This window comes from Cryptomeria japonica, chromosome 11 (assembly GCF_030272615.1).
Source record: "Cryptomeria japonica chromosome 11, Sugi_1.0, whole genome shotgun sequence".
NCBI classification, from domain to species: domain Eukaryota; kingdom Viridiplantae; phylum Streptophyta; class Pinopsida; order Cupressales; family Cupressaceae; genus Cryptomeria; species Cryptomeria japonica.
This window is the reverse complement of record NC_081415.1, coordinates 477,383,476-477,455,564: the sequence shown is the minus strand read 5'-3', so window position 1 is coordinate 477,455,564 and position 72,089 is coordinate 477,383,476. Positions and strand designations below refer to the sequence as shown.

The 72,089-nt window shown below is 35.5% G+C and overlaps 1 protein-coding gene and 1 pseudogene across 1 annotated transcript; one reads left to right on the top strand and one right to left on the bottom strand.

Annotated features, from left to right (window-relative positions):
- Nucleotides 1–2,915: 2,915 nt before the first annotated feature.
- LOC131860252 (protein PLANT CADMIUM RESISTANCE 2-like) lies at nucleotides 2,916–3,627 on the top strand. The gene is made up of 4 exons (XM_059214637.1): nucleotides 2,916–2,973; nucleotides 3,079–3,150; nucleotides 3,231–3,446; nucleotides 3,545–3,627. The coding sequence occupies exons 1-4, from the start codon at nucleotides 2,916–2,918 to the stop codon at nucleotides 3,625–3,627; spliced, it is 429 nt and encodes a 142-aa protein (XP_059070620.1).
- A 41,554-nt stretch (nucleotides 3,628–45,181) lies between these two features.
- On the bottom strand, nucleotides 45,182–53,288 carry LOC131860251 (cytochrome P450 734A1-like; annotated as a pseudogene).
- Nucleotides 53,289–72,089: the final 18,801 nt, after the last annotated feature.

Here is a 72,089-nt window from a genome sequence, read left to right as displayed (position 1 = left end):
AGTCTATTTCATGGATTTTTATAAAAAATCTACGAGCTCTGCTCTGTATTTGTCTAATCTGGTAAAGTTGAGTTAATTAGGGCAGAGCGGTTTAAAAATCTGACTTTAGCAAATAATTGTAGATTGATAACATAATGCAACCAATTTCTTATGTCTTTGACGATTTTTTCATAGAATTGAAAAATCTACCGAGTATTGCTGGCCTTATTCATACTGCTTCATATATTATTCCGATTGTGAATTAATTTTCGTTGGCTTTGAAGTAAAGAGGTTTGAGAGTCTACCTGGTCTGCTGGAGGTTTATGCATTCTACATTAATAGAGCATGAGCTATGCATTCCTGTCATTTCATGTAATTTGCTTACTGGGTATATGTGATGACTATTTTTCTTTTGGTTTTAGAGTGATCAATACTCACTATGGCATGCATGATGCCTTTTCCTATCGTCAAGTACAACAAGAAAAGTTTAAACACCTTTTATTGAAATGCTGTAGTGTATTAGTGTATGATGATGCCGTCTTGAAAGTTTTTTTTTGAAGCCTGCCTTGGGAAAAACTATATTACTTCTTCAATCTGTATTATGGCAGCTATGCATTTGCAAGCTAGTTGATCCTTTTAGCTATTGTCTTACCATGTGTATCCTTTTCAATACGAGTAGAAAATCTAAGGAGTTTTATGGAGTGAAGGATGATCCTGTGCAGCCGATTTCTTCTCAGGACTAACATTTCTCACTTTCCATAACATTTGCAAAAATGCGAAACAAAATGGTAGTGAAAAATGCCAAAAAAAAAGAAGGTACATTCATTGAGTTGTCAGTTAGGAAGGGTAGGATTTGCTTCATTAATTTTACCTAGGCCGATTTGCTTTCATAAGGTAGAGCAACTCGCAAAATATGATAATTGATAAGGGTGTTAGGCTTGCTTCGACTGTCTCCAAACAAAAGCTTCTTTCGAGAAAGCCTTGACTTTAAGTTTGTATCAGTACTTCAACACAATATTTATCAATTAACATCAATCTGAATAGCAGAGCCACAGCTACCTCATGATAAGATACAGTAGATAGATACTACAGAGAACTTCAAATCTCATATATAAGCTATACAGAAAATTAGTCAGAATTTGAAATCATTCAAGAGAATTTGTGCATAGAGTCTTCTTTATTGAATTTTGTTTATAAGTTTTTGTGAGGCTGTGGTGATTGGGAGTGGCACTTATTATTACAACATCTGAAAAAAAATCCATTTTCAATGGGTGTCCATACCCTGTTCCGAAGCTCCAAATTGAGAACAGGTATGTGGGATGCTGGTTTGCGTTCTAAAAGCCTGGTCTATATTCATATTTAGATTTACAAATAGACCTGTTTTCAGATTTTCTATTTATTATTAAATTATATTAAAAAAAATGTCTCCAAACACCCGTCTCTTATCATGAAAAATAGCTGTACCAGTGTCCCGAATCTCCAAATACCCCTGTCTCGACGCAACCTTGCATGTCTCTCAAACAGCTATTCTTTCAGTTTAAATGCCTTGTCTATGCTTCCATTTTTGATACATTTCTACAATATATGTGGATACAGAGAAAGAGGGAGAGTGGGGGAACGGGGGATCATGAGATAACATTTGGTCGAGGCATTTATTCAAACATTTCACATGCCTTGTCTCTGCCTCCACATTTTGCATACATGTCTACCATATAGCAGATAGAGAGGGGGAGAGAGGGATGCATGAGATCACATTTATGTGAGGCATTTTGTCAAACAGTTCATGTACATCGTCTATGCTTCCATATTTTACACACGTCTACCCTATATGTGTGAAACCCTCTGTCTTTATACACGTGTATATTTATATGCGTGTATGCATGTATGAATGCATATTCACACACCTGTATTGTATATATGTATGCATATATGTGTACATATCTACCATATAGGTGTGACTGTACAGATAGAGCAAGAGGAGTGGTGGTGTATGGAAATGGATGTAAGAAACCTACATAAAGCTGGAAAAAATGGCAAATAGTTATCTGTATCGCATTCAAAATTGAAACAAAATAAAAATTATTGAGATAAAAATAAATCTCTATTCAGTTAACAAAATGAATGCCTTATGAAAAACAAGACCAGAATTGAAACAAGAATTATACATTCATTCAATTAAAGCTCTTGGGAAAAAAATTCCCAAAATTGAAATAAAACAAATATTAATGAGAAAAAAACAAATAAAAATGTCTCGGACACAAGTATTATACTTAAAATCATATAGAGCGGCCTTATTCGAAAATACTCTGGAAAGCAACATCAACATGAGATGAATAAAAATTTCAACATTGCTGGTAAAAGCAATTGATTGTTAACAAGCATTGCCATCCTGAAACAACACATAACAAATAAAAATAAAAATGAGTAATAGAAAAGGGTGTTATCTAAACTATGCCTCACAATGAAGATTTAGTATCTGCTATGGGCCATTAGAGGGCGATGTGTTGGTGGTTACAGATGCCAACGATCCAAGTGCAAAGTCCAAGCTCCAAACCAACTAATTACATAGGCTATGAGAGTCCCTGTACAATCTAAATTTAAAACTGAACGTTACGTTGCTTTCTTTGCGTCAAACGTCTCACAAGTTAAAAAAACAAAAAAATAGGGCCAAAAGTCTCACCAGTGAAAAAACAAAACCAGCTTTTATTTTGTTTTATAGCGTGTCATTTGGCTTTTTTTCTGGGTATATATTCATGTCCTCTGTTTTACATTATCATTATTTATTTTCACATCTGGGAAGAATTGTTTGGACAATCAGCAGCGGCAGGAATTTAACATATTAACAGAGGTGTTTGGAATCAACATTATATGTTAAATTGGTTCTCTGGAGGGCTAAAATCAATATTTGTAAATTGAATTTGAAGCGTCCACAGTAGATGGCAACAGGAAAGTGGTCTTCTGGCTTGTGCGCCTGCTACAAAAACCCTTCCAACTGTATACCCATCTCTTTATTATTCTCCTTCATCTTCCCATCTCTCTTACATGATGATCATATTGGATTATAATAATAATGGAAATGTTGTGTGACTGCACTTACAGGTTGCCTCACATGCTGCTGCCCCTGCGTCACTTTTGGGCAAATAGCAGAGATAGTGGATGAGGGTTCTGAAGGTAAGATTCGCATAAATAAATTCTAAGCAAGCAATTCATATTTATTGGATCGAAAGGCTGAATGGTTGAACTTGCCGCAGAATGCATATTGAGCGGAGGGATTTATGGTGCTCTGTGCTTTTATACGGGGTGTTGTGCGTGGTGCTATTCATGGTTGTACCGAAACAAGATGCGGGAAATGTATAACTTGTCGGAGAGCCCCTGTAACGATTGTCTGGTTCATTGTTGTTGCGAATCATGCGCGCTGTGCCAGGAATACAGAGAACTTAAACACAGAGGATATGATCCTGCTCTCGGTAATATGCATTTCTCTTGCTGCCTCTTTACTTTTAGAATCCTTCAATTGGTTTTGGCAGTTGATTTGGGTTTTTTTTTGGTTTTGGCCTTGTTGCAGGATGGACAGGTAATCTGGATAAGCAACTGGACGAGATGAGTACCTCCACGACAGCTCCTGGGCATCCAAACATGGCAAAATAATTCCCAGCTCATGACATTTCTGTTTCATCAGGGATTTGGGAATTCCAATGGCTGTTCTGAATATTTATCTCAGGATTGGCTACTCTAGTGGTTGTTAATACTATTGATGAGTTCTGAAATTTTAGGAAGGTCATTTGGTTTTTAACTTTATTTAATTCAAAATGAATAACAATATCTGGATAATGATGTTTCTTCATTTTTTTTTTAATAGATTATTATTGAGATATATATTTTGATTTATAATAATTTATTGGGTTATTCTTTCACCTGTCTTTTAACAAAACTTAAATTGAATTTTTCCTACCCACTTTCAATCAATTTTTTTTAATGAATTTGCAATGATACATGTTTGTTTTGGTATTAAAGGTATTCTACTAATTGTAACATGTCTTTTTAATAAAATATTAATAACTTTTGAATTTTTTTTATAATTATGTATCACATTTGTTAAATAGAACAATAATTTAAAAAGGGTCAATAAAATCTAGTATAATATCAATGGTTTCTTTATGTTTATTTTATTTTCTGATAAATCATTAATAATACATTTATTATAGATTTATGTATATAAGATGAGGTAAATGCATATGATATTAAATGAATAAATTATAAAAAATAAATTGGTTTATTTTCAATGTGAGAATCTTTAATTTTAGTTATTATGTATCACATTATTACAGATAATTGTAATTTGAAAAGTATGAACACAAATCTAATAAAGTATAATTAGTTTCTTTATGTTCATTTTTAATGTTAGGTATATAATAAACAATAAAGTTTACATTAGCTTTATACATGTAAGAGTAGGTAAAGGTATTTGAAAGGAGGAAGAATGAATAATTGGAGAGTTTATATCTCATATCACCCATTGATGAGGATTGAGCACTATTGAAAGTTGTGTGAGTTAGACATATCATTAATTTTACAACATTAACTTCTATGAATCACAAATGCTTATTGTCCTTGTAGGGCATTAGGATTCAAATAATAACACATTTCATCTTCCTACTAGTAAGATTAGCATCTCACTTGAAGACATGACATATTACGGGGCTCCTTATAAGAAATATATAAATAGAAACACATCATACCACATTATAACAAGACCATTATTTATATTGGTGTATTAATGTAGGTAATGGGAGAGGTGGTGTTCTATATGCATGCATTACCCTTATAGAGGCAATATTATGGATGTAAGTGGTTTCTTATCATTATTGATATGTTGGTCTTTCTAGATGACAAGTGATCTAACAATTTTTATGGATTTTCTTAGCTTTTTGTGACAGGTTCAAGCAACAATGATTATTTGGTTTCAATTGGTGTATGTTGGCCCATCTTTAAGATGATTTACGAATTAATGTAGTTTAGGTAAGGGGTCCAATGAAAAACTACAAATAGGGGTCGTCTAAATGGTCAAGTCATTCGTTGGTCCTATTAATAGAAATGATTGTGAGGATGTCTATGGTGACCACTATAGTAACTTGGGAAGTCAAGTTCAAGTGGTAGGGTTTCCTAGGTAAAAGGGGTGACCCAAAGCCATACCCAAGTAGACCAAAATAAGCTCAATAAAAAAAAATTAATGGTAAAAAAAAGTAAGAAAATAAAAAAACCTAAAATATGGCTATTTCAAGAAAAATTAACTTTAGCTATTGTTTTCAAACAAATAATCTAAAGTTAAAACTAGGCTTGGATGGGTATTTTCTTGTTTTCATACCTAGAGATTCACAAAAGGCTAAGAAGAACCAATAGTCTCAATTTCCTTATCATAATTTCATCTTATTTTTTGCAATGATTCATTCACATAATTTCATCATTGTTTTCTTGATTTCTCTCATTTCTTCTATTTTCTCTCCTCCTTTCTCTTCCATTATAAGTAGAAATGACCTTCGAGTAATTGCACCAAGATGGTGTGCAAAAAAGTGGACACACCCAAAAAAAACTTCAAAACACTAATAACGCGCATGGGCTATTTTAAATTTTAAATAGTGCATACGTGTTTAGTCTCGTTTTACCGAGCCTAAACGAAGAAAAATCATGTACGAGGTTTTTGTAATATTTAAACGTGTATGTGGTTTATTTTTTAAAACCCCGTATGTGTTTTGTTGTGAATATTTTTTTTTTATTGTGGTTGACTGGGTCATTTTTACTTGCGGCCGCACAATATACTGTTTGAGAGGGTTTTGGAGCATAAGTTACGCGAACGGGGTTTTGAAGACCAAAGCCATCAACCATGCCAAGGCAACCAAGACGTTGGAAACTCTGTTTTTTTCATCCTTTTTGTCTTTTTGATAAATTCTATCTCGAATTTGAATGTGAATTCATTGTTTTTGATTAGTGTTTTATTTTTTGTTATAAATGCAAGTCAAATTCTGAAATTACTGCCCCCCAGTAAGGCATGTACCTCCTGTTACTTAGGACAAAACCCACAGGAGAACCCACAACTAGACCCTCAAGATACAAACCCTCCATCTCCTCTAATAGACCATTCACAAGCTACACATGAAGGATTTGATAAATCAATTAACACAAAACACTGCCAAAATAACTAGATTGGTGAATAGATTGAAGGCATCCAAGCATGAGCATCATGCATCCCTTGCCACAACCCTATAATTATTGGCTAGTAGTGCCAATGAAGTTTCCAAACAAGTTACAAAATGCGGAAGCTATAGGGATCGATGTCATGCTTTTTATGCTAGTGGGTTGTCCAATAATGAAGTGAAAATAAAATAAAAATTAAAGCACAAATATGTGCTCTTTTTATTGACTCCAAAACCACTGAGACCTTACCTCTTAATTCAAAGAGGTCTCCTATACATTGGTGTGACCATTTGCCGATGAAAAATGCTTTTTGGAATAGGTGGTGGATGGTCTTTGACCAACCACCTTGTAATAATTTTGAGGCTCCATTATATTTTTCGAGGAAACTATATTGCGAGTTTATCCTCAATGAGAAGCCAAACTATTTTGATATGAGAGAGTTCCAGGGCAAAGGTGGAGGCTCTACCCAAGATAGACCTGGAGCACGTAGGGTACTAAACCCCCAAAGTCGCATCCCCCTAGCAGCAAAACCTATGATCCATGTCACAGTCCCAGTAGCCCTGAAAGAGTTGATGGAGGTACAGACTCTTCAGGAGCCCACTGCATTGGCTGATGTCATCATTCAACGTGTCACACATTTATCACACCCTCTTGGCCTAGACGACGATGCAGTAGTTGATCCATCTGGCCATGGTCAATCCATTCAACATGTGTGTCCCAGTTATTCGGGTATATGCTCTGGGGTGGATATTGAGGCTAGTGCGGATGGTTCTATGTCCCATTTGTGTACATGTTGTGGGGGTAGATGTCAGACTCGCACTGCAAAGGATGTGGCGCTGACTGATGGTTTTGTGGATATGGTGTTTGGTGGTCAGACACAGATACATGTGTGTTGATTTGAATTGATAACATTTTATTTATCAATCACTAAAACTTGTAAATCTAAATAAATTTTCATTTATAGATCGATTTAAATTGATACAAACAATATGCATTTTAGTATGCAGTAGCTGGTGTTAATACACTGTCTCGTATTCCTCCCACTATTGTTGCAGCTGTAGCTTCGACGCCTAAGGTATAAATTTTGTAACATGTTAAAATAGAATAGTACCTTGAATTCAAATAATTTTTTTATAAGATATACTAACTCTCTTTAATGTATATTTATTTTGTGTTTTGTAGGTGTTGTTAGGGGATCAAATGTCCCAGATTGATAATGTCACGCTCTTGGCCATTGATTTTGGCCTAGAAAGCTATGTCGTATCATATTTTGCACACCTCTTATTTATGTATTCTTTTGAATATGCAAGTCACTTAAATTTAGATTTGTTAAATTATATTTAGTATTATCTACTGATATCCCGTGTTAATTTTGTTTCTTTTAGGGTTCCCCACGTGTTTCTAGGACACATCAGGTAGGCGAAAGAAATCCTCGAGGAGTGAGGATATCATTAACAATATGGCTACTCAACTAGACACACTTTCAGCTAAGAAGAAGCATGAGGAAGCTGATGCAGTTCTTGCAGAATTCTGCCCCCTTTAGATAAAGGAAAAGAGACTGCAGATGTAAAATGGTTGCAAATCTTGAAGCTCTTGATTTCAAGACAATACAAGGTGATGATGAACAAGTTTTCTATGTTGCTCAGAGAAGGCCAAATTTTCCAAGACAAGGTATGCCTCTCGATCCACTTTCTTTTTCTGGTTATAGTGGAAATCCCTATGCATCAAATAATCAATGGAAATCTCCATATACTCAAAATTTTGGTAGTTATCCAAATTGGTATGGTCCTTAAGGCCAAGGACAACATTTTGCCAATCAAACTCCACAGTGGTAGCAACCACAAGGAAATTGGTCTCCACCTTAGGGACCATGGCAGCAATTTCAAGGAAATTGGCAATCTGCTCCTCAATGGAGGGGGGGTCAGCCATGGACAAATCAGTCATCTGGATGTCAACAACCTATGCAACAACCACAACCACCTACAATAATGCCTCATCATGCAGGCACTACTGTCCCACATAAACCCATAGAGTTGCCCACTCAACCAATGCCGAATCCTATTAGAAAATCTCAACAACAACAAGTTTATTCAGATGATCCTAATTAATACCCAGCCTATTCTTTATCTATAAGTGATATTCACCTCAGATTTGGATACCTTTGCCTAACCCGTCCCCACCAGTTATAACTAAGATGCCAAAAGAACAAGAAATCTCTAGTCCAACAATTCCAATTCCTCAAAATCAACAAATACCTCCATTTCCTTAGAGGTTGCATGCAAAAGAGATTCTTCCAGAACAGGAACAAAGTTTTGATATTATAGATTACCTGAAGCATGTATGTGTTAAAACTCCATTGTTACAAGCTATTAAGGATGTCCCTGTGTACAGTAAGGCACTTAGGGAAGCATGTTTAAAGAAGTCTAGTAGAAAGAAAAAAGATCCGCAAACAGTGCATGTAATGGGTCAATTGGCTGATATCATGTTAGGAAAAGTTTCAATTCCTAAGTATGCTGATATTGGTAGCCCTGTTGTGAATATAGTCATCAATGACACTTAGATAAAGAATGTTTTGATAGGTTTGGGAGCAACGATTAATGTCATGACAAGGGATATTATGCAGCGGCTTGAAATAACTAGTCTCAGATCTACACCTACAGTCGTACAGCTTGCTAACAGTTCCACAATTTGACCTGATGGTATGATTGAAGATATAGGTGTTGCTTTAGATTCTTGGGAATACCCTGTAGACTTTATGATCCTATCTCCTAAAACTACATTGGGAGGATATCCAGTGATTTTGAGAAGACCTTGGCTTGCTACAGCTGATGCATATATTGGATGCCAGTAAGGGAACATGACTATCTCAGATGGAAATACTACCAAAACTCTAGCTCTGTATTCTCCTGCTCAGCCCCAATTTGATCAACAACAAGCCGTTTGGCCTAACTTGGGAGAAGAATATGAAGGAGTTGACTCTGTCAATCACCTTATGATGATTAGTAGATGATCATCCATCCAACTTCATGGTGATGACTCAATTCTCTATACAATTATGACAAATGAGTTAAGACAAGAGCAGCTGTCGTAGGAGTTAGTATCAAATATTTCAGAATCAGACTTTCCTGCAACCACTGACATACTGCATACTCTATTGCCGCACGAAGTCTGCACTTGTCATTTTTCTGAAGTATCTCAAATTGATCTTACTATCAAAGTGGAAGTTGATTTAAACAAATATTTGAATATCAACTGTAAACTCACAGAAACCCAAAGTGTAGCACTTGTGGACTTGCTCAAATGTCATCAACATGCTTTTGCATGGGATTACAAGGACATGCATGGAATTGATCATATAATTTGTACCCATCGTATCTACATCAAAGAAGACTTTCGACCACTTAGACAACCACATAGAAGAATCAATCTTGCATTAAGAGAAATAGTTAAAGAAGAATTGCAAAAATTATTAAATAATGGATTTATCTATCCTATTTTAGATAGTCAATGGCTGTCACCTTTAGTGATAGTTCCCAAGAAAGGAGGAAAATGGCGGGTATGTGTGGATTACAGAGCTTTGAACTTGTCAACTAGAAAAGATCATTTTCCATTACCATTTGTGGATCAGGTATTAGATTCCTTAGTAGGGAAGCGATAGTTCTCATTTCTTGATGGATTCAGTGGCTACAACCATATTCAAATTGCCCCAGAGGATCAAGAAAAGATTACATTTACTTGTCCTTGGGGAACATATGCATATTCTGTTCTTCCTTTTGGATTATGTAATGCTCTAGCTATATTTCAAAGAGCAGTGATAAGTATATTTTTAGATATTTCCCAGGACAACATGGAAATCTATATGGATGATTTAACAACCTATGGTTCAGAATTTTAAGAGGCATTGAAGAACCCGAAGAAAGTTTTGTAGCGGTGTGAAGACTACAATTTATCATTGAATAGTGAAAAGTGCTTCATGATGATGCAGGAAGGTATAGTTATCGGTCATCATATCTCTATTAATGGAATACAAGTTGACTCAACAAAAATAGAAGTCATTCAAAATATCCCTGCATCGGTAAAGCAAAAAGATGTCAGGAGTTTTCTTGGTCATGCTAGATATTATTGGAGGTTTATCAAAGATTTTAGCAAAATTGTAGGTCCTTTATATTCTCTTTTGACCAAGGATATGGAATTTAATTGGACTTCCTCATGCAATGAAGCTTTCTTGAAGCTCAAACAAGCATTGACCAAAGCACCAATTTTTAAGGGTCCAAATTGGTCCTTACCATTTCATATTCATACAGATGCATCTATTTATGCCATAGGAGCAGTTTTGGGACATAAGATTGACAATTTGGAGAGTGCAATTTATTATATAAGCAAGAACATGTAGGGGCATGAGCTTAATTACACTATCATTGAAAAATAAATGTTAGAAGTTATATATGCACTCAACAAATTGAGGCATTATATAACAGGATATCCGATATTTGTGCATATTGATCATATCGTAATCAGATATCTCATAAATAAACCTTCAATTACAGGAAGATTGGCTCGCTGGGTACTGTTGATGCAGGAATTTGATATTACAGTTGTTGATAAACTAGGAAAGTCCAATGTGGGTGCAAATTATCTTTCTAGGCTTCAATTGCAGGATGATCCTGTAGCCATAGATGATGCTTTTCCAGATGAATATTTGTTCCTTATAAAAGCACACACTCCCTGGTATGTTGATATTGCCAATTATTTAGCTGCTAATAAAATGTCAATTGATTTCTCTCCTAAAGAAAGAAGATTGTTAGTTGAGAAAAGCTTTAACTTCTCATGGATTGCTGATTGTTTATTTTATACTGGACCTGACCAAGTCATGAGAAGATGTGTTAGAGACGATGAAACATATGATATCCTTCATGCATGCCATGATGAGCCATGTGGAGGACATTTTGCTGCTAAAAGAATAACACTTAAAATATTGGGCATATGATATTATTGGCCAACATTATATAAGGATGCAACACAATACATCAGGAAATGTGACAGATGTCAGCGCATGGGTAGGCCTATTAGATCTGATGAAATGCCATTATATCCACAGATATTAGTTGCACCATTTGATAAATGGGATCAGATTTTGTTGGACCAGTTGATCCTCCTTCCAATGGAAAATCTATATTCTGGTATGTACTGATTATGTCACCAAATGGGCGGAAGCACGAGCTACAACACATGCAAGAGATAATAAAAAGGCTGAATTTCTCTATGAAGAAATATTTACTAGGTATGGAGTTCCAAGAGAGATTGTTTCAGATCAAGGACCACAATTTACTTCCACATTGATTGCAACATTGGTTAATGAATACAATATTAGGCACAAAAGGTCTACCCCATATCATCCACAAGAAAATGGTCAAGTAGAAGTCACAAATAGGGATCTAGAAGCCATTCTTACTAAAATAGTAGCTGTTCATAAAAAAGATTGGTCTCAAAGACTTCCTGAAGCCATTTGGGCATACAGAACAACATGGAAAACACCAATTGGTTTTACACCTTTTGAAATGGTATATGAAAAAACAACAATGATTCCTATTGAGTTTGAACACAAAACTCTGAGAACAACTCTACAATTGAATATGACACTTTCTGAAGCACAAAGAGACTGCATTCATCAATTAAATTCTTTGGATGAACTGAGAAAGATGGTTGTCCAACAAACAAAACTTATTCAAAATCAGAGATCTAAGTGGCATGATAAGTACATAAAGGAGAAGAAATTTCAAGCAGGTGACTGGGTGCTGCTATATGATTCTAGATATAAGGATACTATGGGAAAGCTGCAGTCAAGATGGTTAGGCCCATATGAGATAGATGAAGTTTTAAAAAATGGAACAGTTTGCTTGACAACTATTGATTCAATCCGATTCAAGCTTTTAGTAAATGATCATCGACTACACTTGTATCATAAGCCTACAACCAAAGAACAGTTCCTGCAACATTCACCAATCAAGATCAAATATCAGTTCCTGCAGCAAATGGAGAGGTTCCTTCAGCAACTGAAGAAGTTCCTACAACAACTGAAGGAAACATTAAGGGCGCAGTTCCTGCAGCTTCTGCAGGGAACGTTTCTAACACTCAATAAATTCTTCAAGCATCATTTCATAAAGATATTTCCATGTCTTATGGAAATATTATTCTCCATTAATAATTTTCCATCCACGTCATCCCACTTCATTTCTTTGTCTATCATTTCATTTTCGTCACACCATTTCATTTCACCCTTCTTTTTAGCTAACCGTTTCATGCAACATTTATTGGCACGACTGTAGGTATGTACATAGCTTATTTTTTATTAATCATGCATTTTTTATTTTACTATGATTATTGCTTATTTCAAATCCACGTACACTTCCCTCTGTCCTTTCCGCATGTGTGGACACGTGTCATAATAAGTTGCGGGGGGGGGGGGGGGTGTTTTATGGTCAGGTTTTCAAGTTAAGTAATGATCCGTCCTTGTCAGTAACTTGATTTGATTTACCTACCATCATTCTTTTTAATGAGACATTCTTTGGTACAAGTGAGCAATGCATTCTGCCGTCGAAATTGGAAGTAAGGAATTTTCAAGCAAATATTTTTCAGTTCTGTAGATTACTTCAGGCCCTCATTCTCTGCTGCAGAAATTATTTTGTGAGCTGAAATAGTCATGGGTGGAGATCCTATCCACCATGAACCTCTAATATGACACGTTTCTGCAGGATGCCCCGTGTGAACATTATTTCCGTATGCATGGGTGGATTGATTATTTTATGAAAATAACGGATTTCAATGAGGAAATTGCTTCTGAGTTCATGCATACATTTAATGAAGGAGAAACCTCTGTTAAAGGATTGAGAGTTATTGCTATAGAACATCGAATAGATGAAGTTACTGGGTTGCTACAGGAAGGATAGTTGTTTCCTGAATCTAAGGATGCAAGAAGCGCTAGGTAGAATTTACACACCCCAAAGATGGACCTTTGATGGTGGACAAACAGGGAACCAGACGGGTATCTCTTCTAGCAGAATGGCCCCAGGTGGCATTATATGTAATGAAATACATTACCTGTGATGGAAGGTATTCAAATTTACATTTGGTCCATTTCAAATTGCTTAGTCATTTACGAAATGGCCGAAGGGTAAATGTTCCAAATTTTCTATACCACCTTATTTCCATAAGTGCCAAAGAAACACGAAGGGGTGGAAATCGTTTTGTCAATCATCGTGGTTTGATAAAATTGTTAGTAGAACATTCTCTTATGGATGTTTCTCAAATGACATGGGGGTATTTGAAGATATACTGCAATTTAGGATTGAAGATGCTCCTATTGCAGAGGAATTAGTAGTGCAAGAGGAAGACATAGGAGAGCCCTTGTCTCCTAGAATTTCTGCAGGAAACGAACCTCCTGTTGCCAAAGAAGCTTTGACTATTGCAGAAGATGTGGTGGTTGAAACAAACATTGAGCAACCCTCCACTCATTTCCAAAAAGGAGCGACGTCTTTTAAAAGGAAAGGGAAAGAAGTAGAGACAATTGATGCAGAAGGAGAAACTATGGTGTAGCCTCAAGCAACACAGGTTTCTCCTACAACCAAAAGGCAGTAGTCGAAGGGAAATTCTCCTGCAGCAAAGCTTCGAGTAGAAACCGTTCCTGTAGCTTCTCCAAAAGTGTATGCAAGAAGGACTCGATGGAGTACACAGAAAGTTTGACCAATAGGGGATGCAATGGAGGTCATTTTGGTACAAACATCAGAAGAAGAACATGGGAGTCCAATAGAGGTTAAATTCCAAGAAGAACATGGCACCGACAAACTTTCAAGTCTGACATATGTGGCAGAACAATTTGAAGAACCTGTTGAAGAAATTCCATGCCATAAGGTAACAACTAATAGACCTCCATCATCTCTCACTAGTTTGTCTATTGCATTAACATTTTATAGGCAGTGGGAGATAGAGAGGGCTAGGTTACATGGAATTATTGATAAGCAACAGAGGGGAATTAAAAAGGGATAATCAGATTGCAGAACTGGAAGCTAAAGTTGACACAATTACTAGTATGGTCCTTGAATTAATACAATATAGGACTCCTCTAAGGGTTTATGCTTTGATTCTAAAAGAGCAGTATTTAAGTTTTAAGCTAAATCACATTATTAGAGACCTTAGTCCTTCTTTAGACACCTTGAAAGAATTTTATGATGCTTATCAGACCTCTCCAACAACTGTTAAAAATTTATTATGTGAATTCTGATAACGAGTGGAATCCCTTGTTATACATTGGTGACATCCACTTAAAACCATTAATGTCGTGGGTGCAAAATGAAATTAGCATGGGGACTTAGGCCAAAGCATATATAAATCTGAAATTTGATCATCAATTGCCACTCAAGGTTGAAGCCAAGGACCCACAACTTCTTTATTATGATTGGCATAAATTATTAGCAAGGCCTGATGTAAGGATCCAAGTGTTACCAATGAGGGAGGAAATATTCCAAGGATATGAACACTTGATTGAAAATGAAAGTGCAACTGTAGTTGACTGTCTGATCCAATGTTGGAATAATCTGCTAGAGGACTTAAAATAGGGTGAACCTCATTCACTGCCGAATTTTCATGCAGCTATACAGAGAGCCCCTAAATACATCCATTTGGGTAGGATGAAAAGCAATAACTGGCTACCCTTGATCTTCCAGCCCCCTATCCTTATGTGGCCATTGATGGGATGTATGGTTACAAACAAACCCTATGAGGCAGCCATAGAAGAAGCCACATGGGTCAGGCTAGAAAAGATGAAGGGATTTTATTGGAACTTGGCTATAGGAGGGACAGGACAAGGAACTATTGGTGACTTGCGAATTAGTGCTTGAATCAGAAACTTTCCTCTTGCTGGAGGATCAACAAGACACTAAGCTGGGGGGCATGATGAGCTGAGATATTATCTCCTTTTATTCCTAGATCTCATAATTTTTTGTCATGTTTTAATTTGTATAATGGGATGGTAATGATGTATTAAAGTTTGACTATATGCATTTTAGATGTTAACTGAACCAATTAAATCATGTTTTGTCTTTGCCAGTTATTCCTATTGCCATGCTAGTTATTCATGTAGCCATGTGATTTGTTCCTGTTGCCATACAAATTGTCATAGGCGATATCATATGTGAAATGAATAACTGTTATGATTAATTAAAATAGATATGTATATGCTTGTATGTTCTCTCTTTTCAATTGCAGGAATAAATGAGATGCTGTAGAGAGGGTTGTCCTGTCACGTTGAGAAGGCAGTTTGAGATATTCAAGGGGCGACTAAAAGTTCAAATCAGCGAAGTGGATAATGGGCGTGAGGAAGGACAAAGAAGTAGCAAGGCGCACAAGACTCATTTATGTTTGACTTTAGTGAGCATCAATCTTGTAATACCGCCACACTATATTCTTGGTTGTGGTTTGATGTAGATCCACATTTTTAGTGGCTTAACTCCGATTGTTCTCCTTCATGAATGTTATCCGCCTCTTCTCATCGACATGATTTTAATTGTAGGAAGTTGTTGTAATTTTCTTTTAAATAAGTGTCTTTTCCTCTTCTTTGAGGTTAGAAGGAAAGAGAGGGACAAAGAGTAGAAGATTTAGAAATATAAGTTGCAGAGTGTTTTAGTATTCTTTCATTTTGATTGATGTATCAACTTTTGAAAAGAAATGAATAAAGTTATGTTATTCTGAGCACTTAGAGTTATTTTGGAAGCCTGGATACACTCATCCAAGGGGGCCCACTTGGAGAGTGTTCCTATGCCTTTGTTAAATTTAGCTTTCCTTTTCTGGCGTAGTAGACATCCAGGCATTGACTATTCCTGCAGCCACTGGAAACAGATCTACTGACTGTTCCTACAGCCAAAGAAAATAGAGTAATTCTTGTTTGACAACTCTGGGCTTAGTTAGCATTTCTTTAAGTGAGTTTTATGTTAATGAAGAGTTTTCCTATAGCTATTCGGTTGTTTTAATTCTTGCTTGCTTACCCCAACTAGATTTTAGTTGCTGCAGTAATGCAGGATAGCTATCGTAGGAACTTAGTGCATATATAATGCAAACCCATTTCAAGTAATACGTCATTGGGTTGACAATCAAATGAAATTCAGTTAGAAAGATAGTAACTTCACAGAGTGAATGTCCAAACTTCGGGTCGAGACTTTAACTATAGTTATTATTCCTATTGGTGGAGCAAACAGGGAGGAGTAACAAGGAGTGTGTGAGAAAGATTTAGAGAGATAGATAGATAGAGAATAGAAAAATAAAGAGATATAGAAGCAGGGAGTAACACAAAGAGGAGAGAGAGGGAGAGGTATAGATATGGAGAGATAAGAATAGAAAGGGAGTCATAGAGATTGGAATAGTGGGAAAGATTGTACTTTGCCTGCCCCAAGGACTAAAAGTTCTCCCAGAGAGCTCCTTCGCACTCCTCTGAGGCTACTAAGAATGTAGATGGATGGAATACAATGACTTGGAAAGGAAATGAGCTGTCAAGTATAGCCCATCCATATTTTACAAGATGATTACAATTGTTCAATTTTAGATATTGCAAAGTACTACACTAGGTCAACATCTCATCTTATAAGCGTGTGAAGGTTATTATTTGTAGATGACATGAATTGATACAAAAAGTCTTTGTAAATTGAGTTGCAGGAAGAGTGACACGATTTTCAAAGAAAGATAGGTAACCATTTATTGCCATTGTGCTTTATTGAACAACATATAAAAGTTTATATGTAAAATTGCTTAAACTTGTAATATAATAGATAAAATATTATGTATTATACACAAAATCTTTGACAAGTGACCAATTAGTGTTGTTTGTTATACATAATAATTCTATTGATCTATTGAGTCGTGTATCATAGTCTCATAGTTGATCTATTATCTTGTGTAAAGTCACAATCCTCTAATTTTAGATGATCCACTAGGTTGTGTTCAACCATTTATCTTCTAATTTTAGTTGAACTACTATATAAATCACTAAACTCATATTATCTTTAATCAAGATGATAAAATGGATGCAAGAAAACTAATGTAGCATTGTAAAATGTTGTTGCTCGTGCAATTTGATGCTTGGTTTAACACCCATTTTGGCATATACAATTAATCATAAGAGAATGTATCTGTCGAGCAAATTTTGATTAGTAAACTTGGTCATATATTGTAGTGCCTAACCCTTTAAACAATTAAATTTAGGGTAAAACACTAGTGCCCAACACTAGTGTCCTGCCAGTTTGGCTTTAAATTTGAAAGTTTGAATTTTGACTTTGAGCTCTTGACGATCACGACCTTGTTGTCAGCCTAAACTCAATAGGTTATTTGGAAAGGTGTTAGCTGCATATGAATGTGACTCCCTTCTCTATTACAAAGCCCAACTAGATAGAAGAACATTATCATGATCATTAATCCTATCAAGCTATTAAGAGAGCCATTGTCAAGCATGCTATGATGTGAAATCTAGTTTCAGTTAAGCTATTATTTTTTATCTATTATTGTTATCATGTTATGTACTGAGACTTGTAGGAATTCATCTTCATATTGTTTGGATCCAAGCAAGAGCTTCACATCTAAGGTATCATTTTCATTTCATCATTTGTGTTATTTGTTTTGCCTCTGCTCCCCTAAGATAACACAATTATTAGCTTCATCATTATTATTATTGTGGAGATGGGAACATCGAGACATGGTTTGACTAAGGCACACCCCTATAGAACACAACCTTTTCCCCTCTTTCACGTGTGTAGGTACATATTTGAACAATTTAGACTATGACAATGACAAATACAAATAGAAAAAACTTTAATGATCATTTCTAGACTTTAAACAAGACAAAACCTTATGACACGAGCAACTGACATCTTTGTCCTCCTACTTTTTCTCTAGTTTTTGAGGATAACTACCTAGGTCCCCACTCATACTCTTCTTGACCTTGGCTCTCGTCTACACAACTTCAGGACACTAGCACCCAACATTGGAGTCCTACTTAGTCAACCTTTGTTTTTAGCATCAACTTCCTCTTTGCATCTCATTTCTATATTTGCCTTCTATATACACATAAAAATGGCTATGAGCGATTAAATAAATATTTTATATTTATTAATGTTTATTCTTCTATTAAATAGTAAATTTGAAAGATTAATTTATTTAATTCATTTTTCATGTCTTTCTATTAATTAATTTAATTGAAATATTTTATTAATTAAATCATCTATTCTATTCCTTTAATTAATTAAATATCTAATATTTAATTATTCTTCTAATTAAGTTAATTAAATAACTAATATTTAATTATCTCCTTCAATTAATTAAATATCCAATATTTAATTATCTCCTTCAATTAATTAAATATCTAATATTTAATTATCTCCTTCAATCATTTAAATATCTAATATTTAATGGTTATTCTCCTATCCTATAGTCTCAAAATATTAAATGATTTCTTAAATTATTTAATCTATTATCCAACACACTTTCCATCTCCACTTCATCTTCCCTTTGCCAACTCATCAAACATGTGGCTAAGGAAATTAATATTTCTTAATATTAATTCATCATTTATCTCCAACCTCCAAATTTAATGAAATATTGTGTACGTACACATATTTCATATCCTTCTTCTATATTCTCTCCAACATCCCTACATCTTAGGAAGGACTCAAGTCCACTTGTCCTCTCATACCTAAATCTTCTCCAACCATCCCTAGATTCGCTCAGTCTGCAACCCATTCAAGGTGAGATGAGTGACACTTGTCTTCTCCTTTCCCCTTTCTCTCAACCTTCACCTTTGCTCACAACCATCCAAATCTACAGATCTGATCATGACCGTTGATCTGAGCCACATCATCTTATCCTCTCAAAGTCTATAAAATCAAGAGTTTTATTTGAGAGAGTTAGACTTCAAGTGAAAAAGCAAGCCAATCATTTGTAAAACTTATGCATCCATGAGTTTTAATCTTGAAGAAAATAGCATAATCATTTTAGGAGTGCATATCATAGTATCAGTTAACTACTAGTTATCAATCCATTCTTCATATGCCATCTTGGAAGCCATCAGTGCTTGTTTGAGAGCACACCATCTGCAACCAGGAATAATGGAGTTAGGACACAATGAGACTTAAATCATGAAGGTAATAATAGTGTTTTTATTTTAATATGTATTTCATGTAGTTTCATTGGTTGAATTTGGATTTCCTGTAGCATTTCCTTTGTATTTTGTGAAATTAATATGTTGCAGGTAGCATTTTGAGGATGAAATTCAATTTGACACATTTTGGCGCCCACCATGGGGCTCAGGCCTCGAACTCATCTTTCTAATATCCTGTCTTATTCTCGCAAAATCAAATTTAACGCATTTGCAATGCAGATTCATGCATGTGTGAATTCTGACATCGCTTTTGTTTGATAGGTTAGCACATTTTTCCTTCAAGTTAGCGCATCTGTCATGTAGGTTAACACTTTTGTCCGACAATACACACATTTAATCTTCAAGTTAGCGCTTTTGTCCTTTAGGTTAGCATTTTTGTCTTATAGGTAAGCACATTTGTCAGTTTGGTTAATGCTTATGTTAGAGAATTCTCGTTTCTTAGTCCACAAAGCAATGCTTTCATAGTGTAGGTTAGTGCTTTTGCCCTGTAGATTAGTGCTTTTGAGGTGAAAAATAATGCATTTGTTAGAACAACGCTTTTATTTACAACTTACAAAATTTCCTTGCAGGTCCGAATGTCCAAGAGCTTAAATTTTTCAAACTACTGACATGCATGTGCAGGATTGTGTTTAAAGAAAATTTTATGCATTTCCTCACTTAGTTAATTAAGAGCTCTATTTTGGAAAGTAACACATCATGTCTTGCTCATTTAGTTTAACTAAGGGGATAAATTAACAACATGCAACTTGCATTTTGAGACTTCTTTAAAATAGTTGCACATAGACTTTAAAAGGTTAAAATAAACTTGTGTTTTCCATGCTTGATGAATTAGTAGGTAAGTATGCTCTCACCATCATACGGTGATAAGAAAACTAGACCTACTTTCTTTTATGTATAACCTTTAGAGGGCCTGCCAGCTACCTTGAGGGGGCCAATGAGAGGGGAACGACCCAAAGTGGAAATGGGCTAATATCGAGTCCTTCCAATCCACTCTAAATAAATCTTGTTTGTGACAAAAGTCCCAAACAACATGTGCTGATAAGTTCATACTGACACTATGTTTCCCCATAAAACCTATGGAGAGTAACCTCTATAGGATAGGAGCCTTCTGTATTTACAGACTTGAAAGTGCTGCATGTATGGAAACATGACCAGAATCCCTTACTAAAAACCACTTGTACTAGTTGCCAAAATCCTTCTAGTTGTTGGCGCAGGAGGTCGGACCTTTGAAGTGGCTCACACACATATGGTTCTTAGTAGAGATATAAAGTTTTCCATGGGGAGTTTTCATGGAAACTGGTGCTTGGTTGCCTTAGAGAGGTGAGTGCTGAGGGTGGAGCTAGTGGGGTCAAGCATCTAAATATCCGCTTTGAATAGCGTAGCCTCAGGAGAAACCCCATGTGAGATTCAACAATTATTTCCTCAGCCTACCTTAAGATTTGTACTTGCTTGTGCATTTTATTTCTTAAACATTGTGTCTTCTATGTCTGTAACATGTTCCAAATGGTCAAAAATTGAAGAAAATCATTATCTAAGAGTGAGAAAAAATCCAACCAATTATCGGAAAAATTGATCAAAAGGGTAGTACAGAGGCTTCCCAACATTTAAACACCAAATCAAATTAAAGTGTCAAAACATCAATATCAAAACACTTCTTGAGTAGATCTGTCTCTAAACTATCACACATTTTCAAACTAGTTCAACAACTGGGTCACTAATCCAACAGGCTATTTCCGAAAGGTTTCTATAAGCATAAACATTCAACAAGCTATTGATTCAAACATCTTAAGTACAAAAGATCAACATCATTTTCAAGTCTCTCATCAGGATATATCAAATCCTCTATCACAAAGCCTGATCAATTCATCTTATGTTCATTATCTTGGATATATCTTTCCTATTTTGAACCTAGGTCTTATCAAAATCAGAATTGCACCAACATTGGAATCAAACAAACTTGTAAACTATTAGATGCTTATATGACTTTTAAATATCACCTTAAGAAAAGAAAACCCAGTTATTAAGCTACTCAGAAAAGAATAAGATTCTTGGATATCAATTGCAAGATCTTATTAAAACATAGGACATTCCTACACCGCTTTCGTCATTACTTACGTGGCTGCGGTATAGAGTTTGACGGAGAAATTTTGCAAAGACGCGCTTTTCAACAAAGAGACGCTTTATCATAGTGAACAAACAATAGTGGTAAAATCAACAAAGCATATCTTCCTAAACCAATAATCACCTATTGACTTTGTCCTTTGGAAATTTCAAAAAATTTGAAATATTCACATGCCAGTTTGGACTAGAGCTCAATACGAACAACTTATAAAACAACAAAAACAAATGGAGGAAGAAGATAATCCCGTATTCCAAACTTTTGGGTATACTGCTGTTGATGAAGAAGCAGTCAATAATACCATTAGAGACCTTGAGAAATATTTCAAATTTGATAGGCTAATTGAAAAATTGTTGGCAAAACAAAAAGAGAAATATCTCTTGATGTTGGCAAAATCTGGAGCTAAATTGCCACAAGATTTTAACATAGAAAGCTTAAAACAAGATGTGGAGGTAAGTAACACCCAAAACATAGATGATCCAAATAACAAAGATGTAAATAAAGAAAGTCATGAAGAGATGAGAAAAGAACTTGATGATACAAGAAAAGAGCATAGTGATAAAAGAACTTATGAAGAAATAAAGAGAGATTATATGGATAATCCGTTGTTAAACCTTACTCAACAAATGAAAACTCTACAACAATAGATGCAAGATATGCAAAATGGAACAAGCTCCAAGAAGTATTCATTGGAACATATTTGCCCATATCCTTTCGATAAAAAATTGAATATGGTACCATTTCCACAACATTGCGAGATCCCTAAATATGACAAATACGATGGAAAACTTGATCCTCAGGATCATATTAGGGAGTTTTGTACTATGAGTATGGATTTTGCCCATGATGAAACTTACCTGATGCGTCTTTTTCCTAGGAGTTTAAATGGAGAATCAATGGGGTGGTTTTCAAGATTACCATCCATAATCAAGTCTTTTGAAGTCATGAATAGATTTATTTCACAATACTCCTACAATATAAGGAATGAGATAACAATGCTGGATTTATGCAATGTTAAACAAAAGAATGGTGAATCTTTTATGATCTTCTTACAACTATGGAAACACATATTTAATAGGTATCCAAGAGATGTGCCTGATCAAGAAAAAAGGGACATATTCATTGATAATGTTATCAGTGAAATGAGTTATCGACTAAGAATGCAATGTCCTCCCTCCTTTGCCAAGATGATTGAGAATGGTCTGAAAATAGAGAACGTGATGGTAAAGAAAGGAGAGCTAAAACTTTACAATAATTCTTACAACAACAACAACAACAACAACAACAACAACAACAACAACAACAACAACAACGATGACAAACCCAAGTTCTAGTCAAAGAATAGGAATGCCAGCAATGGAGGAAATGATGATAATAGTGCTACAAAACAACAACAATCAATTTTTAATCTATCAAGTTAAATCCCAAGCAATAACAATCAAGAAAACAATAAGACCAAGTCCTTCTTCTCCAATCCTCGGAGGAAATTCACAAACATTGGAGAACCATTAGAATCATCTTTAAAGACTCTTCTTGCCAACAAACTGATTGTGTTACTAGAAGCAAGAAGCTATGAATCACAAGTCAAGCCAAATTGGTGGAATGACAATCATTTTTGTAATTACCATTGGAATAAAGGACACCAAACAAATGATTGTCAAAGATTGAAACACCTTATCCAAGATCTAATCGATAATGGAACTATCACAGTGGATAGCCACAAGACAAATGAATCACACCTAGCTTTCAAAACTCCACTTTTGAATTATGACAAAGGTGAACCATCCCAATTAAAAGATGACAAAGGAAAATCCAAAGTGAACTACACTTATACATATGATGATATGGTAAATGTTATCATTGTTAAAGATAATACACCTTCAGAGCCAATCAATGTTATTACGAGAAGCAAAGCAAAGGTTAGTTTTCTAGGTATAACAAAAGACCCAACATCCACTTCACAACAATACAATTTAGTAGAGAAATTAAAAAGAATACCCGCTCAAATATCAATTTTGGAACTTCTCAAAGTTTCACCTATGCATAAGAAAATTTTGGAAAAAGCTTTAGTGGAAACAACAGTTTCAAAAGACTTGGATGTAGATCAATTCCAAAACATGGTGGGACACCTTATAGCCCCTTATTGCTTATCATTTTCTAAAAATGATGACGCATCTTTACAACACCCTCACAATGCTCCCTTACATGTTGAAGTCACCATTAATAAAACACGTGTCAAACACGTACTCATAGATGGTGGAGCTGGCTTAAACATTTGTGCATTGAGTTTGATAAAAGCTTTGGGATATTCAGAAAATGAAGTGGATCCAAAGAAGAAAATAACCATTAAGGCTTATGATGAAGCAAAATGTTCTTTTAAAGGAACTGTGGTGTTACCAATCAAAATAGGACTTGTGGAAAGGAATACATTGTGTTAGGTTTTAGATTTGAACCTCTCTTACAACTTTCTTCTGGGAAGACCATGGATTCACAATATGCAAGCAGTTCCTTATAAGTATCATCAATGTGTAAATTTCCTCATGAAGGACAAGAGAGCACTATAATTGCAGACTCTAGTCAATATTGCAATAACTTGAAGCCAACACAAGATACAAGAGTTCTACATAATAGAGAATCAGTATATCCTACCAAAGAAATTCAAGAAAAGTTATGGGAAACCTTTAAGAAAAAACTCAAATTAAATGATGAAGGAATGGGAAAATATTATTTGCATAATTTTCCACTTTCTCCTAAGTCATATGGAAAGCCTACAGATATTCGATCAAAGACCTCAGAGAAATCAAAAGATATGTTTAATGGAGCATTTGTTAGAGCTGGAACCTTTGAAGAAGAAACCGAAGACAAGGACATTCTTGGTTGGTTGTACAAAGATGAAAATGAAACTATAGAAACAACTGCAGAAGTCAATATTCCCATAAAACAATATGGAAAAGGTTATGAAATCATGCAAAAAATGGGATATGAAGGAAAATGACCAATTGGTAAATGACATCAAGGTATTTTAGAACCAATTTATCCCCACTCATAATCTAAAGAAGATAAGTCAGGACTTGGATATCTAAAGTCAAATCAAATGTACCATAAATATCAACAATCAAAGTGGAGAAAGAAATCAGTCTCTAAAGAAGCAAATTGGCAAGAAAAGTTACATCAAGCAGCAGAAATAGTAACCAATAAACAAAAGAAACAAGAAGAACATGAAAAGCAAGAAGAAGAGATTACCATCAAAGGAAAAGAAGAATCTTGTCAACAAGTTCAAGAAATACGAGCAAATGCAGAATCTGAGCAAGATATTCTAGAAGCAGTGAAAATAGAGATGACAGAAATCAGGGAACTTTTTGCACCATGCAACATTCCTATATGGTATAGTGGGGTAGTCCTAGACCATGGTTTAGAGACAAATTCAAATGAGTATGAATGGGGTCTAGATGTCTTATCTAATACATCAAGTAAAGAAAACAATGAAGAACACACAACTATTACAGAGGAAGACTTGTTTATTACAAAACAAAAGATGGAGTTAGAAAGAAGACAAGAAGAACTCAAAATCCAGAGAAAAGAGGCATATGCAAAACAACAAAGGAAGGGAATGACAAAGACAAAGAAGTAATGCCACAAGAAGTACAAACAAAGATAGATCAAGCATATGGAAATATTAGATTTTTATCAAATAAGGAACAAGATATATCAAGATGTGGCAAAACTATAGAAGAATTAAGAAATAGTCAAGTAGGATTGTCTATTAGTCCAGAAGAAGTTGAGTTTGAAAGAAGACAAAATCTAGCAAAAGAATCCTCTTTATCATGTACACAAGTATGTCAACTTCAAAATGCAAATGAAGTCATTGAAAATAATCAAGAAGGAATTTGCAGTATTAAAGACATGTGTGTTGATATAATACATTCATTTAAGGGACAAACGTCACTGAAGAACCATTTGAGTGCGAACTACAAAATAATAATACTGATTTTGTTCGAACTAATTGGAAGACACTTGGGACAGACAATTCTCAAAATCATTCGATCTATGACATTACCTACTCTATGCCAAATTATGATCATTATGTCATGAACTTTGAAGCACCTAATGATGACAGTGATTATGACTTACCCCTTCTTCATCTTGAACTAATTGATTGAGATAATTTAGAAAACCTTGAATTAAATGTCTTTTCCAATGATCATGACTTAGCCATGTATCTTATTGCTATCAAACCCATAACACCTAAGATATCTTCCATTGCAGAATCAAGTAATATTTCTTGTAGTCAAGAGAATGCCAAACTTTCCAGTCTCAAAATTGAAATAAAACAAGGAAAGAGACTTACTATTGAAAACCATTTCATGGCAACACTAGATCAATCAAAAGGGAAAATAAAGGACGTATATGATGGTGAAAACCTCTCTAAGGCGCTAGAAGATGGAAAGTTTGACATTCTTCCTGCATATTTTCAGGAGAGATCTGCTATCCTAATAGAACCAACAGAAGCAATAAACATTGGTACATCAAAGGATACTAAGATACTTCATTATGCTGCCTCATTATCAGATGAAGAGAGGAAAGAATATATGAAATTATTTAAACAAAGACAAATAAATTTTGCTTGGTCCTATGTAGACATGCCAGGACTTAATCCATATCTTATCATGCATCATCTTAATGTGGATTTAAAAGCAAAACCAGTTAAGCAAAAGCTAAGAAAGATGCATCCACACATTGCTCTTGTTGTAAAAACCAAGCTGAAAAAACTATTAGATGTGGGTTTCATAAGACCTATTGCTTATCCAGAATGGGTTTCAAGTATTGTACCAGTGTCAAAGCCAGATAAGAGCATAAGAGTCAGTACAGATTTTAGAGATTTGAATAAAGCATGTCCCAAAGATGATTTCTCGCTTCCAAACATTGATATAATTGTGGACTTATCAACAGGACATGAGATGTTTTCATTAATGGATGGCTTTTTGGGATATAATCAAATAAGAATTGCACTTGAAGATCAAGAAAAGAAAACATTCACCTATGCATGGGGAACTTATTGCTAGAATGTTATGCCATTTGGGCTTAAGAATGCAGGAGCAACTTATCAAAGGGCTATGACGACAATTTTCCATGACATGATGCATACATTTATGGAAGATTATGTAGATGATATACTTGCAAAATCTCATACAAGACAAGAACATTTGAACATCTTAAGCAAGATTTTTGACAGGCTGGAAAGATATCAGTTGAGATTAAATCCAAAGAAATGTGCATTTGGAGTAACCTCTGGAAAACTTCTTGGGTACATTATATCAGCTCACAGAATTGAAGTAGATCTTGAAAAGGTCAGAGTCGTCATGGAAATGGAGTCACCTAGGAACATAAGTCAATTGAGATCTTTATTAGGAAGATTGCAATCAATTAGCAGATTTGTCTCTCAATTAGTAGATAGATGTCATCCATTCACCCATCTTCTACATAAGAATATTCCATTCAAATGGGATAAAAAATGTGAAGAAGATTTTTTACAAATAAAAGAATATCTTATGAATCCTCCAATACTGGTATCACCAACCAAAGGGAAACCATTGTTGCTCTATACCTCAGTGACAAATGTATCATTAGGAGCTCTCCTAGCTCAACATGATGAAGAAGGAAAAGAAAGAGCAGTGTATTACATCAGTAGAAAACTTGTTGGCTATGAATTGAATTATTCCACAATAGAGAAGACATGTCTAGCAGTTGTGTTTGCAACTCAGAAGATGCGACATTATATGTTGACTCATTCTGTGAAACTAATAGCAAAGATAGATCCACTAAAGTATTTGTTGAGCAAGTCAACCTTGACAGGAAGACTATCCAAATGGGTTATGATACTGAGTGAATTTGATATAGAGTATGTTGACCGAAAAGCTATCAAAGGACAGGTCATTGCCGATCAATTGGCTGAAGCACCTTTACAACACGACATGCTTTTGCACATTGAATTTCTTGATGCAGACATTCTGATAGTAAGTACAAAATTTTGAGAATTGTACTTTGATGGTTCTTACACACAATATGGATCAGGTGCAGGAATATTTTTCATCACACCTCAGGGACACACAATTCCGAAATCATATAGACTGCGGTTTTCATGCACCAACAATACTGCATCTTATGAAGCATTGACTATTGGGCTTAAAATGGCCATTGAATGGAATGTCAAAGAATTACATGTCTATGGTGATTCACAGCTTATCATCAACCAAATAAATGATGATTACCAAACTAAGAATGACAAGCTCATGCCATACAAACAACTGGTAGAGGAGTTTAAAGAACACTTTAAAGAAATATCATTCACCCAGATTCCAAGAAATGAGAATAAAGCAGCAGATGCAATGGCTACAATAGAATCTCTCTTGCAAAATCAGCAGAATCAACATCGTTATGAATTTCTCGTGGAAGATATCTCAACCCCTACCATTCAATCCCAGCATATCTACCGAATTTTTCATATATCAGGAACCAGCCAATCCTTATACGGTCAAACTTATTAGTACTTAAAAGAGAATATCCTTCCTCTTGACCTATCCCGCAATCAGAAAAGGAATTTTATCCATCAGTCATCTCGCTATACTATTATTGCATATATCCTATATAGGCGAGGTCTAGATAGTACTTTATTGAGATGTCTTGAACAAGAAGAAGCTGAGAAAGTTCTCAACGAAGTTCATGCAGGTATTTGTGGCACACACTCAAGTGTCATAACACTGGCTAAGAAACTTCTTCGTATGGGTTACTATTGGCCTACTATGGAGAGAGATTCATTCACATATGCTAAGAAATGCAAACAATGTTAGATCCATGGGAATCTCATTCATGCACTAGCACGAGAATTATATCCTATGATAGGATCATGGCCATTTTCTCAATGGGGCTTTGATTTGGTAGGAAAGATAAATCCCTCATATTCTAATGGACATAAGTTCATTCTGACTGCTACTAAATATTTCACTAAATGGATTGAAGCAGTGCCTCTAACAATAGTGAAAAGAAAACAAATATCATTGTCATGCCTGTGAAGTGTGTACCTGTTATACCTGCAGCTGCAACACAAAAACACTCAATAAATCATTACAAGAAATGGTTAGAAAATTAATCAACTAAAGATAAAACCATAGCTAATCGATCTATTGCCTCCTAGTAAATGCGAGTATGAATTTTGCTCTCAGATCTAGTTATGCAAATTCTAGTGACTTGACTACACTTAAATGGAGGATTTAAATGATGAAGATGCATAAGCTAGCAATGATAACATGATTAAGCTACATGATAAGCAAATTAGGCTAGAAAATAAGCTAGAATGATGCAATTAAGCTATGATAACAATGCTCAAATGATAAACTAAGATTGCATATGCCTATAGTAACAATGCTTGAATGCAAATGAGATGGGATTGATTATTTCTCCAAAATGGGGTCTATTTATAGGATTTCTAAGGCCAGGGGTGAGGTGGCAAGAATCAACGGTCAAGATTAAGTTTGAAGGTATCAATGGTTAAATTGAAGGAGGTTGGCAAAGAGGTTGGATTAAAGGGGACACTTGGAGGTTGGTAGGAGAAGGGGTTGGATAAAAGGGGACAATGTCATCTCCATGGTGACAAGTGTCAAGAAGCTTCTAGAAGAGGTTGGATGAAAGGGAACACTTAGTGACAAGTGTCACAAAACTTTGTTCATGAGAGAGCAAAGTGTTCAAGGAAAGGGGACATGGTGGTTAGGATGTACAAGCTAGGATGGTTAATTAAACCTGGGGTTAGATGAAATGAGTTAGGTTTAGAAGGGGTTAGGTTAGGTGGTTAGAAGTTAGGAGAATTTGAATTTAAAAATTCAAATAATAGGAAAAGGCTAATTAATCTCAACAACTCATAAACTGATTTGTTTTAATTAATTAGGTGATTTAGAAGAAATGAATTTGATGGGGGGAATTAATTAATTAAAGGGGATTATGAAATGAACCTATTAAATAAATCCTTAGATTTATTAATAAGTAGATCAAAAAGGGAATTTAATCAAATTGCTTAGTGAATTCAATTAAATTGGGGAGGGAGATTAATTAAATAATTGCTTATTCAATTAATTATCTTCAAGCCATTTTTACGTGTATACAATCATCATTCATTCTATGGAGTTCCTATGACCATTATCACTAATAATGGAAGACCATTTAAGAATCAAGATGTGAAGGAGCTATGTTAACAATTTCATATCCAACATAGGTTTTATACTCCATATTATCCACAGGGAAATGGTCAAGTTGAGGCATCAAAGAAAACTATCTTGAAAATTTTAAAGAAAACAAGCAATGAAGCTGGAAAAGACTGGCACATTCAGCTGAATCCTGCTCTTTGGGCATATCGAACTAGCATCCACACTCCAATGAGGGAAACTCCATATTCTTTGGTGTATGGATCAGAAGCCATATTACCTATAGAAGTAGAGATACCCTCTCTACGAGTATCCTTGAAAGGTCTTATACCAAAAGAAGAGCAACGAGTCTCTCGACTCCAAGAACTTGAACTGATTCAGGAACATCGCCAAAATGAAACAGATCATTTGAAATTATATCAATAAATAATGGCAAAAAGTTATAACCACAGAGTCAAGCTGCACATTTTTCAAATTGGAGATATAGTTCTAAGGGAGAATCCAAGAAATTAACAAGACTGAGAAAAGAAGAGAAAATTTGAACCAAATTGGCTAGGACCTTTTGTCATAGTAGCAGCATATGGATTAGGAGCATACAAGTTATCTACCCCTGAAGGTGATTGGTTTTATGAACCTATCAATTCTATTCATCTCAAGAAATTCTATGCTTGAGATATAAAGTCCTGGAAAAAATCAATAAAAAGCATATAAAGTCCTAGAAAAAATCAATAAAAAGCATATAAAGTCCCGAAGAAATCAGTAAAAATAAAAAAAGAAGAAAATCCCTAAAAAAAGCATAAAATAGTTAAAAGAAATACAAAATAAAAAAAGAAAAAGAGAGAAAAAAATGCAATAAATTTAGATGGTGAAAAACTGGTAAACAGGGGCTATCTAAAAAAGTGAGTTCCTCCATCTATGAGATCGCTTTGCACACCTATTCACTCCATCCTATCCACTTCTACTGCATCCATTCCATCTTTCACAACCATTGCTCTGAACCATTTAGCAGAAAATATGCAGCTTACCAACAGTTATCAATCTTTGACACACTTGTCGTAGTCACTATCTTAGATTTTATCAGAATCAATCAATCTGCTTTTGTATCCTGCCATGGTTTGGATCTTGATCAATTCACATATCCATAATAAATTTTTGTTTCCCTTGGGGGAAAAATCCTAATTCCTTTTGGTAAGGTGATCTTTTGAATCTTTGAAAATCCAAAACATTTGGAAAACTTAGAAAAACCAAAAACACCTAGGGTTTTGAAACAGATAACAAGCAACAAAGCAATGAAGATCAAGGCATTTCATGAGAACTGAATCATGAAACTTAGAAATCGAAGAATCAACCATCAAGTAATAAAATATTATCAAAGATCATTCATCAAGTTGATTATATCAGTTAATGACCATGAGAACATGTGAATGACATGCGAGATTCAGTGTTTATTTCTTGATTTTATTGCTAATCATGTACTCTATGTGACTCAAGGATGTCCATGACTAGAGAAGCTATGATGGGGCATGATTATTTTCTTTGTTTGCTGTCTATGGTTTATCTCTTATTAAGGTATGTACTTGTCTTAGGATATGATCGACAAAAAGATCAAGGAGGACGTTCCAAGTCATGCATGAAAGGAGATAATCCTTGTCTATTCTGCAAGAAATACTCAGGTTAACTTGACTCATTATATCAAGTTGCTTGTATTAACTTGCTATATCAAAATCCATGTAAGAAATACTCAGGTCATCTTGGATCATTATGTCAAGTTGCTTGTATTTTCTTACAACATTTAAAAGCTCAATGATGAAATCAAGCACTATTACAAGATAACATATGAAGAATGGTAGTATCATTTTTAGTTAGATCATTTTAGATTAGTTCATTATTCATCTGCATTATAAGCATTCATTGTCAGTTGCGTTATAAACATCTCATTTCATTCAGAAATAAATGGTCAACGAATAAAGATTGAGTATACTTGGACAAACAAAAAAACAATTTGCATTTGACCATTATAGGCGCATTCATTTTTAGAATCATTTCAAAAATTGCATTTAGTTTGCATTCAATTAAGTGCATTTCATTAATCATATAGTAATCATCACTATTATTTGCATTAAGATCATTCTCATTTTAGTTCCATTTTAAGCTCATTTAGTTGCATATAAAATAGAACATTTGCATTTTCACATCATTTTCATTTGCATCCATATGCATCAAAAACATATTGCATAATCATTCATTTGCATATAGATCACTACATTTAGATCATTTCATTTACACATTATTTAAAGTTAGTAATCATTTTTAGTTGCATCCAAGGTTATCAAAATAAAAAATAAAAAAACATTTATCATTACATCATATAGATCATAATCATAAGGAAAATAAAGAAAAGAATCATCAATGCATATAAAACATCATCACATAGAATAACATGCATAATAAAGATCATCATCATATAGAGTCCATGTTTGTATATAGATCATCATAAAATAATAAAAGTCCAAGTATACAATGATATCAGATAAAAAATACAAGTTCCTCAAAGTCAAGTCACGACTGTCCTCTACCACTACCACTTGACTCTGTTCATCTCTGTGGTTGTGGACGAGAAGATCCTCCAAATGCCTGTCTCCCATGATCACCACTCCTCTGAGGAGGCCCCATGACTCCACCATTGCTAAGATTCATCAACACGGTGGTATGATAAATACCTACTCTCTGGCTCTCCATGACTAAATCCTCATATAGTCGTCACCAACGGGAAGTCTCCTTTCCGACCCGAACTAGTGCTCTAATAGTATTAGCTGAGAGAGTGCCCAATCCAACCTGCTGAATATGATCAAGAAGGCCCTGAGTATCCTGCTATCTCCTAACAGCTATGTCTCTCTCTGTCATGAGTGTATGTATTTGTGCTCTAAGCTGATCAATCTGTGCTCTAAGACTATCCATGGTATCTTGCTCTAGCACATCGTGCTCTGGTGCATCCTGCTCTGATAAATCCTGCTGTGGCACATGAACCCCAATACCCTCATCTCCACCTCCCTGTCCACCTATTGGAATCTCAGTCCGAGTAGCTCTCACAACCTATCATCTAATAAGTGGCACATGATCCTCTGGATCCTCATCCTCTCCACCATGAGCTGCAATAACCCTAGGGTTTGGCTGAATGTGACCAAAATCAATGCCTCTCCCGCAACCCCCATCTAGTCCAGTCATCCCGCCTCCTCTTGTCAATGGCAACCCTCTTGGTGATCTCATCCCTGCCTTGCCAGTATCCCTCCCAATCCATCCAACATCTCTCCCACCCATAGGAAGCGGTCTCCCAATCCTGCCAATGTTAGGATTCCCAAAGATACTGAGAGGGGGGGGGGGGGGGGTGAATCAGTATCTTACCGGTTAACAGATTTTCTAACCTTATTAAATAAATTGCATTCTAAAATAGTGTACCGGTAAACCATAATTAATGCAGTAAATAAGAACAATAAGCACAACATAGAAAGCACACCATAACACAAGATTTTTAACGAGGAAACCCGGTGTGGGAAAAACCTCGGTGGGATTTGTGACCCACAATATTCACTTACTGGCCAATAAATGAATATTACTTACAATAGGGGCCTGCACATGTAGGAAGGCCAACTGCCTAAAGATCACTGCTTAATTACAAAAAGGGAAGTCTCGCTGACTTACAAAATGGATATAAATCCAATACAATGTACTTCTTCAATTCAGCATCTGCTATGCCAGGTTCAGTACCAGTTTAAGCTCATACAGTAACCAAAACCTTACTCCAAAATCTGCCTTAATATTCACATAATAATCTTCCCATATTTGCATCTACCCGCATCACATAAAATGATCTACAAGATCTCATACTTATATATGAGTCCTATTACAATTTGCCTTGTCGGCTTACAAAAAGATATTACAATTAAATACAAAATGTAATAAACAAAATCCTGTTGGTTGGGGTGCCGATAATTATCTTTGCCACTGATGGTAAACTATCTACCGGTGTCGGTGCCATAGGATTGCAAGGTTTCCATCAATGACAATACCTTCAATCACCTACAATTTCTCATTGCAGTGTGCATTTACCAACAATATCCCCCTTTGGCATTGAGTCCAATGTTGCATCATGCTCTGAAGAATCTTGAGTCCGATGTTGCATCATGCTCTGAAGAATCTCACCCCAACCAACAAAAAAACCTCAAGATCTCCTATCTAGACAAATAAATCCCCCAATCAAACCTACAAGAATCATAGGGAGAGTCTTGTAATACATAATCATATCCTCCCATTAGATCTCTCCTCTCGAGATACTCTCATCGCCAAATACGGCTCTGCAAGCCTCTGTCCCTACACGATCCTGAAAATCATATTGAACTAGCTCGCTAGTCACTGGGATATGAAGAATCCTATACACATCCTCAAGGGTCACACTAATCTCACTCGTGGGCAGGTGGAAAGTGTTATGCTCACTATGCCATCTCTCAGTTAACGCTGTCAACAATCCCCTATTATGGGTAATATCAGGTATGTATAACAGATGGCATAATCCACATGCATCTATATGTCTCACCTTTGCCTGTGTAAGCTTTGGCACTAAGTGCCGCATCATCGAGAATTTCTCCAGACACTAGAGAACATCAAGTTTCTCCTGTTTACCAGGAGAATTCAATCATCTATCTATCAATTCAAAGAGATCGCTAATCTATCATATCAATCTTTTCAAATGAAGCAAATCAGGCTATCAAATCAAATTAAACCTATCAAACATGGTTTTCTATCAATCACTGAGTTCAATGAAAACTCTTCTTTGCTCTTCATCATAAACTAAATCGGTTTCTTAGAGCTAATCTATCAAAACAAATTAGTCGATCTATCAAACAACATCAAGCAATCAATCAAGTACCTATTCATCATAATTGCGCATTAGCCATGCCTAAATCTAATCAACAAAGTGATTTTTGGCTATGAAATCTATCAAAAACATTCATCTACAACTTATGCGCTATCCTATTGAACGCAGGCCCTACGAACATATGCTCGAAACAAACCAAATGCGCTAACTTTAGATGCAAAAGCGCAAACACACAATGCAGAAGCACTAACCTAAGCAAATGTGCTAACATTCATAACACATGCGCTAACATTGGCAAATGCGCTAAACCTAAATGCAAAAGTGCTAACCAAATAACGAAAATTGCAAATAATTCAAAAATTCCAAAAACGTGCCAAAAAATATGAAAACTCAAATGACAAGTTGCAAACAAAGCTCGGGATAAGATACCTACCAGATACCCATACTCAGGAGGTCCCTGATATCGTCGAATGCGCTCAAATCGATGGTTCTCTAAAGGAATCACCATTTCGCCACCTCACCAAGACAATTTTCTTCACAAGCTGACAAGGATGCAAATGAAAATAAAATTAACCTTGGTTAATTTTATAATTACTATTTGAAAGGGTAATTAATGCTTTTCAATGGGGCAATTTAATTTGTTTTTTACAAATGAATTTAAGTGATGAAACTTTTCAATTATCATGAGATCAATCGTTCAAACCAAATTTTTCAACCCGAGGGGGCACACAATTAGGATTTTTATCTTCATCAGGCGTATTATCAAGACTTGATTTAATCTTTTGAAACAATGTTGTCTTGACATCATTTAAAAGAGGGGCAAAATGTATACACATAAAAATGGCTATGAGCGATTAAATAAATATTTTATATTTATTTAATGTTTATTCTTCTATTAAATAGTTAATTTATTTAATTCATTTTCGTGTCTTTCTATTAATTAACTTAATTGAAATATTTTATTAATTAATTCATCTGTTCTATTCCTCTAATTAATTAAATATCTAATATTTAATTATTCTTCTAATTAAGTTAATTAAATAAGTAATATTTGATTATCTCCTTCAATTAATTAAATATCCAATATTTAATTATCTCCTTCAATTAATTAAATATATAATATTTAATTATCTCCTTCAATCATTTAAATATCTAATATTTAATGGTTATTCTCCTATCCTATAGTCTCAAAATATTAAATGATTTCTTAAATTATTTAATCTATTATCCAACTCACCTTCCATCTCCACTTCATCTTCCCTTTGCCAACTCATCAAACATGTGGCTAAGGAAATTAAGATTTCTTATTATTAATTCATCATTTATCTCCAACCTCCAAATTTAATGAAATATTGTGTAGGTACACATATTTCATAACCTTCTTCTATATTCTCTCCAACATCCCTACATCTTAGGAAGGACTTGAGTCCACTTGTCCTCTCATGCCTAAATCTTCTCCAACCATCCCTAGATTCCCTCAGTTAGCAACCCAGTCAAGGTGAGATAAGTGACACTTGTCTTCTCCTTCCCCCTTTCTCTCAACCTTCACCTTTTCTCACAGCCATCCAAATCTGCACATTTGATCATGACCATTGATCTGTGCCACATCATCTTATCCTCTCAAAGTCTATAAAATCAAGAGTTTTAGTTGAGAGAGAGTTATACTTCAAGTGAAAAAGAAAGCCAATCATTTGCAAAACTTATGCATCCGTGAGTTTTAACCTTGAAGCAAATAGCATAATCATATAGCATAATCATTTTACCTTAATCATTTAGCATTGCATATCATAGTATTAGTCAACTACTAGTTATCAGTCCATTCTTCATATGCCATCTTGGAAGCCATCGGTGCTTGTCTGAGAGCACGCCATCTACAACCAGGAACAATGGAGTTAGGACACAATGAGACTTAAATCATGAAGGTAATAATAGTGTTTTTATTAAAATATGTATTTCATGTAGTTTCATTGGTTGAATTTGGATTTCCTGTAGCATTTCCTTTGTATTTTGTGAAACTAATATGTTGCAGGTAGCATTTTGAGGATGAAATTCAAGTCGACACACCTTCTATTTTATTACTTCTATTTTGTATCTTTCATTTTTTGTTAAGCTTGTTCAATTTAACCTTCTTTGGTTCATTGTACACATTCAACCAATCCCTATCACATACAATCAATAGAGGTGTGGCTCTAAGATAGCTTGGCTATTCCTTGTGGATACCAACCAATCCCACTCACATCTCTAATGTTGTATGGGAGAAGGACTGACCTAAGTTAATGGATTGGTTAGTCTAGGATCACTTTTCCCACACATCAACTAATGAAAACTAAAAGTGTTTTAATGACTAGTATGCAAGAAAACTCTAGCTTCTACAATATGCAAACATGTTAATAAGCACAAAATTAACCCTAATCTCATCTTTTATTTCAATATGATATAAAAGTAAAGAATGAGATTCTTTTTAACCCTATTATACTCCCAACCCTTTTAGTGCACCGCAATCCTATTAGCTTTATAGATTTTCAAAATTTACAAACAATACCAAAAAGAAACCCTACAAAAAAACCTTTAAACCACATTAAAACTTGGTTACAAAACAGAAAGAAACCCTCAAACCATATTATAACTCAGTTAGAAACCATAAAAACCCTCAAATCACATGAAATATTAGTTACAAACCAAAAAACAAACCCTAAAACCACAAAAAAATGCAAAACATTAATAACAAAAAATTACTCTAGAAAATTTTAAATAGCGTTGACTAAAGGTTCATAGCCCTTTTAAAGTCAGAAAAGATCTTATTCACTTTGTAAGTTTAAAATCCCATCAATTTTGTTGTGTCAACAAACACATTTGTAGATCCTTCATTGGAAGGCATAAAAAAGATAATTTGTAGAGCCTTTATAGGTATTTGTAGAGCACTTGGGAAGAGGAGTTGCACCCTACAAAACCAAAATTGTGTGACAACAATGAAAGAAAAATAATACAATAAAAAAATGAAATACATATAAGTTTTAATTAGTTGACAAGCCCCCTTCGATGGTAGCAAATTTTGCGTCTTTCATGTTGGTGGACACGACATCGTCGAACCAATACCTTGGGGTGGTAGAGGATGAATCAATTGTAGTGTATAAAAAACTACGAGATCGACAAACTATTAGTTGAAATGTTGACAAGTGTTAGGGGTAAATAGATTAGGATTAGGCTTATAAATTTGTTGTCATAAGTAATTTTTTAATAATTTATAGATTTAATATATGTAATAATAAGATATTTTGTGTTATGCTTTAGGATATTTACAAAATAATAGTAATATATGTTTGATTATTGTTCATAATAAGTTGCATAATTTATTAACATTGTATGTTCTAGTATTGGTACAAGTGTAGTTAAAGATCAAGTGTAGTAATTGGCTATGACAGATAAGAAATTAGAAAAGTGATATTTTAAACACTTTTACAACTACAAATAATAATAAATGGATCAAATTTAATGACAAAATTAAGTGATAAAATACTCTAAACTTTTAGAACCATTTAACATTGATATATTAAATTTAAAAAATCGCAAATTAAATACGCCAATACTAAACCCTCTTCCCTAAACCACTTATAAATCTAACCACCTTCACTAAATCACCAGTAATAGGCAACGGTCTTTGTTAACCTCATTTGCTGTGTAGTTGGGAGTAAATTTAAAATTTTGAATGGAACCCGAGACCTCTAGTTTGTCAGTTTTTGGGGCCTTTTGAGGGAAACTAACTGAATTGTCTAGCTTGGTTGCGTTTGCCTTGTACATCTATATCATGGGCATTATTGTGTTCTGTATTGGCATTTCAGTGGTCAAAGATGTTGCAGTGGATTCGTTTGCCCTGATTGTTGCTAAAGGTATGATAGTACTGGTTTTGATGCATGGTCTCCAATTTTGATTTTCATCAACTTGCTTCATTGGGGTTACCTTAAATGGCTATTTATACTTGTACTTAAATCTTATGGTTTGGAAATGAACATTTCTGGTTCCCCTTCACTTGTTTTTCCTTCTTTCTCAAGCTTTTGTAATTAGTTAGTGTCTACTCACTTTAGAGTTCTTTTACCCGAGTACTCTTCTTTTTGTAGTTGAATGTGCAATAAAGTTCCATTGATTCCCTAGATATGAATATAATTTCTTTCTTCCTTCTATTTTTCATCTGGTATGAGTTCCAGCATTGTTCAATTCATTATGCATATATACAAAACTACAAACAATTGGGGTATAAAACAACAATGTTTGTCATTTCATGTATCAGTTTATAGACACTTTTTATAGGTCCCACTATAGTCCAATCTAATAATCAGATTATTTATTGGGTTTTTGTCTGCAATTTGTGTTGGAAATTTTTTAAATTTTCATCATTCCATGTATTAGCTTATAGACAATTTTTATAGGTCCTACTTTAGACCAATGTAAGTTTCAAGTGTATTCTGATCATCAAACTATTTTTTGGTTTATGTATGTAATTTGTCTTTATTCCCATGTGTGACCTTTAGCCTTTATTTCTCTTATCATCTTGGTTAGGAGGTACTCCTGCACCACTCATGGAATGAAATGATCACAAGATTTACAAGAAATGGATGCCTTCAAAAGGGTTTAGAAAATTTTGAACAAATGCAATTGGCAGGTAAAGTCACAAAAGTATTAAGGGGGTGGCTTTTAGGTTACCATATATATTAGGAATCCTTTTCCTTCTCATCATCAATTATGGAAAAAAGACACTATCTTAGGAAAATTCTTTATCCAGCTATTGTTGTGAGGGGGAGAGAAGAAGCCTTCTTAGACAAGATATTGCTTTTGTGCCTTTCCTCTGAACATGCTGAATTTGAGAGCCTCAGAACTTTAAGAGGCAACTATGAGCTTTTAAAAAAATAAGCCTCAACTTCTAATTGTTTGGCATAGAGTGAACCAAAAAAATTCATATTGGATGTATAACTTTTGTTAGGCAACTTTAAATTGGTTACTAAAGCCATCTTTGTATATGGGCTCTCAACTTGTAATTTTTTCACATTGGATTAAGAGGAAAAGGTTGAACCCCAAATTTTTATATTGGATGTAATAACTTTTGTTAGGCAGCAATAAAGCCATCCCTTTGTATGGCTAATGCTTTGTCAAAGGTTATAGGAGGCAATTCCTAGAATCTAACAAAAATTGAAAATAAGATATGCTAAGGTATCACCACATATGCATTAAACTCATGCCTCTCATACCAACATGAAATGTAGGTGTTATCCACAAAGTAAAAAGAACACACACTAAACTAAGGGATTTGATAGATAACGACAAAATTGTTTTGGAATGTAATAAAACACACAAGAAAAAAAAAATGGCCACAGAACCAAGGCAATAGAAAACCATACAACAGTTAAAAAAAATTGAAAATGAAGAGTACTAAATCAATCTACACTAATCTTGCATTTCCACAGGCTATAAAACACAAGCGAAGCTTAAATGGTTAGGTAATTTTGTTAGATAGGTCACATGCCAAGTGTATGCTTCCACATTTTGCATACACGTCTACTATGGCACTTGCAATTGCAACATCTGACAAATATTTTCTTCAAATGATGCTTTGGTGGATATCTACACCCTATTCTAAAGCTCTTATTTAAAGAGAATATATGAGAAAATTTCATGTAGTCTATTACATTAGGTTGTAGGCTATAAATAATACATAGTAACATGTCAAAATAGATAAAAATTTAATAAAACTATTACATGATTCCTTTGGCTGATAAATCGGACACTCAATTGATTAGACTTCACCTCATATAAATAGATTTCTACCATACAACTCTTTTAAGTTTACATTCAGCCTAAAAGTGGGCCTTAGACTTTTGAATAAGATTTTTAAGACAAAAAGATGTTCATGTCATTTATGTTTAAGCATTAGTTGAATCAAACCTTATGTAAGCACTCCATACCAATGTGAAATGTATGCGTTATCCATAAAGTAACAAGAACACATATTCAACTAAACTAAAAAGAAAACCAGTTGAAACTGTAGCTCATGATTCTCAGGTTGTAATTGTTCATTGATATCCTTCACTGAATCCTCTCAATTTCCTAGAACCCACTCACAGGAAACATGGATAATCATTATAGAATCAGGGTAGGTAAGTAAGAGAACATAATTGATAATTGCAAAGATTTGAATGTAAAAGAATCCTGTCACAAATTAGGTAGCATATTTATTCCAAAATTATATAAATGGGAAAAATGTGTTTCCTCTATGAATACACATTAAAACTCCTATTAGACATAGAAACAAATGCTATAAGTTTTAGCACTATTTAGAACCTTATTCATTTAATCATGTACATGTATTTCAAGTAGCTTCTTGTCTCTGTATTCATATATGGAGTATGGGGTAGTCCCATATTACTATAATCCATCAGTAGATGAAGAATAGATTATACAATATATGTGACTATAAAGGGATCCACTTCTATTTCCATTTTCTTACCCTTGAGTCCTCAGGTGTTAATGGTCCAAATGCACAAGGAAATGAACCTAGTTTAAAAGGAAGCCGAATAAAATATAAAATACAAACACCTAATACACCAAAAAGAAATATACATATTTAGATGTGTGTTAAGCCAAGCTAAAACACATAAATATCTTCATTTTTTTAGAGAAGGCTGTCTAAAATTTTCTGCCATCACTTAAAAAGATACTAAAATTATTGTTTTAATTATCACATTTTCCATTTTTCGTGAATTTTAGAATAAATTTCAAACTTGATAGTCGAATATATTTAGAGACATAATTTTGAATTTAATAATCATTCAACTTATAAAAAACCCAATTTTGCTAGCGTGTCTTTAAATTTTTTTAATATTATATATTTTTGTTTTGGAAATTGTTGTAATCTATTTTTATTTTGTATGTTAAATGTAGGAAATTATTCTCATAGTCTGCTTCCATGTGGCTGCTATTGATGAGCTTAATTACATGAACCTACCAAAGGAAGAGCCTAGTCCCATGTGTCTCGTCGGTGCTTCCATTATTTGGAAGCATGTCTATAGTGGATAATGCTGGCAAAGGTTGTAAAATTTGGCTTTACACATGCCAGTATTATTCTATTATTATTAACTATCAAAATAGATAAAATATTAATTTGTAATGTCAAACTTTAAGAAATGTTGCATGTAATTACACCCACTTTAAGTATCATTCATAACATTTAATTTACTTTATTAGGGTACTATGTTCTGCAATCTTTTGCAAGTTGCTTGCCTACAAAAATAAGCGAAGAAATTAACTGTGACTTAATCATTGACTCCTATGAGAGTGTTCATAGATGTTTAATCGTACATTTAATTTTAAGAATTTTGGTCGGTGAAACTCAAGGTGCGTCTAAACTAGGGTTCTTGTGTTGTGTGACACTTACTTATTTTTTATTCATTCATCCAACGATGATATAGATGTGTAATTATACAACATTGTCGTATTTTTGTTTAAATTTATCTTATCAAAATTTATTTTTATATGTACAAAAATTTCTTACAAATTCTATTTTTGAAACGTGTTGTCACCACATGTTTTATACTGTGTGCTTGGTCTCTACAGTAGTTTTATCTACAAATTGTTAAAACTCTCGTTTCTTCTAATTAAGGAAGCTGTCCAAAAGGGTTGTTAGATAACAAAAACAAAGTTTTTCGAAATAGAATTTGTTACTCTCTTTTCTTCTAATTATACATTCACACATTTAAGAAAGTTGTTGAAAAGGGTTGTTACATAACAAAAGAAAAGTTTTTAGAAATAGAATTTGTTACTCTCTTTTCTTCTAATTAAACATTCAAACATTTAAGGAAGCTGTCCAAAAGGGTTGTGAGAGAACAAAAGAAAAGTTTTTAGAAATCGAATTTGTTTCCTTCTAGTATTATACTTAAGGAATGGCTTAGATCTTTTCTTTGGGAATACCGAGGATAATAAGAACTAATAATTTAAGGTAAAAAATCAGTGAAAGATTTATACACAAAGTGGTTATGTAGTAGTTTTTTAGAAAAAACATTAAACACAATTTAAAAAAAAATAATTATAAACTACACAAAAGCAACCATTTTTCAAGCTATATATTTTACTTCTAATAGGAATTATATTATTTTATAAGAATAATCAATTGCAAACAACACACAAAAAAAATACATTGAAAATCAAAAAATATTTTTATTTTAATCTCTTTCCAATTAATAAAGTTATATTTACTCTTTTCCATCTTATATTACATTTTTAGAAATCCCATCATTAATAAATTGAATTATAAATAAAAATACATAATCAATCCAATATATTATGGAATAATTTTCAGCTCCATGACCATAAATTTGAAGATAAAATAATGACGAGTATTAAATATGGTTCAAAGTCAAAACCATTATTACATTCTCCATACACAGAATTAGAATTCTCCTTCACCATTTTATGTACTGTTTTGCATATGTCATTTGATAATTGCATCGATTATATTCATATATTTATAAATAAAATATAAATAATATTTTATTTTATTATATTATATGAAATAGAATTTATAATAAATCATTAGCAATTTGTAAAGGTAAATTTGATGTTCACAAGAAAATAATTTCCTTAATGCAAATTTAAGTTAATAAAGTAAATATATTTTGTTAAGTAATTATTAGATGTAGGTAAATGTGAATCTTGAATTAATTTGTAGTAATATTTAGGTAGATTTTGATGATGAAGCAATATGATAAATGTGAAAAGGTGTTTTAATAATATTACATGTATTTTTAATAATTCTGGATTGAAATTTTAGATTTATGAAATTAATTTTATCACCTCTTCTTTCTTAGTTGTCAATAGTGTAAGAGTACTTTATTATCCATTCTTCTCTAAATTGTAAGTTTTCTCTCTCTCATCATGGATTACCTTCTTGCCAAACTACCACACTGATCCTAAGAGAAAATAAAATACATCAATAGGTATGATATCTTAGGATTTTATTTTTTGCAAGATATAGAGATACTCATGTATAGAAATGATAAAGTAGTTCTAGACTAAGAGTTTTGAATTTAGATAAACAAAGTTATGGAGAAGATTTAAAACAATGGAAGGATGTCACTGTTGTTCCCATACAACATTGACATAAAGCCCTTAAAGTTAATACTCAACTTAGGGACTGGAAGAGAAAACTTAAAAAAGACATGGAAGCAATCCAATAGCGAGATAACAAGAATATTGTATCAGAGATTCTTGCAACAAATTATGTTGAATGCAATAATTAGGATAACATTTGCTTTGGTTACACAAATTTCAACCTTTCTTAGTAATTAAATTCTATTGGAATCTAGATTCCCTTGGCAAAATTTAGAACTTCAAGTAAGATATAACCATTTTGATTGCAAATTTTAAATCTCTAAGTGTAATTTAATGTACATTTCAATTCAGTGTCAAAATTTCTTTTACAGAGTTTACAACTTTACATATAGCATAACGCATATTTTGATCTACCATGTTTTTGAATGCTTCTAAATAAAACTTCCAATTTAGTATCAAAGACAATATAGGTTTTGTTCAAGTAGAATGCAATGTGATCAAACATAGATACCCTTGGTATAGCCCTTGAAAGTAGTTCTAGACTAAGAGTTTTGAATTTAGATAAACAAAGTTATGGAGAAGATTTAAAACAATGGAAGGATGTCACTGTTGTTCCCATACAACATTGACATAAAGCCCTTAAAGTTAATACTCAACTTAGGGATTGGAAGAGAAAACTTAAAAAAGACATGGAAGCAATCCAATAGCGAGATAACAAGAATATTGTATCAGAGATTCTTGCAACAAATTATGTTGAATGCAATAATTAGGATAACATTTGCTTTGGTTACACAAATTTCAACCTTTCTTAGTAATTAAATTCTATTGGAATCTAGATTCCCTTGGCAAAATTTAGAACTTTGAGTAAGATATAACCATTTTGATTGCAAATTTTAAATCTCTAAGTGTAATTTAATGTACATTTCAATTCTATGTCAAAATTTCTTTTACAGAGTTTACAACTTTACATATAGCATAACGCATATTTTGATCTACCATGTTTTTGAATGCTTCTAAATAAAACTTCCAATTTAGTATCAAAGACAATATAGGTTTTGTTCAAGTAGAATGCAATGTGATCAAACATAGACACCTTTGGTATAGCCCTTGAAATTAGAATGAAAATAACATTTATTTTTAAGCTTTTTTTGTTAGTAATATATTATGTAGGTATAGATTATTTTTTACATTAATAGAGAGAATTTATACATTGTGCGATTCTATAGCCTACAAAATATTATTCAGTATATATAATACTATCGGCTTAACCATTGATGGAAGTGCTAGTCATAGTTTTTATATATTATATATTTGATATTTGTTCACTGACATGGAAATGGGTGTCTGATCCATAATATAATTAGACCACCATATAGGTAGAGCACTTTAATTATGAAGTTGAACGTAATTTGACATCAAGGTGAGTATGGTTCATAAGGTTTCATGCCTTCATTATTATTGTTGCTATTTCAAGATACAAAGACGACTGCACCGTGCATTTCATTTATTACCTAGTTAACTACTTTGTTTCTCAGAATGAAAGGGTTTTTACTCCGTTCCATCACCTCTCGTCAAAGATTACTCAATTTTGTAGTGGATGAAAAATTATCTGAGCTCCATATTGAGGCTGCAGAGTGGCGACGGTGGCAGGTGCATGAACATAAGATGGGGACACAGAAAATGAGAACTGCTGCAAAATTACTGCCATAACTACCTTAGCTTCAATCATAGCAAAATTCTGGCCTACACAAGCTCTAGGCCCCAGTCCAAATGGCATAAATGCCAACGGATGTTTAGAAGCCTTAGCAGCACCCTCAGCAAAGCGTTGAGGCCTGAACTCGTCTGCATCGTTTCCCCATAGCTCTGGGTCATGGTGGATTGCAATAATTGGAACTGAAAGTTCTATGCCAGCTGGAATGTTGAAGTCTCCCAGCTTCATTTCCTTGTAAGTGTGTCGACTCGTCTGTATTGCGGGGGTATACAATCTCAGAGCTTCATTCAGAATCATTGTCACCTACATAATCAATGAAAAGGATTCATTTATATGGTACATGAACCAAAAAAATAATTTCAAAAGGTGGGAACCATTTAGAGACCATAATGGTGTCGCAAGTATCTATACTTTTCACAGTTCCAATCAAAGAGAGACCTTTCTTCCAAAGTTGGCTTTCCCAATATCCATTATTTAAGTTGAATTCCCACAATTATTTTGAAAACTTCCAAAGAAAGGTATATCTCCGAATTAGAATAGTGAAAACCATAGCTACTTGCAGAGTTGGGCAATTTTATTTCGGATTAGAAATGGAAAGGTGCAGTAATCTTACAATTTTCAACCGGTTGATGGTGTCAGTGTGGGGAACATCTTTTCCACAGACTTCCAGGACTTCTTTTCTAGCTACTTCTTGCCATTCTTGATGCATCTCGAGCAAAACCATGGTCCATGTCAAAAGCGCAGATGATGTTTCATGACCAGCGAAGAAGAAAAATTTGCACTCCTCGATGATCTCTTCAACTGTCATGCACGCATTTTGGGGGCTTCCTGGCTCTTTCTTAATTTTAGCTACCATAATACCCAGCAGATGATTTCTATATCTTTCAGAGTCATCCATGCTCAATGTTCGCTCTTGCCCTTCAATCAACACTTTCGATGACCTGTTTATTTCTCTTCCTAATTTCCAAAGTCGCCTGTTTTTCTTTGTGGGCAACAATCTGAATCAATGCACGACCAACTGATACTTAGATAAATGCATGCACATGCAGTTTAAAGCATAATCTTATAACAAAATTAAAAATCAATTTATAAATTTTGTTTTTAAGCTTTAATGATAATGAGATTCTTCACCAACCGAAGCAAATATTTCCCTGACTTTGAAACCAAACAGGAAGGATCCATGTTAACTAGATTTATGCAACAAAACACAGATGAGATGATTATAACCTCAAAAACCTTAATAATCATCTTGAATTAACGATCACATAGACAACGAACCCTCAAACTAACAATCACCTAGACCGAAACCAGAAATAGAAACTGTACGATAACCAAAGTACTTGCCAATGAAAAGAAAACTGAAAGGGAGATTAAGGTGCTAGCTTACCCGAAACCAGGAATATAAACTGTACGAATAGATTCAATAATCAGATTAAGTTGTTCCACTTGCATGTCAAATATATGCTTTCCTTCAACATAGTGTTAGGATGAAGAAATCGAATTGAAAAACAACAGATAAACACAATTAAATATGCACAACACAAACAACAAGAACACACAGAATTATCGTAGTTCGGCAATTGCCTACATCCACACTTGAAGCAGGGGAATCACTATATTATTCACCAATCTGGTTTACATCTACACAGCTGCAATCAGCTCTGGCAATCAACTTTAGAAAATGAATTACAATCAACTCTTAAAGAGCTTCCAAGAAGAATATGAATAGCCAAGAGTTTTGGCGGCAAACAGGGAAGGAGTCCGTCGGACTTCAACTTCCAACAATCTCCCACTGAAGGCCAACGAACTGCTGCAACAAGTAAATTACCCCACTTAGTTCTGCTATCAGTTATTGGAAAGGCCGAGAGAAGCTCGGTAGAAATCGAACTTCTCCCACTTAACTACTTTAGTGAGTACATTAGCTGGATTCAGATTGGTATGAATCTTGTCTACATGAAACTTGCCTTCTTCAACTATATGGCGAACATAATGATTGTGAACATCAACATGTTTTGACCTCGGCTGAGATGTTTGATGTTTAGTCATAAAAATTGCACTGCTGTTATCACAAAACAAAGCAAAATCTGATTGCTTCAAACCCAACTCGCTGAACAAGAGTTGCAGCCATACCATCTCTTTTGCTCCCTCAGAAAGAGCTATGTATTCTGCTTCCGCGGTTGATTGAGCAACAATATGTTGCAATTTTGAAGCCCAACTAATCGCTGCCCCGACAAATGTGAAAGCATAACTAGAAGTAGACTTTCTTTTGTCTAAGTCAAGGGCAAAATCTGAATCGGTAAACCCTTGCAAAACTGCCTTGTCCTTTCCAAACCATAAACAAAAATCAGAAGTACCTTTGAGATACTTCAAGATATACTTAACCGCCTCCCAATGTGATTTGCCCGGATTAGCCATAAATCTACTCACCAATCCCACGACATGAGCAATGTCCGGTTGAGTAGACACCATAGCATACATGAGGCTTCCAACTGCAGATTTGTATGGAATTTTATCCGTAAACTCCTTATCTTCTTGTGTTTTAGGACACAAATGAGAAGACAACTGAAAATGAGAGGCTAAAGGTACACAAATAGATTTAGCATCCGCCATACTAAATCTATCCAAGACTTTTTTAATGTAGTCTTGCTGAGATAGTTTGAGTTCTCTCTTTTTTCTATCCCGAAAAATAGTCATTCCTAAGATCTTCTTTGCTGCCCCTAAATCTTTCATGGCAAATTCCTTTGCTAAATGAGTCTTAAGTTCACTCACAATCCTCATGCTTGTGCCGGCTACGAGCATATCATCCACATAAAGGAGAAGAATGACAAATTCGCCATTAGGAAGCTTCTTGTAATAAATACAAGGACCAGACTCGCTGCGAGTAAACTTGTAATCAATCATGAATTTGTCAAATTTAAGATACCACTGCTAGGGGGCTTGCTTAAGCCCATACAAACTGCGTTTCAATTTGCAATAAAGGTGTTCCTACCCCTTTTTAATGAACCCTTCCGGCTGATGCATAAATAACTCCTCATCAAGGTCGCCATGGAGAAATGTCGTCTTCACATCCAGCTGTTCAAGTTCAAGATCCCACGCTGCAACTAATCCCAATACTACTCGGATGGTAGTCATTTTAACTACTGGCGAAAAAATTTCTTTGAAGTCGAGGTCTTGATGCTGAGCATATCCCTTTACAACCAGTCTCGCTCGAAATCGTTTGTGACCATCGGCTTCATCTTTTAGTTTATACACCCATTTATTTCTCAATGCCTTTCTGTCAAGTGGAAGTGGCACCAAATCCCATGTCTGATTTCTCACAAGTGCATCCATTTCTTCGCACATTGCAGCGTGCCAATTATCATGGTTTGCATTTTTACAAGTCTCTTTGTATGTTGCAGGCTCTGTTTGATCAGAGATGAGAAAAGAAGGTTCAACCTCTTCACAAAATAGTAAGTTATAATCGGAGAACTTCGCAGGAGGTCGCCTCTGTCTGGTTGATTTTCTCAATTGACTCTCTGTTTCAGTAGTAGAGTCATTCGATTTTTGTGTTCCTTGTTTAATCACATTAATATCACTCCCATTGTCTTTGTTTGCATTTCCTGTAATGTCCCTATTTTTGAGTCTGGTAATGACTCTGTCTGCAGGGTTATCAGAAGCTTGTGGATTTTTATCCACATTGTGTGAAGGCCGATCAGAAAAATCCCTCTTGTTCTGCATGGGAGAGAGATGACACTGCTATGGGTTCACAGAGGAGGTCACACCAAGATTGACCCCGCGACCATGTGAATTTTGCTGGGGGTAGTGACCACGTGAATGGTCTTCCACAAGATCATCACCGTCAGCGGCATATGTCTGTGGTTGCAGTGAACCCATGGAGTGGGCCTGCGGAGAGAAAGAGGGAGCGACTGGGGGGTCGCGGGAAGTTTGTAAAGAGGGCCCACGTGGTGGGGAGGCATGGTAACCAGCAGGGAGCTCGCGGGGAGAGTAGGTTGCGGGAGGAGCATGGGGAAGGCAGCAAGGAGCTGCGGAAGACTCCCGGGAAGGACTGCGGGCTACGGGGTGTGGGTATAGCTGTCGTGGAGGGTGAGGTGTATGCCGTGGGGAGAATATTGAGTTTGCAGGGTATGGTGGTGTTGGAGACCACCGTTGAGTGTGCCCAGCCAAATGTGAGCCAAAATCACTATGAGATTGATCTTCCAAGTTTCCTTCAACATTGGTGTTATTTTGAGGAGGATTTGCTCTGTTTTGCATACTCTCAAATTCTGAATTAAATGAAGACCAAACATTTTCAACACTCACTTCATCATTCTCAGTCTGAGAATTATATTCAACAGATGTAGATGTCATAGGAGCTCCCACTGAATGAGAGACCGGAGGTAGAGCGCTGGTAGTCGCATTCTAAAATAGAGACATAGGAACATATTCTGTCTCTAATTTACTTGCATCTTGCAGTGCGGGAAAGGCGGTTTCATGAAAGACTACATCCCTGCTGCAAACAATCTTTTTGTGAACTGGATCCCATAATCTAAAACCAAACTGCTCTTCTCCATACCCCACAAAGATACATTTCAGTGACTTTGGATCCAATTTCGTTCGCTTTTCCTTGGGTATATGCGAGAAGGCTTCGCATCCAAACACATGAAGATGCGAATATGAAATCCTCTTCCCTTGCCATTCCTCTTCCGGAATATCAAAATCCAATTTAGATGATGGACTTCGGTTAATTAAATACACTGCTGTGTTACACGCTTCTGCCCAAAAATCTTTGCCTAAACCTGCATTAGACAACATACATCGTGCCTTCTCAAGGATTGTTCTATTCATCCTCTCGGCTGCACCGTTTTCTTGAGGAGTGAATGGAACAACCTTGATTCTTCTAATCCCATTATCAGCACAAAAATTATCAAATTCATGTGAACAAAATTTCCCACCGTTATCTGTTTGTAAGCATTTAATCCTATGCCCAATCTGATTTTCAACTAATGCCTTGAAAATTTTAAATTTTGAAAACACTTCTGATTTCCTAGAAAGTATATAAATCCATACTTTTCTTGTGCAATCATCAAGAAATGTTACAAAATAGTTAGCTCCTCCAATGGAGGTTACCTGGGTTGGTCCAAAAACATCCGAGTATACAAGCTCCAGCAATGTTGTCTTTGTGTCACGCCCACCTTTCAAAAAACTGACTCTCTTTTGTTTGCCATAGAGGCAGTGTTCACAAAAGGCTAAGTCCACAAGCTTGAGGCCCGGTAGCTGATTTCTTGTATGCATAATATGGAGACCTTTCTTGCTAATGTGCCCAAGTCTTTGATGCCAAAGATCCGCTTTGCTGTCCTCAATCACCATTGCAGCTCCCACTTCACCATGAGTCTTAAAAATGTAAAGATTTCCCACTTTATTACCATTTGCAATTAGCATGGTACCATGTGTTACTTTCCATGTATCTAGAAGAAGATTGACATTTAGACCTTGACCAAAGAGCTGTCCGACGGATATCAAATTCCGCTTCAATTTTGGGACATGGCGAACATCTTTGAGTAGCCATGTTTTACCACCTTCTAATGGCAGCAATACATCCCCTTTGCCTGTAATTTCACAAGCTTTGTTATCTCCTAAAAAGACATTGCCAAATTGCCCTTCATGGTAGTTGATGAATGCTTCAAGACATGAGGTAGCATCATAGGAGGCATCGGAATCAAGCACCCATGAATCCGAAGTAGTGTGGGTTGTTGAAAGGATTAAGACGCTACCATCTTTATCATAAACGGTATTTGCTTCACTGTCCCGCACTCTCTCTTGTGCTCTTTTGAAATTTCTGCAATCCTTTTTCACATGACCCACTTTGCCACAAAACCAACATTCACCATTTCTGTTTCTAGACTTTGATCTCTTTGCTGATTTCGAACGTCTATGGTAATTATTTCTACCTCTGTTATGACTTCTACCTCTATTATCGGTGCTAACCACCGTTAAAGCTTCACCGGATGAAGGTTCATCATTCTTTCTTCTCAAATCCTCGTTGAGAAGAGTAGCTGCTACATCATTAAAAACTAATTTATTTTTACCAGATATAGATGTGCTAACTGCTATTACAACACCATCCCAACTGCTTGGTAAAGAACACAATAACAAAACAACCTTGCTTTCATCATCTTGTGTCATCCCCACCAAAGTCGCTTGACTAATAAATGTATTAAATTCATTGATGTGGTTTGCCATAGCACAACTTTCCTTCATTTTCAGTTTGTACAAGCGCTTGATAATAAAAACTTTATTTGCAGTCGAAGCCATTTCATACATGGCTGAAAGTCTATCCCATACTTTTTTTGTTGTTGCATCACCCGTGACATTGAAGAGAACATTATTGGACAACGAGAGAGATTGTCGCTCTCGCGTTTTTGTCCAATTTTATAAAATCTTAGTTAGCCATCCCAATTGGTTTCTTTGCTATCCCTTCAAGAGCGATTGAAAGGTCTTGCTTTATTAGCAAAGACTCCATCTGCACTTTCCATAATCCGAAGCTCTGACCGGAGAACTTCTCTATCTTCGATTCTTCCATGATTCTGGAAATTCAAACACCAAAATCTAAACAACGATCTAACCTCGCTCTGATACCAATTGTTAGGATGAAGAAATCGAATTGAAAAACAACAGATAAACATAATTAAATATGCACAACACAAACAACAAGAACACACAGATTTATCATGGTTCGACAATTGCCTACATCCAGACTTGAAGCAGGGGAATCACTATATTATTCACCAATCTGGTTTACACCTACACAGCTGCAATTAGCTCTGGCAATCAACTTTAGAAAATGAATTACAATCAGCTCTTAAAGAACTTCCAAGAAGAATATGAATAGCCAAGAGTTTTGGCAGCAAACAGGGAAGAAATCCGTTGGACTTCAACTTCCAACACATAGTTGCTTCCAAAGGCTGTTCGGGAAATAATATCTGCTGTTAAAGTCGCGAAACTCTTTTGACACTTCAATCTCTCTCTCTGAATCATAACCGATTGTTTCCTTCCACCTTTTTATCATATCCTAAGCGCTGTCCGCTACTATGGGAACCATCCCCTGCAACCACCACCACCACCACCATGTCTTTAATTTTAAACTCTAAAGAAAAGCATTCATGGTTATATTGTAAATTGTAAGGCTGAATCACCTTTAACTGTTCTATGTAGAAAGCTGGGTTGATTATTCTTCTGTGCTTTGCCCATTCCTCGCCGTCCAAAGAACCGAGCCTACCTCCCATCAGCTGCCTCGTTATACGGTTTAGAGGCGGCTTTTCATAATGTCCGAACTTGGTGGAAAGAATTTCTTTAACGAGCTCCACATCTGGGATGTTCACCTTCGCTTTCGTACCAAATCAGTATACGAAGAACCGCCCTGTTTTCAAAACTGACTAACTTCAACACAGGGCTTAAATTTTTTAGCTTTGCATACTTTTTGAAATAGAAAATCTTAAGCAGCCATTTTATCAAATGCTGACTACTTTTTAACATTAGAAAAATGATCAGTAGTTGATCTAACAGACAGTCTTATTTTATAAAATTACAAATATGCCTGATTGTTAAGTATGACTAACTTCGACTAATTATTCCATTAACTGAAAAAGAAGAAGAGACAGTCACACCATATTTGTTAACACTGGCGTAATAATGGGGCAGAACTCGGGGTACTATTCGATGAGAAAACTCCATTGGCTTCGATTTGGCTTCATCAATCATCTTCATCATCTCTGGAAGATTGCCATTGAGTAGTTTGTAGGAAGGGCCCCTCATACCCTGAGCTTCAAAACACCTTGTATGTTGTCGAGGCCTCCACCATATGGCTCTCGCTATTTTCACCATCACATGTGCCAAGCTTAACACTACACCCCATATCAAAATGCCTCTCCATCCACTCATTTCCATTGCCATAATTCAGAATGGACCACCTTTCTTCTTGTTCTGAATGCAACTTCTGCTCCCTTGTTCTGTGTGGATGGACTGAGTGAATTTGTTGTGAGCCTTCTTTCCACATGAACAAATGTGCAGATATCCTTCTATAAAGTGGATGGAGTGAGGTGTTCCCCACTCTAACTCAGCACTGTTACGATCAATGCGATGTACAATTTTTGACCTTGGAATTGCATTGTTACAGTGGAGTGTTCCCCACTCTAACATCGCACGTATTCAACTTGGAATTGCATGCCTTCGGTAATTGGATAAGATTTTTGAACTATTCAAATTTCAATATGCTGGAGAGATTGTGACACGCACCATAGCAACGTTTGGGTTCAATTTTTTTAAAAAGTTGACTTAAAAGTTTTCTAGTTTTTAATTAATTTTCTTATTTAATAATTTTAGCATATATATATATAAATTCATATTGTATAGATGTGAATAGATCCAACAGTGATTACGTACCATCATTTTATCGATTCTCATTTTATCGGTTTGTTCAATGTTATCACTATACCAGTAGAGCTTGTATATACTCTAGGAGATGGTTCCATCATATTATTTTTCTCGGTCTTCATATTTCCATACCGTCCATCAAATATCACTCTAGAACGATTACTATATTGGTAGCCAAATTTTGTTGTTACATTTCTTAATGTTTATTGGTAAATTTTATGGAAATTTTTTAAATATAATTAATTTTTAAATAATTATACTTCTTCTTATGTGAATATAAGTTAACCTCCCTTTCTTTTCTTAATTTGATATTTTTGTTAACATCAAGTATAAATTGAACATTAAATCATATATCTTCTAGCTTATAACATACTTAATCTAGATTATTATTATTATTATATTACACTTGCAATCTTGTCCTCTAAACTGAATCACATCCTTTATCTCCCTAATGTTTAAAGTTTATGTTGCAAAAAGAAACAATTACCATGAAAACCTTTCAAATATCACCTATAAAAATAATGATAATCCTTTCCTGATTTGGCTCTTACTATGGTATAAATAGGAATTTCTCAAGATTATGAACATGAATACATATGTACGATCTAAGATTTCAATAAAGACAATGAGAAAAATAGAAAAGAAAAAGTAACATTTGGACAAAGGTTATAATCTAGGTCTTATATAACCAAGTCTTGTAATTCCAAAGTTAGGGCAATAATGCTAGATATATACTAGGAGCATTTTTAGGACTAGTTAAAATGAAATTTCAAAACATAAAGGAAAATTTCAAAGGTAGGAAGGTATGATCATTAGGCTCTGATACCAAATGTAATGACACTTTTCAACCTAACTTAATTAATTATTTGCAGCGGAATTAATAGATTAAATGTTAATGTAGAGTTCATTAATTAAAGGTAATTATCATTAAATTATATGTAAATGATAATAATTATAAAGTAAATTAATAACACAATAAATGAAATAACATAACCACTTAATTCAACCATATCATTGGAAAATCATATATAAAGCACTCTCAATATCTTATAGCATCAAGGTTTTCCGATACTTATCTTACTCTGGAGCACTTGGAATAGTCATTCTCACTCCAAGAAGATTCTAGTGGCCTTGGGTCCTTTATGACTATGGCACCCCACGGAGGAAACCAGTTCTTACAGAACCAATCATGTTATCTACAATTCAAAGGAATAGTCATAGGTTTAGGCTCTTTTATGGCAAGTAAGCACTCCAGGAGGACATATTCTTACACATAACCTTGCATGCCTTCACGACATGAAATAAACATAGCCCTGGCTAGGAACTCCCGAGTGTACATCGTACCCCGAGTTGGACACATGCTGTGTGCCCCTTCTCCAATGCCCATGCCAACCAATGAACTTAACCTTCATTCCTTTGTGCCCTCTAAATTCCTATATTTCCTCCCATGCCCATAGCCCACCAAGCCACCTTCTTCTTCTTCCTTAAGTGATCTCCATGCCCCCTCCCAAGTCTCACATAAATGATTTATATAACCTTTTCAAGGGTAGTTTCCAAACCATCACACCCTTTCAAAAATGCCACCTTTAGTTGTCCTTTAATAATTATAATTATTCCTCTCTCTTAAGAGAGTTTGTCATTAACATTATTTATTAATATTTATTTAAACCAAAGGATTATAATATCCTTTATTTTTATCTCCCTTTTTAATTTTTTAAAGGGTTATTTCATTACTTTATCTTCTCTTAGTGAAATAGTCACATAACACCAATGCCCTTTTTCCAAGAAGATCTGGCACTTTTGGTGGGAAGTTTGGAAATAGGCATGCTCGCATGTTTCCTCTTTGGCTGAATTTTGGGGTCATTGGGGTAAGGCCCCTGTTAGGACTCCTTTCCTTCAAGTTATCCGAGTTCTTGGCCCCACCTTTATCATCTGGCAACTTTGGTTGGAGAGGGTTCGAATAATTTTTCATGATGCTGGAATGGTTTTTCAACACTTGTGGTGGAAAGTTATTCATTCTCTTGGTGAGACTGCCTTGACTAAATGTGGCTTGGCTGGAGTTGTGGATCTTGGAGAGGTTGATATTTGTAATCACCTCAAATTTTTCGAATGGCCAACAACTTAATAATGTTGGATGGCAGTTTGCTTTGGTTATTAGACAGATTCTTTGGTTGTGTAGTTCATTGGATTTTGTTTCTTTTCGTCACACTTCTAGAGAATGGAATTGAGTTGTAGATTGTTTGGCCAAATGGACTTTTGACCATCTACAACGCTGGAATATTGTGGAGAGGGGACAATTATCTTCGGATTTGTCTTATTTGCTGGGCCGCTTAGTACAAAATGATCGAGTTGTGCAATTTTTTGTCCTTGTTGGGCGTTTGGCCCTTCTTGCTTTGTACCTCCTTTATGTCTTAATAATTTTTTATCCCTCTTTTAGTTTTCTACATCTAGGTTTTTTTCAATTATTTGGTTCCTAAAATCGACCCTTTTATCTTTTGTCTTATTATGTGTATCCTTTTCAATATGAGTAGCAAATGTAAGGATTTTTATGGAGTGCAGGATGATCCTATGCAACCGATTTCTTCTCAGGACTAAGATCTCTCACTTTCAATTACTAAGATATAAACAGAAGGACTACTACGAGCTTGAAAGTTGGTGTGGAAAAAATTGTACTCCTCAGTTGCACTTGCAAAAATGCTAAACAAAAAGGTAGTGAAAAATGTAAAAAAAGTGGTACATGCATTGAGTTCTCAGTTAGGAAGGGCGGGCTTTGCTTCATTAAGTTACCTAGGATGATTTGCTTCATAAGGTAAAGCAACTTGGAAAATATGATAATTTATAAGGGTGTTAGGCTTGCTTCGATTGTTTCCAAACAAAAGCTTCTTTCGAGAAAGCCATGAAATTAAGTTTTTATCAGTACTTAGAACACAATTTTTATTAATGAACATCAATCTGAATAGATGTCAGCATGTTAGAAGAGCCACAACTACCTCACGTCAAGATACAATTGATAGATAATATAGAAAACTTCAAATCTCATATATAAGCTATACAAAAAATTAGTTAGAATTTCATTCAAGAGAATTGGCGCATAAAGTTTTGTTTATTGAATTTTGTGCATAAGTTATTGTGAGGCTGTGGTGATTGGGAGTGGCACTTATTACTGCAACATCTGAAAAAAAATCCATTTTCAATTATTCTACGATGGATGTCCATACCCTGTTCTGAAGCTTCAAATTGATCATAGGTGCATAGGATGCTGGTTTGCATTCTAAATCTTTTTCAACAAACACATTTTGGACATGTTTCTCAAACAACTATTCCTTCAGTTTAAATAGCTTGTGTATGCTTCCACTTTTGATACACTTTTACAATATATGTGGATACAGAGAAAGAGGGAGAGTGGGGGGTCATGAGATAATATTTTGTTGAGGCATGAGATAACATGTCTACCCTATATGTGGGAACCCCTCTATCTTTATACATGTGTATATTAATACGCGTATATGCCTCTATGAATGCATCACACACATGTATTGTATATATGTATGCATGTCTACCACATTGGTGTGACTGTCTAGGGTGGTTTGAAATGGATGTAAGAAACCTACATAAAGTTGGAATAAATGAATGCCTTATACAGTTATGTAATTCCTTTAACACTAATGACAAATAGTTATCTATATCACATTCAAGCCTGACAGTGACAGTCTGAGTACGCATGTGTGCAAAATGTGGAAGCATAGACAAGACACATGAATTGTTTGAAGAATGTCACCTCTAACCATATCCCTATATAGAATAAACACATCCACAGTGCAAAAAACATTAGAAACCCAACAAAAATTTTCCCTGCTTGTTGCTCATTTGTCACAAGAATTTTCTCCTAAAATTTGTTAATCAAATACGCAAAAAACTTGTGGCAAAAATATGAAGGGAGAATCAGGAAAAAATTAATGAAAAATTACATTTTAAAAATCAATGCACAACTTCCAACAAACAAAATATTAGTGTTTGGTGAAGCGAAAAATAATTCTCTACCCTTATGGGTAGGATATTATATAAATTTCCTCTTGAAATTATTAAAGAACATTTCAGAAGTGTCTTGTTCATGGCATTGGATGCATAGTTATCTATTCTAAAAATTCAACTGAATCAAGATTCACAATAGAAAAATCGACAATAAAAGAAATTTGATTATTGTCAACAATAATACTCTTGGTTTCATAGACTCATGGTCTCATTAACATCATAAAAACTCATTCATTCCAAACTGTGAAAACTATAGACTTGATCAAATAAAATTTATCACTAAAATGTGGGCAAAAGAGTCTGAAGGGTGGTGAGCCAAATGTGTTCTTTCTTCTAGTGAAGTAGTCTGAATTATCCAACCTAACCAAGAAAACATGATGTGCTACGAGCATATGAAAGGCCAGTAGAAAGCTGCTAAATGGGTTGAAATATATCTTGATTTTGGCTCATTATTCATCAAAAAAAGCATAGTTGGTTTTGTGTTATGTTTATTTGTTGTTGTTATATGTATATATGTATACATATAACAATCACAACTAAAATTAAAATAACAAACCAACTATACACACACACACACACACACACACACACACACACACATAAAATTCTCATTGTTGGTTTTATTTTATGTTTAGTGGTATATATATATATATAACTACAAATAAACAAAAAAAAAACCAACAAAGAGAATATAGATATATATCTTCTTGTTGTTTGTTTTTTGTCCTATTTTCTATATGTTGTGTTTTTGTTTAGTTGTTGTTATATATATATATATTTATTTTTTCAATTTCTTTGGGATTGTCCCTTAGCTCCTCCTTGGTTTTTCATTTTATTTTTTAAAACATTTAATTTTAATTTTTAGTGTCTATTCTTGTTATATTCTTTAGCTTCCCCTCTTTTCTTATTGGTCTTGTCAGCCTTCCTTGATCTTTGTGGCTCCTCACTCCCTCTTTTTAGCATCCATGGTCTACTTCTTGGATATTTTTCACTTCTGCATGCTCTCTATTTTCATCCTGATGATGGATCACGAAGAGTGATCTGAAACATTGATGCAAAAATTCACAAACAATCTAATCTGAAAAACCGCTGATTAATATCAACATTATATGTTAAATTGGTCCTATGGAGGGCTAAAATCAATACTTGTAAATTGAATTTGAAGTGTCCGCAGTAGATGGCGATAGAAAAGTGGTCCCTTGGCCTGTGCGCTTGATACACAAACCCTTCCATGTATAACCTTCTATTTATTATTCTCCTTCATCCTCCCCTCTCTCTTATATGATCATATTGGATTATAATAATAATGGAAATGTTGTGTGACTGTAGTTTGCCTCACATTTTGCTGCCCCTACATCAATTTTGGGCAAATAACAGAGATAGTGGATGAGGGTTCTGAAGGTAAGGTTTGCTTAAATAAATTCTAAGCAAGAAATTTATATTTATTGGATGGAAAGGCTGAATAGTTAAAGTTGACGTAGAATGCCCATTCGTTGGAGTGATTTATGTTGCACTGTGCTTTTTATACAGGGTGTTGTGCATAGTGCTATTCGTGGTTGTACCGAAACAAGATGCGGGAAATGTATAACTTGTCGGAGAGCCCCTGTAACGATTGTCTGGTCTATTGTTGTTGCAAAACATGCGCATTGCCCCAGGAATACAAAGAAATTAAACGCAAAGTATCATGCTCTTGGTAATATGCATTTCTCTCATTACCTTTTTACTTTTACAATCTTCAACTTGTTTTGACGTTGATTTGGGTTTTTTGTTTTGTTTTTGACCTTGTTGCAGCTTGGATAGGTAATTTGGATAAGCAGTTGGATGAGATGAGTACCTCCACGAAAACTCCTTGGCATCCAAATATGGCAAAATAATTCCCAGCTCATGATATTTTTGTTTCATCAAAGATTTGGGAATTCCAACGACTGTTCTGAATATATATTTATCTCTGGATTGGCTATTGTAGTGGTTGTTTTTTATTAAAGAAAAAGCAGGCTTTGAAGGGACTTGATGTTGGCATATGTGCAAGAGTATGATGACATGATGATATTGTATGTTGTCATTGATGTCAATATGCTGAGAAGTGAACCGGTATATTGAAGTTAAGCAAGTGGCAAAGAGAACCAGTATGGTGGTGTAAACCGGTATATGTGCAATAAGTGAACTGGTATGATGTTGTGAACTGGAACCGGTATGTCAGAATGAGAACCGGTACATGGAATGTGGTAGACTACCGGTTGGTAGTCTTAGCTTCAGGGTTTCCGATTGAAGTGTTCCAAGCCCGTGTGATTCAACCGATGACATTATGTGACGAGTTAGAATTGTAATGGAGATCAGATTGTGTTGCCACATCAGTCTCGTGCACGTGAAGGATCGTGCATGAAGGAGATTGATCCTATCTACCTTGGGAATGTGTGAATTCTTTGCAAATGGTGGAGAACGCCACGTGATGGGTTATTGCCTCCATGAAGCGGTGAAGAACAAACGATGGAGAATGCCTTGAGATCTGTTCAAGACCGTTGTATTCAAATGCAAAGTGCTCAATGGTCAGGATTGAACCAATTAATTACTCAACCTAAGTGTTTAGGGTTTAGGGTTTATGCTGCCGACCTATCTGCATTCTATAAGGTCGATGTTGTGTTTCATGTTGAGGTTGTTTGCAAATGTTGTGTGTGTATCTAAGTGCAGAGATACGTGATTCTTGCTAGACCAGATGAGAGGATTGATACCTGCATAGTGTGTATGCAGAAGGAAGGAACTAAAGCGGATCTACATTGGCATTGAGTGCTATTACCAGATCATTGTAATACCTGTTGATCTTTAACTACTTCAATAGTTGTAAAATCCCTTAACCAGGTAGCTTTAACCAACTTGCTATAAATCCTTTAATAGGATGACTCAAAGCCATTGAGTTCATAAAATCCTCTGACAAGGTAACCTCTAATAGGGTTTAACCCTTAACCGAATATTCTAGCCATCCCTTAACCGGGTGATCTCTAACAGGATCGGTTCCTAATAGAACCTATTGTAACAGTCTTTAACTGAACTAGGCTCCCAATAGAGTGGACTTCTAAAGAGTTTAAAAATAGCTTGTGGGTATTACATTTCTGATGATAGATTATCTGTTTATGCATAAGGACAAAATGGAAATGAGGAAGTAAGTTGTGTGGAAAGCCAAGAAGATTGACCAGTTCATGTCTTTCACAGTCACACTATGTTTAACTGGTAGTAGTCTGATTTGAACCGGTGTTAGAGATTGCCAGTAGTTTACAGTCTGCAATCAAACCAGTTAGGGAAAATATTTTTGTGCCTATACTAATTCACCCCCCCCTCTCAGTACCGGTTTGGTACTCACCATTCATCATTGAGTTATCAATTGGTATCAGAGCGTCCTCCAGGTCCTCTGTGTTGTAAGCTTAACTGCTTGAGGGAAAGATCCCATTGTAATGATGAAGAGGGAAGGTCCAAAGTTCAACAGAGATAACTTTAAAATATGGAAGGACATAATAAAGATATACATCAGAAGCATGGGTGCTCAACATTGGAGCTATGTTGAGAACGTTTATGTTATCCCTACCGTTACTCTCACCAATGACCAAAAGAGAGAGATTCAAGAGAATAGGAAACTCATGGAAGCCCTAATCAGTAGCTTATCTGACATTGAGTTTATTGATGTCCAAGATAAAGACAATCCCAAAGAAGTATGGGAAACTCTGGAGAATATCTACGGCGATGATGAGCATGTAAAACAAGCTAAGGAAGAAAACCTTAGAGGGAAGTTTGAAGACATGTGAATGGTTGAAGGTGAGACCATTCAACAATATGGTATATGAATCAAAACTGTTGTTGGAGATATCAAGAGTGCAGGTGGTAAAATAGAATATTCCACTATTGTCAGCAAAGTTTTGAGATCCTTATTACCGGTCTATGCAATAAGGGTTGCTGCTATTTAGGAGTTGAGATCTATAGACAAGACTAAGGTATCCCTAGACTCCATCATTGCAAAGTTGACAGCCTATGAGCTAAATAGTTTTGATGGCAGTATTCAGAAGACTAAATCAACTTTTAGAGCATCTGTTGCACCGTCCAGGAAAGGAAAAGAAGCAAGCACCAGTGGTGAACTGAGACAGAGTAGAGAAATGGATGATGAAGAGATTTTGATTTAATTTGAAGCTCTTCTTGCCAAGAGACTTCCTAAGGGAACCAACAAATACATAGGTAAGCTTCCTTTGAAATGCTTTTTTTGTAACCGGATAGGACACATCGCTATAAACTGTCCTAATGGTGATAGCAAGGACAAATCGGAAAGGTTCAAGAAATTGAAAGTAGGAAACCGGAGAAACTGTTTTGTAGCAGTTGATGAAGGTGTCATAGATGAGGAATCAGAAGATGAAGAAAATGAAGATATTGTGTTTGTTGCAGTCAAGGAAGATGTGTTAGACAAAAAGGTTCTTGTCTCCTGCTTTGATAATTCAAATGAGTGGATTATTGACAGTGGTTGCTCTCACCATATGACTGGTGACCAGAGCAAGTTTATATCCTTGGAAGAGTATGATGGTGGTGTGGTTCGTTTTGGTAATGATGCACCATGTATGGTCAAAGATAGAGGGTCCATCTCTCTAAATGGAAAGAGAAGTGCTGACAATGTGTATTGGGTGGAAGGTCTCAGACACAATCTATTGAGTGTTGCCCAGCTGAATGACGGTGGACTCACTCTAGAATTCAAAAAAGTAGTCTGCAAAATCAAAGGAAAGAATGGTGAATTGATGGCCATCGGTATGCAGACCAAAGGTAACATATTTAAGCTAAAGGCAAATATAAGTTCATGTCTTATGGCTAAGTTTGATGATAACTGGATATGGCATAGGAGACTTTGCAATGTAAACTTTGATAACATAGTTAAGGCTAGTAAGATCAAGGCAGTTAGAGGACTGCCGATGCTATGCAAACCTAAAAATCCTTTGTGCAGAGAATGTCAACTGGGGAAAATGTCTTCATCAACCTTCAAAGGTAAATCTTTCACTGCAAACAACTTACTTGATCTTGTGCATACTAATTTGTGTGGTCCTATGAAAACTAGGAGTGTGCAAGGAGATAGGTATTTTATGATTCTTACAGATGATTGCTCAAGAATGATGTGGGTCACATTCTTGAAGGACAAATCTGAAGCATCTGGAAAGTTCAAAGCCTTCAGAGCACTGGTAGAAAAGGAAAGTGGTAGAAGAATCAAATGCCTTAGAACTGATCAAGGAGGGGAATTCACTTCCGGTGAATTCAATAAATATTGTGAAGAGAATGGCATCAAGAGGAAACTGTTTGCCCCCCAGACTCCACAACAGAATGGCTTAGCAGAGAGGAACAATCCGACTGTGGTTGAAGTGGCTAGAACTATGCTAATCCAAGGAAAATTTGCTCACACCTTTTGGAGAGAAGCGGTGAGCACTGCAGTCTACACAATGAACCGGGTACTCATCAAGAAAGGAAAGGATAAGACTCCTTATGAGTACTGGACCGGTAAGACACCAGTGGTAAGCTACTTTAGAGTGTTTGGTAGTAAATGTTACATCAAGAGGAGTGAACATTAGAGCAAGTTTGATGCCAAATGTGATGAGGGAATATTCCTAGGGTATTCCACTAAGAGAAAATCTCTCAAATGTTTCAACAATAGGACTCAGAGAATTGTTGAAAGCATCAATGTTAGGGTTGATGAAAACTCTGAGAAATCTGAGGAAACCGATAGAGAGCATGTAGGAGATGAACCGGTAGTAACCTTCTGGGAACCGGTTGCAAATTTGCCTAGTACCAACAACTATGCTCCTACACCGGTAGATGCTGATGAAGATGAGGATGATGAACAAAAGCAAGAGGAAGCTGTTAAGAATATACCTAGGTATGTCAAACTCAATCATGATCCAAAGCAAATCATAGGAGACAAAGATGCAGGAATTCTTACAAGAAGAAAGGTCAGAGAAAACTCATGTATGATCTCTAAATTTGAGCCTAAATCATTCAAAGAGGCACATAAAGATGAATATTGGATCAAGGCAATGGAAGAGGAACTTGATCAGATAGAAAAGAATGGTACATGGTCCTTGGTACCCAGACTAGAGCATAAAAATGTCATTGGTACCAAATGGGTTTTCAGAAACAAGCTGAATGAAGATGGGACAGTGATAAGAAACAAAGCCAGACTGGTGTGTAAGGGGTATGCTCAAGAAGAAGGAGAAGACTGTGGAGAAACCTTTGCCCCAGTAGCTAGATTGGAAGGAGTTCATATGCTTCTTGCATATGCAACTTTTAAAGGATTCAAGGTATACCAAATGGATGTAAAATCTGCATTCCTAAATGGAATACTTGAAGAAGAGGTGTATATAGAGCAACCAGATGGGTGTGCCCTATCAGAAGATAGTGACATGGTGTGTAGGCTACATAAAGCCTTGTATGGACTAAAGCAGGCACCTAGAGCATGGTATGAATGCTTGCATTCCCATCTTGTGAAGATTGGATTTGAAAGAACAAGTGAAGATATCAATATCTACTTGAAATCAGAAGGAGATCAGATTCTGATCTGTGAAGTATTTGTTGATGACATCATCTTTGGAGGAGATGACAAGATGAGTCATGATTTTGCTGATGAGATGAAGAAGGAATTTGAGATGTCACTCATAAGGGAGATTAAGTTCTTCATTGGACTGTAGATTCAACAAATGAAAGATGGAATCTTTATTACTCAGTCCAAGTAAGTCAAAGAGGTGTTGAAGACCTTTGCAATGGAAGACAGTAAACTGGTTAGTACACCAATGGTGAGCGGTTGTAAATTATCAAAAGAAGATGATTCAACATTAGTAAATGAGAAGGAATACCAATCAATGATTGGTAAGTTGCATTATGTAGTGCATAGAAGACCAGAAATTGCACATGCAGTGGGTATTACCACTCGATTTCAGCAAAGCCCAAGATAATCCCACTTAGTAGCAGTCAAGCAGATTCTTAGATATCTAAAAGGAACTATTGACTATGGGTTATGGTATCCATACAATAATGAGGTCAACCTGAAAGTGTTCACAGATGCTAATTGGGCTGGTAATGTAGATGACCGAAAGAGCACTATCGGTGGTGCATTCTTTGTCGGTGGTAGACTGGTCTCATGGATGAGTAAAAAGCAGAGTTGTACCTCTCAGTCTACAGTAGAAGCGGAGTATGTTGCAGCTTTTATGAACTGTACCCAAACTATTTGGATGAAGCATGTATTGAATGGCTTCAAAGTTCCTGTATCTGAACCAATAAGTATATTATGTGACAATACAAGTGCAATTAACATTTCCAAGAATCCGATTTTACATGCTAGAACCAAGCACTTTGAACTCAAGTATCATTTCTTGAGGGAAAAGGTTCAGAACAAAGAGGTGGCATTGGAACATGTCTCCAGTAAGGAGCAGTTAGCAGATATATTCACCAAGCCTCTACCGAAGGCTACTTTTACCTATCTAAGAAGTGAGTTAGGGGTGTTACCCCTTCAAGAGGTGAACTAAAAGTATGTGCTCCACATCACTCAGGTACTGCAGTGTCCAATCTTTTTCAGGATTGATATGTTGAAGGATGCTACTCCTCAGGGGGAGCAACATAGTGGAATAGGGAAGCTTGTGCCTCCACTTTGGAATTGTTGTCAAAGGGGGAGAAGATGTGAAGTGGGGAAGATATCTGCAACAATAGGGAGAAGATGTGATGTTGAGTGATATCTTTGTATATTGCCATCAACGCCAAAGGGGGAGATTGTTGGCATATGTGCAAGAGTATGATGACATGACGATATTGTATGTTGTCATTGATGTCGATATGCTGAGAAGTGAACCGGTATATTGAAGCTAAGCAACTGGCAAAGAGAACCGGTATGGTGGTGTAAACCGGTATATGTACAATAAGTGAACCGGTATGATGTTGTGAACCAAAATCGGTACATGGAATGCGATAGGACTACCGGTTGGTAGTCTTAGCTTCAGGGTTTCCGGTTGAAGTGTTCCAAGCTTGTGCGATTCAACCGATGACATTATGTGATGAGTTAGCATTGTAATGGATATTAGATTATGTTGCCACGTCAGTCTCATGCATGTGAAGGATCTTGCATGAAGGAGATTGATCCTATCTACCTCAGGAATGTGCGAAGTCTTTGCAAATAGTGGAGAATGCGTGATGGGTTATCACCTCCATGAAGCGGTGAAAAACGAACGATGGAGAATGCCTTGAGATCTATTCAAGACCATTGTATTCAAATGCAAAGTGCTCAATGGTCAGGATTGAACCGATCAATTACTCAACCTAAGTGTTTAGGGTTTAGGGTTTATGATGCCAACCTATCTGTGTTCTATAAGGTCGATGTTTTGTTTCATTTTGAGGTTGTTGGAAAATGTTGTGTGCGTATCTAAGTGCAAAGATACATGATTCTTGCCAGACCAGATGAGAGGATTGATACCTGCATAGTGTGTGTGCAGAATGAAGGAACTAAAGCGGATCTGCATTGGCATTGAGTGCTATTACCAGATCATTGTAATACCTGTTGATCTTTAACTACTTCAATAGTTGTAAAACCCCTTAACCAGGTAGCTTTAACCAGCTTGCTGTAAATCCTTTAATAGGGTGACTCAAAGCCATTGACTTCATAAAATCCTTAGACAAGGTAACCTCTAACAGGGTTTAACCCTTAACCAGGTATTCTAGCCATCCCTTAACCGGGTGATCCCTAACAGGATCGGTTCCTAACGAAACCTGTTGTAATAGTCTTTAACCGGACTAGGCTTCTAATAGAGCAGACTTATAAAGAGTTCAAAAATAGCTTGTGGGTATTCATCCCCACTGTGGTTTTTCCTAGTTGGGTTTCCACGTGAAAAATATGTGTGTCATGTGATGCTTTCTTGTTCTATGTTAAGCGGTGAATCATGTTATACTAGTAAGTTATTACATTTTTGATGATAGATTATCTATTTATGCATAAGGACAAAATGGAAATGAGGAAGTAAGTTGTGTGGAAATCCAAGAAGATTGACCGGTTCATGTCTTTCACAATCGCACTGTGTTTAACCGGTAGTAGTCTGATTTAAACCGGTGTTAGAGATTGCCAGTAGTTTACAGTCTGTAATCAAACCGGTTAGGGAAAAGATTTTTGTGCCTATACTGATTCACCCCCCCCCCCTCTCAGTACCGGTTTGGTACTCACCGTTCATCATTGAGTTATCACCTGAAACCCTTTACAAATGGATTTTGAAAGGATCCAAAACCCACAACCATAAATTTGTCCAAACATAAGCAACATTAAAGTATAGACAACCAAGGAGAAAAAGAATTCTAAAAGAGAGACATGCAACCAACCACCCCAAAACAATTCTGCAAAAAGAACAACATGCAGCCAACCAAAAGCTAGCCCCTGAACAAGAACGATGAAGATTTACATTTAGAGTTACTCTTGTGGGAGAAGAGAGTCATGTCAAAAGAAGGCATGGAAAACTTAGCCTTCTTGCCCTTGACAGAAATCCATCCCTCCATTTTTGTTGCCTTATCATGCCAAACCAGTGCACCATTATCCTATGAATGAAAGCCACCAGCCACAGTCTTAGAAATATCAAGTGTACCTCCCTGTTGGCTTGGCCTTATCCAATAGGCCACCAGAATTAGTAGCTAGAGCACTATCACCAGAAATAGCATCTTGAGGCCCATTCGCTCTAACATTAGGGGTTTCAACAGGAGACTCTTGCATAGTTTTAGCAACCCCACTATTTGTGACATCTAGAGAGGATGTCATAAGATCCTGAGATTCCATAGCAACCACCTTAAAAAAAACTCCTAGGTTGTTCAGATTCTTTAATAACTATATAATGCTGATTGCAAGCGTCTTTCCACCATGTGGTCGTCATTGTCTTTTTCTCAAAACCACATTGTGCCGCTGCATGACCAGTTTTAAAACATCTTCTGTATCAGAAGGGAACCCCTTCATAGTCCAAAGATTGGACCCAAGAACCCTTAGAAGATTTAAGTAAAATCTCAACAGACAACCTTTTTGAAACATCCAAATCAACCAGTATGCAGGCAAAGGTGGAATGGAAAATATCAAAGGATTCATCATCAAAAAATCTCCAAGGGCGTTACCCACTTCCTCTAAAAGGGAATCATTCCATAAATGAAGGGGGAGATTAGGGAGCCAAACTCAAATTAGAATATTATTAAACATTTTAGCAGAAGGGTTAAAATCAGAGTGCCATGGCTTAATCATTAAACAAAATCTATCCTCCTAGCTAAAAAAAAGATCACATAAGATTTTATTTCTATCTTGAGTAATTTTAAACTTAGCAACAAAAAACCCCTTAGCCATGGGAAAAATATGAAATTTACCAGAAATAAGAGGCTCCCATTGGTCAAAGATCCAGGTGTGCAGCTGAGGGAGGGAAGGCGAAAAACCCGTAAACCGACAGATCACACCATGTGAGGAGAGAATAGAAGCATTATAAGCAATTTCCTATGTCGTAACATCTTTTAGATTAACGGAGATGGCATTAGCAATGAGAATAAACCCCCCATACATCTGTCTCCCAAGCTGTGACCTTCGGGCCTCATCCTGCCCACCAGACACATCGACGTTCAACATCTTACCAGAAGGCCTCACACCCTGTGAAAATCCAGTTACATAGGGGCAGGAGGAAACATCTACAATGCCCATTGGATTGCCTACTGAATCCCCCTCAAGAACGATGAAGATTGAGGGCCGAGAAGATCCCACGCTAGATAAAGCCCCTAATGCATGCAGAGAAGCGACATCTCATGCACGAGAGGCAAGGGAGACAACGGGAAGAGTAGGGCCAATGCCAGTTGAGGGTGCCATGAGGGGAGCAGGAGTTGTTGTCACAGAGGCGGGAAAAGAAGCCATCTATTTTTTTTATAGATTATTATTGAGATATAGGGGAATCGTGTTAGGATTGATGACAACCCCAAAGATACTAAGAGGGGGGGGGTGAATCAGTATCTAACCGGTTTACAGATTCTTTAACCTTATTAAGTATTTTGCATCCCAAAACAGTGTACCAGTAAACAAGAATTAATGCAGTAAATAAGAACAGTAAAGACAACATAGAAAACACACCATAACACAAGATGTTTACCGAGAAAACCCGGTGTGGGAAAAACCTCGGTGGGATTTGTGACCCACAATATTCACTCACTGGCCAATGAATGGATATTACTTACAAGAGGGGCCTGGACATGCGGGATGGCCAACTGCTTAGAGCTCACTGCTCAATCACAAAAAGGAAGTCTCACTGACTTACAAAATGGATTATGAAAATCCAATCAAATGTACTAATATAATTCATCATCTGCTATGCCAGGTTTAGTACCGGTTTAAGCTCATACAATAACCATAAACCTTATACAAAATCTTCCTTAATATTCACTCATCACTTCTACCATGTATCCATCCTATCTTCTATATCAAAATGATTTTCAAGATCTCATACATATATGAGTCTTATTACAATATGCCATGTGGGATTTACAAAAAGATATTTACAATTAAATACAATAAACAAAACTTTATTCTTGTCGATTGGAGTGTCGGTATACATTATTGTCGCTACCGGTGAAGTGTCTACCGGTGTTGGTGCCTACTAGTGTCAGTGCCTGAAGATATCCACAAGGTTGCCGGTAAGTTGCCATCAATGACAACACCATCATTTGTCACTAGAGTGTAGAATTCCAACAATATCCCCCTTTGGCATTGATGGCAACACTCATGAGAAAAATCCCAAAATATGTTCCAAAAATGAAGTCCAAAATTTTACCAAAAATGTATTCTCCCCTTGAGCTGATGATCTCCTTTGATGACCATTTTTCTCTGTGTCTACTACTCCCCCTTTGACATCAATGACAAAGGTTGTCAAAAATTGTCAAATGAGTGCAAATTTCAACTTGAACTTTGTAACCGGTTGGTTACAATCTGAAATAGGTCTGCTAATACCAAGTTTAAGCTTTGTATAAACCTGTTATTGTCCTTCATAGCTACCTCAGTTGTTTGAATTGTACTGGTGAGATGATGCATATTTTCCTTCGGTGTCTTTTGTCCTTGAATTAATGCCTCAGAGATTTCTTTCCTTAGATATAAGGTTATGTAACTTAGGATTGAGTTTGCAGTTAAGCTCTCTAGCTTTTCCCTTTATCCTTTCCTTCTCTTTTTCTAACTTCTCCAATTTCTCTTCAAATCCAACAATTTCTTGCTCAATAACTAATATAGGTTCAGATGAACCAATGATATTATTAGCTATATCATCTATCTCCTTTTGTACTGTGCTTATTTTCTTATCAATGTCAACTATCAACAGATTTGTCTTGCAAGTATCTCTATACAGTTCCTTGTACTCCAAAGTTGTCTTATTCAGTGCTGGTAAAAGTGTATTAATGTGTTCCGTGCACTTGTTTATTGTTTCCTCAAAGAATTTTTCTTTTTCCTTTTCCATTTTCTCTTTGAATGTTTCCTCATTTATTCGATCAACTGTCAGTATATTACCAGTAATATATTTAGACAATGTGTCTAACTGACCTAAAGAATCCTTTACATGCTCTAAATTGCATTTAGGTGCAATCATCTTAAGAATAGGAATTGTGTCATCAATTGCCTTATACGCCAATGCATTACAATCTGTTATTTTCTTTATTGAGTCCAAAAGTACTTCAGTCACATTAGTAGGTCTGAATTATGTGAGTGAAGTACCAGATGTCTGGCCAACTACCTTTACAACTTCTGTGCTTCTGGTGGGAGTAACCAATTTTCCTGAATCGACCTTTGGTGGGTCAGTTTGTGTTTGCATTTCCACTAGTAATGGTTTTGGTTTCTATGTGATTGTCGGTTTCACTACCTCAATGTGTACCTATGAATCAGCCAGTTTTTCAGTTGGTTTCTCTATACTATCTGCTGTTAGTATCTCTGTGTTATCCACTGTTGGTATCTCTGTCGGTTTTATTATGCCAACATCTACACTACCAGCAACCATTTCACTATCCAGTGTTTCCACTGAATGCTCAGCTTTCTCTGCTTGTGTCTCAACCCCAATATTATCTTCCTGTGTTCCAAACTCAATATTATCTGTCGGTTTCCCAGTAGAAATATCATTTTTCTTTTCCTCTATGTTCTCCTTATCAACTACAATGTTTAATTCCTGAGTGTTAATGTTCATGGTGAAGAAAAATTCTGACTCAGGGTTGGTATCCTCATGTGATGTATCCACATTCTCAATAGCCGGTGTGCTATCACTCTATACCACTGGAGTAACCAAAGGTGGTGGTAGGTTGTCAGTTACTTTAATGTTGGGTAATCCACCTACTTTACCTTTCCCCTTGTCTCTGTCCTTCTAATAAACCTTGAAAGTTTTCTTTGGTTTGTTCGACTCTTCCTATTTTTCTTTCTCAACAAAGAAGATATCCCATTTGTCTGTTGTTTCTTCTGCAATTTCATTTACTCTGCCAACCATTAGGCTCACATGTCAGTTTCCACTTGCAAAAACTAATCTATTAGCTTCACTAATTAGTTCATCAATTTCTTCTATAGAGTTGACCGATGTACCACTAGAAGTTTTTCAATCTTTAGTTTCTTGTCAAGCTCCATAACTGCAATTCTCTTTGCATCTAGCCTCCTGTACAATTCACTTGGCAAATCATCTACAACTTCAATTAATACTTTCTTGTATATATCAAGTTATAGTATTATGCTATTCTTAATACTTTCATTTTCTTCATTAGTGAATGTATTATACAGTTTGCTAACATTAGCTAAGTTACCGTCATCAGTTATCTCACTCAATAAGTTATCCAATGGTGGTATAACCTATTGTTGCCTTTTCTTCTTTGGTGTCAACTTCTTTGCTAGTGGTCTCACTGCCTGTTGCTTCTGCCTTGTTGTTCTTGTTTTCTTTGGAGGAGGAGAGGGTATCAGTGAGGGTTTTCTCTTCCTATCAACTCTTTTAAACTCAACAAGAATTTTACTGTCAAAGGATGTACCAACCGGTGAGAGATGTGCCTCTGGTTGTAATCCTTCCAGATCACTTTCCTTTATTCCAGTTATGTTCATGATATTTTCTTTTATTTCTTTAACTTGTTTAGATGCACTCCTTATGTATTTTTCTCTTCTCTTTCTTTGTTTCAATGTCTGTACACCAATTTCTATTGTTTTTGCACTACAAAAAACCTTTTCTTCTGGTTCTCTAGGGGCTTCTTATAGGGCTTTAGCATAAGTTTCAATGATATTTACATCTGCCTCA

Excerpts from the sequence above, each read along its gene's own strand:
- LOC131860252 (XM_059214637.1), top strand. The coding sequence starts at position 2,916 with ATGGCAACAGGAAAGTGGTCTTCTGGCTTGTGCGCCTGCTACAAAAAC. Across the intron at positions 2,974-3,078 it reads CTACAAAAACCCTTCCAACT|GTTGCCTCACATGCTGCTGC; the intron begins GTATACCCATCT and ends CTGCACTTACAG. Across the intron at positions 3,151-3,230 it reads AGTGGATGAGGGTTCTGAAG|AATGCATATTGAGCGGAGGG; the intron begins GTAAGATTCGCA and ends AACTTGCCGCAG.